At 40.5% G+C, this 72,089-nt stretch overlaps 1 protein-coding gene across 1 annotated transcript; it reads left to right on the top strand.

Annotated features, from left to right (window-relative positions):
- Positions 1-46,197: 46,197 nt before the first annotated feature.
- NFIL3 (nuclear factor, interleukin 3 regulated) lies at positions 46,198-71,817 on the top strand. Its single transcript, XM_069762330.1, has 2 exons — positions 46,198-46,465; positions 69,662-71,817. The coding sequence occupies exon 2, from the start codon at positions 69,865-69,867 to the stop codon at positions 71,230-71,232; it is 1,368 nt and encodes a 455-aa protein (XP_069618431.1). The 5' UTR covers positions 46,198-46,465; positions 69,662-69,864; the 3' UTR covers positions 71,233-71,817.
- The last annotated feature ends 272 nt before the right edge of the window (positions 71,818-72,089 follow it).

Raw genomic sequence — 72,089 nt, 5'->3', positions numbered from 1 at the left:
ATTCAAAAAGTCAAATGGCACTCCTTCCCTTCCGAGCCCTGCCGCGTGCCCAAACAGTGGTTTACCCCCACATGTGAGGTATCAGTGTACTCAGTAGAAATTGCCCAATAAATTTTAGGATCCATTTTATCCTGTTGCCCATGTGGAAAAGAACAAAATGAGGCTTAATGAAATTTTTTGTGAAAAAAAAGTACTTTTTCATTTTTTCGGATCAATTTGTGAAGCACCTGGGGGTTCAAAGTGCTCACTATGCATCTAGACAAGTTCCTTGGGGGGTCTAGTTTCGAAAATGGGGTCACATGTGGGGGAGCTCCAATGTTTAGGCACACAGGGGCTCTCCAAACACAACACGGTGTCCGCTAACGATTGGAGCTAATTTTTCATTCAAAAGTCAAATGGCGCTCCTTCCCTTCCGAGCCTTACCGTGTGCACAAACAGTGGTTTGTGACTACATATGAGGTATCGTTGTACTCAGGAGCAATTTTCCCACACATTTTACGATCCATTTTATCCTGTTGCCCATGTGAAAATGAAAAAATTGAGGCTAAAATAATTTTTTTGAGAAAAAACAGTACTTTTTCATTTTTACGCATCAATTTGTGAAGCACCTGGGGGTTCAAAGTGCTCACTATGCATCTAGATAAGCTCCTTGAGGTCCTATTTCCAACTGGTTATTGCGCAGCCGCCGACCCATAATGGAAGAATTGAAGACACTAGAGTCTCCAGTTCTTCCATAGGCCCCAATGTCTACAATTATAAACCTGTAGTGACTGTCAACCAGAGCCAACAACACTACAGGAAAATATTGTTTATAACCCCTTCCCGACCTGTGACACAGCGTATGCGTCATGAAAGTCGGTGCCAATCCGACCTGTGACGCATATGCTGTGTCACAGAAAGATCGCGTCCCTGCAGATCGGGTGAAAGGGTTAACTCCCATTTCACCCGATCTGCAGGGACAGGGGGAGTGGTAGTTTAGCCCAGGGGGGGTGGCTTCACCCCCTCGTGGCTACGATCGCTCTGATTGGCTGTTGAAAGTGAAACTGCCAATCAGAGCGATTTGTAATATTTCACCTAAAAAAATGGTGAAATATTACAATCCAGCCATGGCCGATGCTGCAATATCATCGGCCTTGGCTGGAAATACTAATGTGCCCCCACCCCACCCCACCGATCGCCCCCCCCAGCCCCCCGATCTGTGGCCCGCTCCCCTCCGTCCTGTGCTCCGCTCCCCCGTCCTCCTGTCCGCTCCCCCCGTGCTCCAATCACACACCCCCGTGCTCCAATCAAACCCCCCCGCACTCCGATCCCCCCCGTGCTCCGATCCACCCCCCCTGCACACCGATCCACCCCCCCTGCACACCGATCCACCCGCCCGCACACCGATCACTCTCCCCCATGCTCCGATCCCTCCCCCCCGTGCTCCGACGCCCCCCCGTGCCCTGATCTCCCCCCCCTGTGCCCTGATCTCCCCCCCTTATACTTACCGATCCTGGCGGGGTCCGTCCGTCTTCTTCCCCGGGCGCCCGCCATGTTCCAAAATGGCGGGCGCATGCGCAGTGCGCCCGCCGAATCTGCCGGCCGGCAGATTCGTTCCAATGTGAATTTTGATCACTGTGATATAATCTATCACAGTGGTCAAAATAAAAAAACAGTAAATGACCCCCCCCATTTGTCCCCCATAGATAGGGACAATAATAAAATAAAGAATTTTTTTTTTTTTTCACTAAGGTTGGAGTTAGAACTAGGGTTAGGGTTAGGGTTGGGGGTAGGGTTAGGCGTAGGGTTAGGGGTAGGGGTAGGGGTAGGGGTAGGGTTAGGGGTAGGGTTAGGGGTAGGGTTAGGGGTAGGGGTAGGGGTAGGGGTAGGGTTAGGGGTAGGGTTAGGGGTAGGGTTAGGGTTAGGGTTTCGGTATGTGCACACGTATTCTGTTCCTCTGCGGATTTTTCCGCAGCGGATTTGATAAATCCGCAGTGCTAAACCGTTGCGGATTTATGGCAGATTTACCGCGGTTTTTCTGCGCATTTCACTGCGGTTTTACAACTGCGATTTTCTATTGGAGCAGTTGTAAAACCGCTGTGGAATCCGCAGAAAGAAGTGACATGCTGCGGAATGTAAACCGCTGCGTTTCCGTGCAGTTTTTCCGCAGCGTGTGTACAGCGATTTTTGTTTCCCATAGGTTTACATTGAAATGTAAACTCATGGGAAACTGCTGCGGATCCGCAGCGTTTTCCGAAGCGTGTGCACATACCTTTAGAATTAGGCTATGTGCACACGGTGCGGATTTGGCTGCGGATCCGCAGCGGATTGGCCGCTGCGGATCCGCAGCAGTGTTCCATCAGGTTTACAGTACCATGTAAACCTATGGAAAACCAAATCCGCTGTGCCCATGGTGCGGAAAATACCGCACGGAAACGCTGCGTTGTATTTTCCGCAGCATGTCAATTCTTTGTGCGGATTCCGCAGCGTTTTACACCTATTCCTCAATAGGAATCCGCAGGTGAAATCCGCGCTAAATCCGCAGGTAAAACGCAGTGCCTTTTACCCGCGGATTTTTCAAAAATGGTGCGGAAAAATCTCACACGAATCCGCAACGTGGGTACATAGCCTTAGGGTTAGGGTTGGGTTGGAATTAGGGTTGTGGTTAGGGTTAGGGGTGTGTTGGGGTTAGGGTTGTGGTTAGGGGTGTGTTGCGGTTAGGGTTGTGGTTAGGGTTACGGCTACAGTTGGGATAAGGGTTAGGGGTGTGTTGGCGTTAGAATTGAGGGGTTTCCACTGTTTAGGCACATCAGGGGGTCTCCAAACGCAACATGGCGCCACCATTGATTCCAGCCAATCTTTTATTCAAAAAGTCAAATGGTGCTCCTTCCCTTCCGAGCCCCGACGTGTGCCCAAACAGTGGTTTACCCCCACATATGGGGTATCAGTGTACTCAGGACAAACTGGGCAACAATTACTGGGGTCCAATTTCTCCTGTTACCCTTGAGAAAATAAAAAATTGCTTGCTAAAACATCATTTTTGAGGAAAGAAAAATGATTTTTTATTTTCACGGCTCTGCGTTGTAAACGTCTGTGAAGCACTTGGGGGTTCAAAGTGCTCACCACATATCTAGATAAGTTCCTTGGGGGGTCTAGTTTCCAAAATGGGGTCACTTGTGGGGGGTTTCTACTGTTTAGGCACACCAGGGGCTCTGCAAACGCAACGTGACGCCCGCAGACCATTCCATCAAAGTCTGCATTTCAAAACGTCACTACTTGACTTCCGAGCCCCGACATGTGCCCAAACAGTGGTTTACCCCCACATATGGGGTATCAGCGTACTCAGGACAAACTGGGCAACAATTACTGGGGTCCAATTTCTCCTGTTACCCTTGAGAAAATAAAAAATTGCTTGCTAAAACATCATTTTTGAGGAAAGAAAAATGATTTTTTATTTTCACGGCTCTGCGTTGTAAACGTCTGTGAAGCACTTGGGGGTTCAAAGTGCTCACCACATATCTAGATAAGTTCCTTGGGGGGTCTAGTTTCCAAAATGGGGTCACTTGTGGGGGGTTTCTACTGTTTAGGCACACCAGGGGCTCTGCAAACGCAACGTGACGCCCGCAGACCATTCCATCAAAGTCTGCATTTCAAAACGTCACTACTTGACTTCCGAGCCCCGACATGTGCCCAAACAGTGGTTTACCCCCACATATGGGGTATCAGCGTACTCAGGACAAACTGGGCAACAATTACTGGGGTCCAATTTCTCCTGTTACCCTTGAGAAAATAAAAAATTGCTTGCTAAAACATCATTTTTGAGGAAAGAAAAATGATTTTTTATTTTCACGGCTCTGCGTTGTAAACGTCTGTGAAGCACTTGGGGGTTCAAAGTGCTCACCACATATCTAGATAAGTTCCTTGGGGGGTCTAGTTTCCAAAATGGGGTCACTTGTGGGGGGTTTCTACTGTTTAGGCACACCAGGGGCTCTGCAAACGCAACGTGACGCCCGCAGACCATTCCATCAAAGTCTGCATTTCGAAAGTCACTACTTCCCTTCTGAGCCCCGACGTGTGCCCAAACAGTGGTTTACCCCCACATATGGGGTATCAGCGTACTCAGGAGAAACTGGACAACAACTTTTGGGGTCCAATTTCTCCTGTAACCCTTGGGAAAATAAAAAATTCTGGGCTAAAAAATTATTTTTGAGGAAAGAAAACGTATTTATTATTTTCACTGCTCTGTGTTATAAACTTCTGTGAAGCACTTGGGGGTTCAAAGTGCTCACCTCACATCTAGATAAGTTCCTTTCGGGGTCTAGTTTCTAAAATGGGGTCACTTGTGGGGGGTTTCTACTGTTTAGCCACATCAGGGGCTCTGCAAACGCAATGTAACGCCCGCAGAGCATTCCATCAAAGTCTGCATTTCAAAACGTCACTACTTGACTTCCGAGCCCCGACATGTGCCCAAACTGTGGTTTACCCCCACATATGGGGTATCAGCGTACTCAGGAGAAACTGTACAACAACTTTTGGGGTCAAATTTCTCCTGTTACCCTTGGGAAAATAATAAATTGCAGGCTAAAAAATCATTTTAGAGAAAATAAAATTTTTATTTTATTTTCATGGCTCTGCGTTATAAACTTCTGTGAAGCACTTGGAAGTTGAAAGTCCTCACCACACATCTAGATTAGTTCCTTTGGGGGTCTAGTTTCTAAAATGGGGTCATATGTGGGGGATCTCCAATGTTTAGGCACACAGGGGCTCTCCAAACGTGACATGGTGTCCGCTAATGATTGGAGCTAATTTTCCATTTAAAAAGCCAATTGGCGTGCCTTCCCTTCCGAGCCCTGCCGTGCGCCCAAACAGTGGTTTACCCCCACATATGGGGTATCAGCGTACTCAGGACAAACTGGACAACAACATTTGCGGTCCAATTTCTCCTATTACCCTTGGCAAAATAGGAAATTCCAGGCTAAAAATCATTTTTGAGGAAAGAAAAATTATTTTTTATTTTCATGGCTCTGCATTATAAACTTCTGTGAAGCACCTGGGGGTTTAAAGTGCTCAATATGCATCTAGATAAGTTCCTTGGGGGGTCTAGTTTCCAAAATGGGGTCACTTGTGGGGGAGCTCCAATGCATAGGCACACAGGGGCTCTCTAAACGCGACATGGTGTCCGCTAACAATTGGAGCTAATTTTCCATTCAAAAAGTCAAATGGCGCGCCTTCCCTTCCGAGCCCTGCCGTGTGCCCAAACAGTGGTTTACCCCCACATATGAGGTATCGGCGTACTCGGGAGAAATTGCCCAACAAATTTTAGGATTCATTTTATCCTATTGCCCATGTGAAAATGAAAAACTGAGGCGAAAAGAATTTTTTTGTGAAAAAAAAAGTACTTTTTCATTTTTACAGATCAATTTGTGAAGCACCTGAGGGTTTAAAGTGCTCAATATGCATCTAGATAAGTTCCTTGGGGGGTCTAGTTTCCAAAATGGGGTCATTTGTGGGGGAGCTCCAATGTTTAGGCACACGGGGGCTCTCCAAACACGACATGGTGTCCGCTAACGATGGAGATAATTTTTCATTCAAAAAGTCAAATGGCGCTCCTTCCCTTCCGAACCTTACCATGTGCCCAAACAGTGGTTTACCCCCACATGTGAGGTATCGGTGTACTCATGAGAAATTGCCCAACAAATTTTAGGATCCATTTTATCCTGTTGCCCATGTGAAAATGAAAAAAATTGAGGCTAAAAGAATTTTTTTGTGAAAAAAAAGTACTTTTTCATTTTTACGGATCAATTTGTGAAGCCCCCGGGGGTTCAAAGTGCTCACTATGCATCTAGATAAGTTCCTTGGGGCATCTAGTTTCCAAAATGGGGTCACGTGTGGGGGAGCTCCAATTTTTAGGCACACGGGGGCTCTCCAAACGTGACATGGTGTCCGCTAAAGAGTGGAGCCAATTTTTCATTCAAAAAGTCAAATGGCGCTCCTTCCCTTCCAAGCCCTGCCGTGCGCCCAAACAGTGGTTTACCCCCACATATGAGGTATCAGCGTACTCAGGACAAATTGGACAACAACTTTCGTGGTTCAGTTTCTCCTTGTACCATTGGGAAAATAAAAAAAATGTTGCTAAAAGATAATTTTTGTGACTAAAAAGTTAAATGTTCATTTTTTCCTTCCATGTTGCTTCTGCTGCTGTGAAGCACCTGAAGGGTTAAAAAACTTCTTGAATGTGGTTTTGAGCACCTTGAGGGGTGCATTTTTTAGAATGGTGTCACTTTTGGGTATTTTCAGCCATATAGACCCCTCAAACTGACTTCAAATGTGAGGTGGTCCCTAAAAAAAATGGTTTTGTAAATTTCGTTGTAAAAATGAGAAATCGCTGGTCAAATTTTAACTCTTATAACTTCCTAGCAAAAAAAAATTTTGTTTCCAAAATTGTGCTGGTGTAAAGTAGACATGTGGGAAATGTTATTTATTAACTATTTTGTGTCACATAACTCTCTGGTTTAACAGAATAAAAATTCAAAATGTGAAAATTGCGAAATTTTCAAAATTTTCGCCAAATTTCCGTTTTTATCACAAATAAATGCAGAATTTATTGACCTAAATTTACCACTAACATGAAGCCCAATATGTCACGAAAAAACAATCTCAGAACCGCTAGGATCCGTTGAAGCGTTCCTGAGTTATTACCTCATAAAGGGACACTGGTCAGAATTGCAAAAAACGGCCAGGTCATTAAGGTCAAAATAGGCTGGAGGCACACAGGGGCTCTCCAAACACAACACGGTGTCCGCTAACGATTGGAGCTAATTTTTCATTCAAAAGTCAAATGGCGCTCCTTCCCTTCCGAGCCTTACCGTGTGCACAAACAGTGGTTTGTGACTACATATGAGGTATCGTTGTACTCAGGAGCAATTTTCCCACACATTTTACGATCCATTTTATCCTGTTGCCCATGTGAAAATGAAAAAATTGAGGCTAAAATAATTTTTTTGAGAAAAAACAGTACTTTTTCATTTTTACGCATCAATTTGTGAAGCACCTGGGGGTTCAAAGTGCTCACTATGCATCTAGATAAGCTCCTTGAGGTCCTATTTCCAACTGGTTATTGCGCAGCCGCCGACCCATAATGGAAGAATTGAAGACACTAGAGTCTCCAGTTCTTCCATAGGCCCCAATGTCTACAATTATAAACCTGTAGTGACTGTCAACCAGAGCCAACAACACTACAGGAAAATATTGTTTATAATTATAGAATTGGGACCCTGAGTTCGGCGGCTTATGCACACGGATGTGCTTCCCATCAAGGGCTCCTCAAATCCCCAGGCAATACACAACCAGCCTTCCATCTTGGGCTCAGGCATGACCACTTGATGAAGTCGTGACCAGATTAATGAACAGGTAGACCGGACTATGCCTGAGATTGTAGACTTCCCAATCAAAAATTCATGATGGAGTGCTGCATGGTATAGACCAGTTGTAAGGAAGCTAAAAGAAAACAAATGTTGAAAAAAAAAAACATTAAAACTGGTTCAAGGTTTTAAACAATTCATATAGAGCACAAGTACTGCGTGGAACTAAGAAGCCAGGCTATCACAACCTTAAAAAATGTTACATTGGCTATGTGAATTTAACATAAATAACATATTCTTATTATTAAGAGTAGAGATTTGAGATGTATTAACCCCTTCCCGACCCATGACGACACTTGGGGGTCATGAAAGTCGGTGCCAATCCGACCTATGACGCCTATGTGGCGTCATGGAAAGATCGCGTCCCTGCAGATCGGGTGAAAGGGTTAACTCCAATTTCACCCGATCTGCAGGGACAGGGGGAGTGGTACTTCAGCCCAGGGGGGGTGGCTTCACCCCCTCGTGGCTACGATCGCTCTGATTGGCTGTTGAAAGTGAAACTGCCAATCAGAGCGATGTGTAATATTTCACCTAAAAAACTGGTGAAATATTACAATCCAGCCATGGCCGATGCTGCAATATCATCGGCCATGGCTGGAAACACTGGTGTACCCCCCCCCCCACGCCACCGATCTCCTCCCCGATCCTCAGTTCTGTGGTTCGCTCCCCTCAGCCGTCCTGTCTGCTCCCCTGTCCTCCTGCCCGCTCCCCCCGTGCTCCGATGCCACCCCCCCGTCCTCCGATCCACCCCCCATGCTCAGATCTCCCCCCCTTATACTTACCGGGCCTCCCGGTGTCCGTCCGTCTTCTCCCTGGGCGCCGCCATCTTCCAAAATGGCGGGCGCATGCGCAGTGCGCCCGCTGAATCTGCCAGCCAGCAGATTCATTCCAGGTATATTTTGATCACTGTGATATAACCTATCACAGTGATCAAAATAAAAAAAAATAGTAAATGACCCCCCCCCCCCCTTTATCACCCCCATAGGTAGGGCCAATAATAAAATAAAGAAAATATTTTTTTTTCTTTTTCCACTAGGGTTAGGGTTAGAGCTAGGGTTAGGGTTAGGGCTAGGGTTAGGTTTAGGGTATTTGCACACGGTGCGGACTTGGCTGCGGATCCGCAGCGGATTGGCCGAGGATCCGCAGCGGATTGGCCGCGGATCCGCAGCAGATTGTCCGGTGCGAATTCGTAGCAGTTTTCCATCAGGTTTACAGTACCATGAAAACCTATGGAAAACCAAATCGGCTGTGCCCATGGTGCGGAAAATACCGCGTGGGAACGCTGTGTTGTATTTTCCGCAGCATGTCAATTTTGTGCGGATTCCGCAGCATTTTACACCTGTTCCTCAATAGGAATCCGCAAGTGAAATCTGCACAAAAAACACTGGAAATCCGCTGTAAATCCACAAGTAAAACGCAGTGCCTTTTACCTGCGGATTTTTCAAAAATCGTGCGGAAAAATCTCACACGAATCCGCAACGTGGGCACATAGCCTTAGGGTTAGGGTTGGAATTAGATATAGGGTTGGAATTAGGGCTAGGGTTGGAAATAAGGTTAAGATTAGGCTTGCGGTTAGGGTTATGGATACGGTTAGGGGTTTGTTGGGGTTAAAGTTGTAGTTAGGGTTAGGATTAGGGTTAGGATTGGGATTAGGGTTACGGGTGTGTTGGGGTTAGGGTTGTGGTTAGGGGTATGTTGGGGTTAGGGTTGTGATTAGGGTTATGGCTACAGTTGGGATAAGGGTTATGGGTGTGTTGGGGTTAGTGTTGAATTTAGAATTGAGGGGTTTCCACTGTTTAGGCATATCAGGGATCAGGGGTCTCCAAACGCAATATGGCGCCACCATTGATTCCAGCCAATCTTGCGTTCAAAAAGTCAAATGGTGCTCCCTCCCTTCTGAGCCCCGACGTGCGCCCAAACAGTGGTTTACCCCCACATATGGAGTACCAGCGTACTCAGGACAAACTGGGCAACAACTATTGGGGTCTAATTTCTTTTGCTACCCTTGTGAAAATAAAAAATTGCTTGCAAAAACATAATTTTTGAGGAAAGAAAAATTATTTTTTATTTTCACGGCTCTGCGTTATAAACTTCTGTGAAGCACTTGGGGGTTGAAAGTGCTCACCACATATCTAGATAAGTTCCTTGGGGGGTCTAGTTTCCAAAATGTGGTCACTTTTAGGGGGTTTATACTGTTTAGGCACATCAGGGGCTCTGCAAACGCAACGTGACGCCCGCAGACCATTCCATCAAAGTCTGCATTTCAAAAGTCACTACTTCCCTTCTGAGCCCCGACGTGTGCCCAAACAGTGGTTCCCCCCCACATATGGGGCATCAGCATACCCAGGACAAACTGGACAACAACTTTTGGGGTCCAATTTCTCCTGTTACTCTTGTGAAAATAAAAAATTGCAGGCTAAAAAATAATTTTTGAGGAAAGAAAAATGATTTTTTATTTTCACGGCCCTGCGTTATAAACTTTTATGAAACACTTGGGGGTTTAAAGTGGTCACCGCACATCTAGATTAGTTCCATGGGAGGTCTAGTTTCCAAAATGGGGTCACATGTGGGGGAGCTCCAATGTTTAGGCACACAGGGCCTCTCCAAACGCAACATGGTGTCCGCTAACGATTGGAGCTAATTTTTCATTCAAAAAGTCAAATGGCACTCCTTCCCTTCCGAGCCCTGCCGCGTGCCCAAACAGTGGTTTACCCCCACATGTGAGGTATCAGTGTACTCAGTAGAAATTGCCCAATAAATTTTAGGATCCATTTTATCCTGTTGCCCATGTGGAAAAGAACAAAATGAGGCTTAATGAAATTTTTTGTGAAAAAAAAGTACTTTTTCATTTTTTCGGATCAATTTGTGAAGCACCTGGGGGTTCAAAGTGCTCACTATGCATCTAGACAAGTTCCTTGGGGGGTCTAGTTTCGAAAATGGGGTCACATGTGGGGGAGCTCCAATGTTTAGGCACACAGGGGCTCTCCAAACGCAACACGGTGTCCGCTAACGATTGGAGCTAATTTTTCATTCAAAAGTCAAATGGCGCTCCTTCCCTTCCGAGCCTTACCGTGTGCACAAACAGTGGTTTGTGACTACATATGAGGTATCGTTGTACTCAGGAGCAATTTTCCCACACATTTTACGATCCATTTTATCCTGTTGCCCATGTGAAAATGAAAAAATTGAGGCTAAAATAATTTTTTTGAGAAAAAACAGTACTTTTTCATTTTTACGCATCAATTTGTGAAGCACCTGGGGGTTCAAAGTGCTCACTATGCATCTAGATAAGCTCCTTGGGGGGTCTAGTTTCCAAAATGGGGTCACTTGTGGGGAAGCTCCAATGTTTAGGCACACAGGGGCTCTCCAAACGCGACATGGTGTCCGCTAAAGATTGAAGCCAATTTTTCATTGAAAAAGTCAAATGGCGCTCCTTCCCTTCAGTGCCCTGTTGTGCGCCCAGACAGTGGTTCCCCCCCCCACATATGAAGTATGGGCGTACTCAGGACAAATTGTACAATAATTTTTGGGGTCCAGTTTCTCCTTTTACCCTTGGGAAAATAAAAAATTGTTGCTAAAGATCATTTTTGTGACTAAAAAGTTAAATGTTCATTTTTTCCTTCCATGTTGCTTCTGCTGCTGTGAAGTACCTGAAGGGTTAATAAACTTCTTGAATGTGGTTTTGAGTACCTTGAGGGGTGCAGTTTTTAGAATGGTGTCACTTTTGGGTATTTTCAGCCATGCAGACCCCTCAAACTGACTTCAAATGTGAGGTGGTCCCTAAAAAAAATGGTTTTGTAAATTTCGTTGTAAAAATGAGAAATCGCTGGTCAAATTTTAACCCTTATAACTTCCTAGCAAAAAAAAATATTGTTTCCAAAATTGTGCTGATGTAAAGTAGACATGTGGGAAATGTTATTTATTAACTATTTTGTGTCACATAACTCTCTGGTTTAACAGAATAAAAATTCAAAATTTGAAAATTGCAAAATTTTCAAAATTTTAGCCAAATTTCCATTTTTTTCACAAATAAACGCAAAAATTATTTACCTAAATTTACCACTAACATGAAGCCCAATATGTCATGAAAAAACATTCTCAGAACCGTTAGGATCCGTTGAAGCATACCCGAGTTATTACCTCATAAAGGGACACTGGTCAGAATTGCAAAAACGGCCGAGTCATTAAGATCAAAATAGGCTGGGTCATGAAGGGGTTAAGAATAAAAGAACCAAAACTAGTAAGCAGAACTAGATAAGACATTTAGAGACACATCATCATCATAGAGTAGAAAAAAACAAGGTTTCAATGGGCTAAGGAAAAGCAATCATGGACTGTGGATGAAAGTCCTATTCAGTGATGCATCGCGAATCTGCATTGGGCAAGGTGATGATGCTGGAACTTTTGTTTGGTGCCGTTCCAATGAGATTTGTAAAGATGACTGCCTGAAGAGAACAGGCAAATTTCCACAGTCATTGATGCATTTGTTTGCACGGAAGATTATTTTGAAAAAATTACATCTACGATCCTCCCCGACTTCCGAGATAATTGACCCAGTTGAACGGGAGGCCTTACGAGACCTTGAAGAACTGGAACGAGAGTCTAACCAAAGTGAGGTGAGTACCTCTCCACCTAACATTTCAGCCAGATGTACCACTTTTCCCTCCTTGTCCTTGTGCCCACAGGTGGAGATCTTTACTAAGTTGGTAACAGAGGAGTTTAAAAGGATAAGTAACTACAAAAAAAGAGATAATCTCAGTAAAGAGCAGAGACAGGCATTAGAGGAGATCAGAATGTGGGATGATGTTGTGATTAAACCCGCGGACAAGGGAGGAAACGTGGTCATCTGGCCAGTGGAGAGGTACGAAAAGGAGGCCTTCAGGCAGTTGAAAAATAGGGATACGTATACTCAACTAACACAAAATCCACTCCCAAAATTTCAGAACCAGCTCCAGGCTATTTTGGAGCTGGCATGTGAGAGAGGTCTCATAACTAAAAAGGTCTTGGGGGGATTACTACCACAAAACCCGGTTATACCTACTTTTTACCTGCTCCCCAAGGTCCACAAGGATCCTGTTTCCCCTCCTGGACGTCCGATTGTCTCTGGCATAGGGGGGCTCTGCGATATGACATGTAAATTTATTGAACACTATTTAAGACCACAGGTGGAGACGCTGCCCTCCTATGTCAGGGACACTACGGACGTCCTAAAACGGGTTGATGGCCTTGTCGTGGAGGGGGATATGTTCTTGGTAACAGCAGATATTGAATCTCTGTACACGAGTATTCGGCATGTGGATGGCATGAGGGCAACGAGATTTTTTCTTGAGTCAAGTAATCTTGAGGCGGACATGCGTGAATTGGTGTTGGAACTTTTGGACTTCGTGTTGACGCATAATTTTTTTGTATTCAAGGATCGTTTTTTTCTCCAGAGACAGGGCACTGCAATGGGGGCGGCCTGTGCGCCTTCGTACGCAAATCTGTTTTTGGGCTATTGGGAGAGAGAGGTTTTTTGTGACGGCGTACAGGCCGCCCCCCAAATACTCGTCTGGTATAGATATATCGACGATGTGCTGTTTATCTGGCAGGGCTCTGTCTCTGGATTACAGGACTTTATGATTGACCTTAATCGTAACGGCTCCAACATTCGACTCACTTATGTATATCATCAAAGGGAAATTTCTTTTTTGGACATCACCCTGAAGGTACAGGAGGATGGGTCAATATATACGGACATGTACCGCAAGGAGACCTCTGTTAATGCCCTCCTGCACTCCACATCCTCACATCCCCCCTCCACGATAAGGGCCATCCCCGTTGGACAATTTCTTCGGGCACGAAGGATTTGTACCTCGGATGCGATGTTTGAGGGACAGGCGGTGGACCTTGGGGAGAGATTTAGGGCACGTGGGTATAGTGGCCGCTCAATTAAGAAGGGTTACCTTAGGGCTAGAAGAACCAAAAGAAATGACCTATTGGTTGATAGGATAGTGGAGAATAAGAAGAAGAAAAATTGGGATGGCCAACCACGATACATATCCACCTACAATCACAGATGGGACCTTATGAGATCCATCATGAATAAACATTGGGGTGTTTTATTGACGGACGGTACTCTGCGCAAACATCTGTCTGATCGCCCCCTCATGACAGCACGGAGGAGTGTGAATATACGCGACATGGTGGTCCATAGCCACTATGTCGCAAAAACACCAGGTTTGTTTGGTGTGGGACAGCAGAGAAGTGGTTTTTTCCCATGTGGGAGTTGTCTTGCATGTAAAAACTTGGTGAGGTCCACATCATTCGCGTCATCGGATGGAAGAATTTTCAAGATTAGGGAGCATATTACGTGCAATTCTACCTTCGTGGTGTACTACGCGGTGTGCACATGCAACCTGATTTATGTAGGATTAACCTCACGTGAATTGCGTGTTCGGGTTCGCGAACACATACGCGATATTATGGGAGCCCGAGACGCGAGTGATGTGGATAACCTTAAACCAATTCCAAGACACTTCCGTTTACATCATGGTTGTGATCCCAAGCACCTGAGGATATGGGGGATTGATAAAGTACGTGCTGGCATTAGGGGAGGGGACCTGAAGCGTAAATTAGCACAATGTGAATGTAGGTGGATTACGCTTCTTAACACAATGTCCCCATTAGGGCTTAATGAACATCTTAGTTTCAGTTCTTTTTTATAGATTTTGTCTCCAGTATTGTTTATTTTAGTTTTTATTTTTAGTGTGCTGTGTTGTTGTCTCTGTGTCTAATATAGTGTTTTGTCTTTAGATATAGTGGTTTCATCCGACATCATATGTGTGCTGTAGTATTGAATTTTCCGGATCAGATTTGTTGATCATTATGACATCAACCCTATTTGGAGCACTGGCATCAGGTTCTCTCACCGATCCCTTCACATTCACGGAGTTTGGGAAATGGAATTGCGGACAATGGAATGTGAATGTATTTTTTCATGTTTAGCATGTTTATTTTGTTGTATTTTTCACTTTTTTGTATGTTTGATATTTATTATGTATGGTCTATATACATCAACAGGATTGAATTTGTATTCCTGCACCTATGTCTTTATGTATTGGGCGGAATTGTTAGATTACATTGAAACAAATTTGGATATGGTCTATGGTTTATTAAGCAGGAAAATGAAATATTTGTAGTAATCATATGTGAGATATATATTGTTATGATATTATTGTTTATATGCGCTAGTTGAATTACAGTATCAGTCGATGTACAGATCCCGTTCATTCTATGTTTTACTTGCACTTTCTTAAAGAGTATATATATAAGTATGATTGCATAGTCTGTTGTCAGATTATATGCATTTTTTGCACTTTGCACTTTGTTTCTATGCAATTCTGTATTTGTGAGCAATTGCATTTTGATTTCACTTGTACCTGGTGTTCCGTGCCCAGTGCGCATGTCCTCCATGTCCTGCGTCTGGGGCATTGTGGGTGGCGCCCTGTAGTGACGTCTGCGGTTCAGTGGCGTCACTAGTACGCGACTGTGAGCCGCGGCGCCATGTCGGATGCGGCCCGCGATGCACTTCCCGGCGGGACTAATGAGGGACATGCGCCGCAACGAGGCGCACCTGATCCGGTATGTTTTTTAGGCAGTATAAAATCAGGCCCAGGACTATGCACCGCACTGCCCCCTGACGAAGCCAACGCGAAACGCGCGTTGGGGCTGCGGCGGTGACCTCCCCTATGACCGGAGATTGAGTATATGGGTAAGAGCCATCATAACCGCTTAGAATGTAATATAGGCCGGTCTGTGGTCAGCGGCATCCCACTTGGGAAGATGGAGATGTTCATTTGCGGACTATATGTAGTGGTGTCTTGACCCTAAGAATTGCACTTTAGAGCATGTATACTAGAAACCTGAATTAGTGGTGTATGGGGGTCTTCCGTCCTTTTTATATTTTCAGTGCTATCCTTAGTTTCCCCCACTGTATGACTCTGTATATGTTATTACTTTATGTTCATGTTTTTAAGATTGGTATAAATAAAAATGTACTTTTATATTTTGGGACATGTACTCCATGGTTTCTTTCTAAGTATGTCTCTATATTGATGATATGGGGCTGCATGTCAGGTGAAGGCACTGGGGAGATGGCTGTCATTACATCTTCAATAAATGCACAAGTTTATGCTGATATTTGGACACTTTTCTTATCCCATCAATTGAAAGGATGTTTGGGGACGATGAAATCATTTTTCAAGATGATAATGCATCCTGCCATAGAGCAAAAAAACTGTGAAAACATTCCTTGAAAAAAAAGACACATGAGGTCAATGTCATGGCCTGCAAATAGTCTGGATCTCAATCCAATTGAAAATCTTTGGTGGAAGTTGAAGGAAATGGTTCATGACAAGGCTCCAACCTGCGAAGCTGATCTGGCAACAGCAATCAGAGAAAGTTGGATCCAGATTGATGGAGAGTACTGTTTGACACTCATTAAGTCCATGTCTCAGAGACTGCAAGTTGTTATAAAAGCCAGAGGTGGTGCAACAAAATACTAGTGATGTGTTGGAGTGTTTTTTGTTTGTTTATTTTTCATGATTCCATAATTTTTTCCTCAGAATTGAGTGACTCCATAATTTTTCCCCTATGCTTGGTTAAAAAAAGTAACCATTACTGACGAACACATTTTTTGTTCTTAATTTCTTTTAGTGTTTCTTAAAGCCAGAAAGTTGCCATTTGAATTGTCTTTAGTTTTGTGCCATGTCTGTGATCTGCTTTTTTTCTACAAAATTAAACAACTGAATGAACATCAGCCAAGGCCGGTGATTCCATAATGTTTGCCAGGGGTTGTAGCAGTAGCTCTGTATATCGCAGTCGCTCTGTATATAGCAGTATGTTAGTATATAGCAGTAGCTCTGTATATAGCAGTGTTAGTATATAGCGGTATGTTAGTATATAGCAGTAGCTCTGTATATAGCAGTGTTAGTATATAGCGGTATGTTAGTATATAGCAGTAGCTCTGTATATAGCAGTGTTAGCATATAGCGGTATGTTAGTATACAGCAATAGCTCTGTATAGAGCAGTGTTAGTATATAGCGGTATGTTAGTATATAGTAGTAGCTCTGTATATAGCAGTGTTAGTATATAGCGGTATGTTAGTATATAGCAGTAGCTCTGTATATAGCAGTGTTAGCATATAGCGGTATGTTAGTATACAGCAATAGCTCTGTATATAGCAGTGTTAGTATATAGCGGTATGTTAGTATATAGCAGTAGCTCTGTATATAGCAGTGTTAGTATATAGCGGTATGTTAGTATATAGCAGTAGCTCTGTATATAGCAGTGTTAGCATATAGCGGTATGTTAGTATACAGCAATAGCTCTGTATATAGCAGTGTTAGTATATAGCGGTATGTTAGTATATAGCAGTAGCTCTGTATATAGCAGTGTTAGTATATAGCGGTATGTTAGTATATAGCAGTAGCTCTACATAGTAACATAGTTAGTAAGGCCGAAAAAAGACATTTGTCCATCCAGTTCAGCCTATATTCCATCATAATAAATCCCCAGATCTACGTCCTTCTACAGAACCTAATTGTATGATACAATATTGTTCTGCTCCAGGAAGACATCCAGGCCTCTCTTGAACCCCTCGACTGAGTTCGCCATCACCACCTCCTCAGGCAAGCAATTCCAGATTCTCACTGCCCTAACAATAGCAGTGTAGGGCAGTGTAGGGCACTGTATATAGCAGTGTTAGTATATAGCGGTATGTTAGTATATAGCGGTATGTTAGTATATAGCGGTATGATAGTATATAGCAGTAGCTCTGTATATAGCAGTGTTAGTATATAGCGGTATGTTAGTATATAGCAGTAGCTTTGTATATAGCAGTGTTAGCATATAGCGGTATGTTAGTATACAGCAGTAGCTCTGTATATAGCAGTGTTAGTATATAGCGGTATGTTAGTATATAGCAGTAGCTCTGTATATAGCAGTGTTAGCATATAGCGGTATGTTAGGATACAGCAATAGCTCTGTATATAGCAGTGTTAGTATATAGCGGTATGTTAGTATATAGCAGTAGCTCTGTATATAGCAGTGTTAGTATATAGCGGTATGTTAGTATATAGCAGTAGCTCTGTATATAGCAGTGTTAGCATATAGCGGTATGTTAGTATACAGCAATAGCTCTGTATATAGCAGTGTTAGTATATAGCGGTATGTTAGTATATAGCAGTAGCTCTGTATATAGCAGTGTTAGTATATAGCGCCGTATGTTAGTATATAGCATTAGCTCTGTACATAGCAGTGTTAGCATATAGTGGTATGTTAGTATATAGCAGTAGCTCTGTATATAGCAGTGTTAGTATATAGCGGTATGTTAGTATATAGCAGTAGCTCTGTATATAGCAGTGTTAGCATATAGCGGTATGTTAGTATACAGCAGTAGCTCTGTATATAGCAGTGTTAGTATATAGCGGTATGTTAGTATATAGCAGTAGCTCTGTATATAGCAGTGTTAGCATATAGCGGTATGTTAGTATACAGCAATAGCTCTGTATATAGCAGTGTTAGTATATAGCGGTATGTTAGTATATAGCGGTATGTTAGTATATAGCGGTATGTTAGTATATAGCAGTAGCTCTGTATATAGCAGTGTTAGTATATAGCGGTATGTTAGTATATAGCAGTAGCTCTGTATATAGCAGTGTTGGCATATAGCGGTATGTTAGTATACAGCAATAGCTCTGTATATAGCAGTGTTAGTATATAGCGGTATGTTAGTATATAGCAGTAGCTCTGTATATAGCAGTGTTAGTATATAGCGGTATGTTAGTATATAGCAGTAGCTCTGTATATAGCAGTGTTAGTATATAGCGGTATGTTAGTATATAGCGGTATGTTAGTATATAGCAGTAGCTCTGTATATAGCAGTGTAAGTATATAGCGGTATGTTAGTATATAGCAGTAGCTCTGTATATAGCAGTGTTAGCATATAGCGGTATGTTAGTATACAGCAGTAGCTCTGTATATAGCAGTGTTAGTATATAGCGGTATGTTAGTATATAGCAGTAGCTCTGTATATAGCAGTGTTAGCATATAGCGGTATGTTAGTATACAGCAATAGCTCTGTATATAGCAGTGTTAGTATATAGCGGTATGTTAGTATATAGCAGTAGCTCTGTATATAGCAGTGTTAGTATATAGCGGTATGTTAGTATATAGCAGTAGCTCTGTATATAGCAGTGTTAGCATATAGCGGTATGTTAGTGTACAGCAATAGCTCTGTATATAGCAGTGTTAGTATATAGCGGTATGTTAGTATATAGCAGTAGCTCTGTATATAGCAATGTTAGTATATAGCGCCGTATGTTAGTATATAGCATTAGCTCTGTACATAGCAGTGTTAGCATATAGCGGTATGTTAGTATATAGCAGTAGCTCTGTATATAGCAGTGTTAGTATATAGCGGTATGTTAGTATATAGCAGTAGCTCTGTATATAGCAGTGTTAGCATATAGCGGTATGTTAGTATACAGCAGTAGCTCTGTATATAGCAGTGTTAGTATATAGCGGTATGTTAGTATATAGCAGTAGCTCTGTATATAGCAATGTTAGCATATAGCGGTATGTTAGTATACAGCAATAGCTCTGTATATAGCAGTGTTAGTATATAGCGGTATGTTAGTATATAGCAGTAGCTCTGTATATAGCAGTGTTAGTATATAGCGGTATGTTAGTATATAGCAGTAGCTCTGTATATAGCAGTGTTAGCATATAGCGGTATGTTAGTGTACAGCAATAGCTCTGTATATAGCAGTGTTAGTATATAGCGGTATGTTAGTATATAGCAGTAGCTCTGTATATAGCAGTGTTAGTATATAGCGCCGTATGTTAGTATATAGCATTAGCTCTGTACATAGCAGTGTTAGCATATAGCGGTATGTTAGTATATAGCAGTAGCTCTGTATATAGCAGTGTTAGTATATAGCGGTATGTTAGTATATAGCAGTAGCTCTGTATATAGCAGTGTTAGCATATAGCGGTATTTTAGTATACAGCAGTAGCTCTGTATATAGCAGTGTTAGTATATAGCGGTATGTTAGTATATAGCAGTAGCTCTGTATATAGCAGTGTTAGCATATAGCGGTATGTTAGTATACAGCAATAGCTCTGTATATAGCAGTGTTAGTATATAGCGGTATGTTAGTATATAGCAGTAGCTCTGTATATAGCAGTGTTAGTATATAGCGGTATGTTAGTATATAGCGGTATGTTAGTATATAGCAGTAGCTCTGTATATAGCAGTGTTAGCATATAGCGGTATGTTAGTGTACAGCAATAGCTCTGTATATAGCAGTGTTAGTATATAGCGGTATGTTAGTATATAGCAGTAGCTCTGTATATAGCAGTGTTAGTATATAGCGCCGTATGTTAGTATATAGCATTAGCTCTGTACATAGCAGTGTTAGCATATAGCGGTATGTTAGTATATAGCAGTAGCTCTGTATATAGCAGTGTTAGTATATAGCGGTATGTTAGTATATAGCAGTAGCTCTGTATATAGCAGTGTTAGCATATAGCGGTATGTTAGTATATAGCAGTAGCTCTGTATATAGCAGTGTTAGCATATAGCGGTATGTTCGTATACAGCAATAGCTCTGTATATAGCAGTGTTAGTATATAGCGGTATGTTAGTATATAGCAGTAGCTCTGTATATAGCAGTGTTAGTATATAGCGGTATGTTAGTATATAGCAGTAGCTCTGTATATAGCAGTGTTAGCATATAGCGGTATGTTAGTATACAGCAATAGCTCTGTATATAGCAGTGTTAGTATATAGCGGTATGTTAGTATATAGCGGTATGTTAGTATATAGCAGTAGCTCTGTATATAGCAGTGTTAGTATATAGCGGTATGTTAGTATATAGCAGTAGCTCTGTATATAGCAGTGTTAGCATATAGCGGTATGTTAGTATACAGCAATAGCTCTGTATATAGCAGTGTTAGTATATAGCGGTATGTTAGTATATAGCAGTAGCTCTGTATATAGCAGTGTTAGTATATAGCGGTATGTTAGTATATAGCAGTAGCTCTGTATATAGCAGTGTTAGTATATAGCGGTATGTTAGTATATAGCGGTATGTTAGTATATAGCGGTATGTTAGTATATAGCAGTAGCTCTGTATATAGCAGTGTAAGTATATAGCGGTATGTTCGTATATAGCAGTAGCTCTGTATATAGCAGTGTTAGCATATAGCGGTATGTTAGTATACAGCAGTAGCTCTGTATATAGCAGTGTTAGTATATAGCGGTATGTTAGTATATAGCAGTAGCTCTGTATATAGCAGTGTTAGCATATAGCGGTATGTTAGTATACAGCAATAGCTCTGTATATAGCAGTGTTAGTATATAGCGGTATGTTAGTATATAGCAGTAGCTCTGTATATAGCAGTGTTAGTATATAGCGGTATGTTAGTATATAGCAGTAGCTCTGTATATAGCAGTGTTAGCATATAGCGGTATGTTAGTGTACAGCAATAGCTCTGTATATAGCAGTGTTAGTATATAGCGGTATGTTAGTATATAGCAGTAGCTCTGTATATAGCAGTGTTAGTATATAGCGCCGTATGTTAGTATATAGCATTAGCTCTGTACATAGCAGTGTTAGCATATAGCGGTATGTTAGTATATAGCGGTAGCTCTGTATATAGCAGTGTTAGTATATAGCGGTATGTTAGTATATAGCAGTAGCTCTGTATATAGCAGTGTTAGCATATAGCGGTATGTTAGTATACAGCAGTAGCTCTGTATATAGCAGTGTTAGTATATAGCGGTATGTTAGTATATAGCAGTAGCTCTGTATATAGCAGTGTTAGTATATAGCGGTATGTTAGTATATAGCAGTAGCTCTGTATATAGCAGTGTTAGCATATAGCGGTATGTTAGTGTACAGCAATAGCTCTGTATATAGCAGTGTTAGTATATAGCGGTATGTTAGTATATAGCAGTAGCTCTGTATATAGCAGTGTTAGTATATAGCGCCGTATGTTAGTATATAGCATTAGCTCTGTACATAGCAGTGTTAGCATATAGCGGTATGTTAGTATATAGCAGTAGCTCTGTATATAGCAGTGTTAGCATATAGCGGTATGTTAGTGTACAGCAATAGCTCTGTATATAGCAGTGTTAGTATATAGCGGTATGTTAGTATATAGCAGTAGCTCTGTATATAGCAGTGTTAGTATATAGCGCCGTATGTTAGTATATAGCATTAGCTCTGTACATAGCAGTGTTAGCATATAGCGGTATGTTAGTATATAGCAGTAGCTCTGTATATAGCAGTGTTAGTATATAGCGGTATGTTAGTATATAGCAGTAGCTCTGTATATAGCAGTGTTAGCATATAGCGGTATGTTAGTATACAGCAGTAGCTCTGTATATAGCAGTGTTAGTATATAGCGGTATGTTAGTATATAGCAGTAGCTCTGTATATAGCAGTGTTAGTATATAGCGGTATGTTAGTATATAGCAGTAGCTCTGTATATAGCAGTGTTAGCATATAGCGGTATGTTAGTATACAGCAATAGCTCTGTATATAGCAGTGTTAGTATATAGCGGTATGTTAGTATATAGCAGTAGCTCTGTATATAGCAGTGTTAGTATATAGCGGTATGTTAGTATATAGCAGTAGCTCTGTATATAGCAGTGTTAGCATATAGCGGTATGTTAGTATACAGCAGTAGCTCTGTATATAGCAGTGTTAGTATATAGCGGTATGTTAGTATATAGCAGTAGCTCTACATAGTAACATAGTTAGTAAGGCCGAAAAAAGACATTTGTCCATCCAGTTCAGCCTATATTCCATCATAATAAATCCCCAGATCTACGTCCTTCTACAGAACCTAATTGTATGATACAATATTGTTCTGCTCCAGGAAGACATCCAGGCCTCTCTTGAACCCCTCGACTGAGTTCGCCATCACCACCTCCTCAGGCAAGCAATTCCAGATTCTCACTGCCCTAACAATAGCAGTGTAGGGCAGTGTAGGGCACTGTATATAGCAGTGTTAGTATATAGCGGTATGTTAGTATATAGCGGTATGTTAGTATATAGCGGTATGATAGTATATAGCAGTAGCTCTGTATATAGCAGTGTTAGTATATAGCGGTATGTTAGTATATAGCAGTAGCTCTGTATATAGCAGTGTTAGCATATAGCGGTATGTTAGTATACAGCAGTAGCTCTGTATATAGCAGTGTTAGTATATAGCGGTATGTTAGTATATAGCAGTAGCTCTGTATATAGCAGTGTTAGCATATAGCGGTATGTTAGGATACAGCAATAGCTCTGTATATAGCAGTGTTAGTATATAGCGGTATGTTAGTATATAGCAGTAGCTCTGTATATAGCAGTGTTAGTATATAGCGGTATGTTAGTATATAGCAGTAGCTCTGTATATAGCAGTGTTAGCATATAGCGGTATGTTAGTATACAGCAATAGCTCTGTATATAGCAGTGTTAGTATATAGCGGTATGTTAGTATATAGCAGTAGCTCTGTATATAGCAGTGTTAGTATATAGCGCCGTATGTTAGTATATAGCATTAGCTCTGTACATAGCAGTGTTAGCATATAGTGGTATGTTAGTATATAGCAGTAGCTCTGTATATAGCAGTGTTAGTATATAGCGGTATGTTAGTATATAGCAGTAGCTCTGTATATAGCAGTGTTAGCATATAGCGGTATGTTAGTATACAGCAGTAGCTCTGTATATAGCAGTGTTAGTATATAGCGGTATGTTAGTATATAGCAGTAGCTCTGTATATAGCAGTGTTAGCATATAGCGGTATGTTAGTATACAGCAATAGCTCTGTATATAGCAGTGTTAGTATATAGCGGTATGTTAGTATATAGCGGTATGTTAGTATATAGCGGTATGTTAGTATATAGCAGTAGCTCTGTATATAGCAGTGTTAGTATATAGCGGTATGTTAGTATATAGCAGTAGCTCTGTATATAGCAGTGTTGGCATATAGCGGTATGTTAGTATACAGCAATAGCTCTGTATATAGCAGTGTTAGTATATAGCGGTATGTTAGTATATAGCAGTAGCTCTGTATATAGCAGTGTTAGTATATAGCGGTATGTTAGTATATAGCAGTAGCTCTGTATATAGCAGTGTTAGTATATAGCGGTATGTTAGTATATAGCGGTATGTTAGTATATAGCAGTAGCTCTGTATATAGCAGTGTAAGTATATAGCGGTATGTTAGTATATAGCAGTAGCTCTGTATATAGCAGTGTTAGCATATAGCGGTATGTTAGTATACAGCAGTAGCTCTGTATATAGCAGTGTTAGTATATAGCGGTATGTTAGTATATAGCAGTAGCTCTGTATATAGCAGTGTTAGCATATAGCGGTATGTTAGTATACAGCAATAGCTCTGTATATAGCAGTGTTAGTATATAGCGGTATGTTAGTATATAGCAGTAGCTCTGTATATAGCAGTGTTAGTATATAGCGGTATGTTAGTATATAGCAGTAGCTCTGTATATAGCAGTGTTAGCATATAGCGGTATGTTAGTGTACAGCAATAGCTCTGTATATAGCAGTGTTAGTATATAGCGGTATGTTAGTATATAGCAGTAGCTCTGTATATAGCAATGTTAGTATATAGCGCCGTATGTTAGTATATAGCATTAGCTCTGTACATAGCAGTGTTAGCATATAGCGGTATGTTAGTATATAGCAGTAGCTCTGTATATAGCAGTGTTAGTATATAGCGGTATGTTAGTATATAGCAGTAGCTCTGTATATAGCAGTGTTAGCATATAGCGGTATGTTAGTATACAGCAGTAGCTCTGTATATAGCAGTGTTAGTATATAGCGGTATGTTAGTATATAGCAGTAGCTCTGTATATAGCAATGTTAGCATATAGCGGTATGTTAGTATACAGCAATAGCTCTGTATATAGCAGTGTTAGTATATAGCGGTATGTTAGTATATAGCAGTAGCTCTGTATATAGCAGTGTTAGTATATAGCGGTATGTTAGTATATAGCAGTAGCTCTGTATATAGCAGTGTTAGCATATAGCGGTATGTTAGTGTACAGCAATAGCTCTGTATATAGCAGTGTTAGTATATAGCGGTATGTTAGTATATAGCAGTAGCTCTGTATATAGCAGTGTTAGTATATAGCGCCGTATGTTAGTATATAGCATTAGCTCTGTACATAGCAGTGTTAGCATATAGCGGTATGTTAGTATATAGCAGTAGCTCTGTATATAGCAGTGTTAGTATATAGCGGTATGTTAGTATATAGCAGTAGCTCTGTATATAGCAGTGTTAGCATATAGCGGTATTTTAGTATACAGCAGTAGCTCTGTATATAGCAGTGTTAGTATATAGCGGTATGTTAGTATATAGCAGTAGCTCTGTATATAGCAGTGTTAGCATATAGCGGTATGTTAGTATACAGCAATAGCTCTGTATATAGCAGTGTTAGTATATAGCGGTATGTTAGTATATAGCAGTAGCTCTGTATATAGCAGTGTTAGTATATAGCGGTATGTTAGTATATAGCGGTATGTTAGTATATAGCAGTAGCTCTGTATATAGCAGTGTTAGCATATAGCGGTATGTTAGTGTACAGCAATAGCTCTGTATATAGCAGTGTTAGTATATAGCGGTATGTTAGTATATAGCAGTAGCTCTGTATATAGCAGTGTTAGTATATAGCGCCGTATGTTAGTATATAGCATTAGCTCTGTACATAGCAGTGTTAGCATATAGCGGTATGTTAGTATATAGCAGTAGCTCTGTATATAGCAGTGTTAGTATATAGCGGTATGTTAGTATATAGCAGTAGCTCTGTATATAGCAGTGTTAGCATATAGCGGTATGTTAGTATATAGCAGTAGCTCTGTATATAGCAGTGTTAGCATATAGCGGTATGTTAGTATACAGCAATAGCTCTGTATATAGCAGTGTTAGTATATAGCGGTATGTTAGTATATAGCAGTAGCTCTGTATATAGCAGTGTTAGTATATAGCGGTATGTTAGTATATAGCAGTAGCTCTGTATATAGCAGTGTTAGCATATAGCGGTATGTTAGTATACAGCAATAGCTCTGTATATAGCAGTGTTAGTATATAGCGGTATGTTAGTATATAGCGGTATGTTAGTATATAGCAGTAGCTCTGTATATAGCAGTGTTAGTATATAGCGGTATGTTAGTATATAGCAGTAGCTCTGTATATAGCAGTGTTAGCATATAGCGGTATGTTAGTATACAGCAATAGCTCTGTATATAGCAGTGTTAGTATATAGCGGTATGTTAGTATATAGCAGTAGCTCTGTATATAGCAGTGTTAGTATATAGCGGTATGTTAGTATATAGCAGTAGCTCTGTATATAGCAGTGTTAGTATATAGCGGTATGTTAGTATATAGCGGTATGTTAGTATATAGCGGTATGTTAGTATATAGCAGTAGCTCTGTATATAGCAGTGTAAGTATATAGCGGTATGTTCGTATATAGCAGTAGCTCTGTATATAGCAGTGTTAGCATATAGCGGTATGTTAGTATACAGCAGTAGCTCTGTATATAGCAGTGTTAGTATATAGCGGTATGTTAGTATATAGCAGTAGCTCTGTATATAGCAGTGTTAGCATATAGCGGTATGTTAGTATACAGCAATAGCTCTGTATATAGCAGTGTTAGTATATAGCGGTATGTTAGTATATAGCAGTAGCTCTGTATATAGCAGTGTTAGTATATAGCGGTATGTTAGTATATAGCAGTAGCTCTGTATATAGCAGTGTTAGCATATAGCGGTATGTTAGTGTACAGCAATAGCTCTGTATATAGCAGTGTTAGTATATAGCGGTATGTTAGTATATAGCAGTAGCTCTGTATATAGCAGTGTTAGTATATAGCGCCGTATGTTAGTATATAGCATTAGCTCTGTACATAGCAGTGTTAGCATATAGCGGTATGTTAGTATATAGCAGTAGCTCTGTATATAGCAGTGTTAGTATATAGCGGTATGTTAGTATATAGCAGTAGCTCTGTATATAGCAGTGTTAGCATATAGCGGTATGTTAGTATACAGCAGTAGCTCTGTATATAGCAGTGTTAGTATATAGCGGTATGTTAGTATATAGCAGTAGCTCTGTATATAGCAGTGTTAGTATATAGCGGTATGTTAGTATATAGCAGTAGCTCTGTATATAGCAGTGTTAGCATATAGCGGTATGTTAGTGTACAGCAATAGCTCTGTATATAGCAGTGTTAGTATATAGCGGTATGTTAGTATATAGCAGTAGCTCTGTATATAGCAGTGTTAGTATATAGCGCCGTATGTTAGTATATAGCATTAGCTCTGTACATAGCAGTGTTAGCATATAGCGGTATGTTAGTATATAGCAGTAGCTCTGTATATAGCAGTGTTAGTATATAGCGGTATGTTAGTATATAGCAGTAGCTCTGTATATAGCAGTGTTAGCATATAGCGGTATTTTAGTATACAGCAGTAGCTCTGTATATAGCAGTGTTAGTATATAGCGGTATGTTAGTATATAGCAGTAGCTCTGTATATAGCAGTGTTAGCATATAGCGGTATGTTAGTATACAGCAATAGCTCTGTATATAGCAGTGTTAGTATATAGCGGTATGTTAGTATATAGCAGTAGCTCTGTATATAGCAGTTTTAGTATATAGCGGTATGTTAGTATATAGCGGTATGTTAGTATATAGCGGTATGTTAGTATATAGCAGTAGCTCTGTATATAGCAGTGTAAGTATATAGCGGTATGTTAGTATATAGCAGTAGCTCTGTATATAGCAGTGTTAGCATATAGCGGTATGTTAGTATACAGCAGTAGCTCTGTATATAGCAGTGTTAGTATATAGCGGTATGTTAGTATATAGCAGTAGCTCTGTATATAGCAGTGTTAGCATATAGCGGTATGTTAGTATACAGCAATAGCTCTGTATATAGCAGTGTTAGTATATAGCGGTATGTTAGTATATAGCAGTAGCTCTGTATATAGCAGTGTTAGTATATAGCGGTATGTTAGTATATAGCAGTAGCTCTGTATATAGCAGTGTTAGCATATAGCGGTATGTTAGTGTACAGCAATAGCTCTGTATATAGCAGTGTTAGTATATAGCGGTATGTTAGTATATAGCAGTAGCTCTGTATATAGCAGTGTTAGTATATAGCGCCGTATGTTAGTATATAGCATTAGCTCTGTACATAGCAGTGTTAGCATATAGCGGTATGTTAGTATATAGCAGTAGCTCTGTATATAGCAGTGTTAGTATATAGCGGTATGTTAGTATATAGCAGTAGCTCTGTATATAGCAGTGTTAGCATATAGCGGTATGTTAGTATATAGCAGTAGCTCTGTATATAGCAGTGTTAGCATATAGCGGTATGTTAGTATACAGCAATAGCTCTGTATATAGCAGTGTTAGTATATAGCGGTATGTTAGTATATAGCAGTAGCTCTGTATATAGCAGTGTTAGTATATAGCGGTATGTTAGTATATAGCAGTAGCTCTGTATATAGCAGTGTTAGCATATAGCGGTATGTTAGTATACAGCAATAGCTCTGTATATAGCAGTGTTAGAATATAGCGGTATGTTAGTATATAGCGGTATGTTAGTATATAGCAGTAGCTCTGTATATAGCAGTGTTAGTATATAGCGGTATGTTAGTATATAGCAGTAGCTCTGTATATAGCAGTGTTAGCATATAGCGGTATGTTAGTATACAGCAATAGCTCTGTATATAGCAGTGTTAGTATATAGCGGTATGTTAGTATATAGCAGTAGCTCTGTATATAGCAGTGTTAGTATATAGCGGTATGTTAGTATATAGCAGTAGCTCTGTATATAGCAGTGTTAGTATATAGCGGTATGTTAGTATATAGCGGTATGTTAGTATATAGCAGTAGCTCTGTATATAGCAGTGTTAGTATATAGCGGTATGTTAGTATATAGCAGTACCTCTGTATATAGCAGTGTTAGCATATAGCGGTATGTTAGTATACAGCAGTAGCTCTGTATATAGCAGTGTTAGTATATAGCGGTATGTTAGTATATAGCATTAGCTCTGTATATAGCAGTGTTAGTATATAGCGGTATGTTAGTATGTAGCATTAGCTCTGTATATAGCAGTGTTAGCATATAGCGGTATGTTAGTATATAGCGGTATGTTAGTATATAGCAGTGTTAGAATATAGCGGTATGTTAGTATATAGCGGTATGTTAGTATATAGCAGTGTTAGCATATAGCGGTATGTTAGTATATAGCGGTATGTTAGTATATAGCAGTGTTATATATAGCGGTATGTTAGCATATAGCAGTGTTAGCATATAGCGGTATGTTAGTATATAGCAGTGTTAGCATATAGCGGTATGTTAGTATATAGCAGTGTTAGCATATAGCGGTATGATAGTATATAGCAGTGTTAGCATATAGCGGTATGTTAGTATATAGCAGTGTTAGCATATAGCGGTATGTTAGTATATAGCGGTATGTTAGTATATAGCAGTGTTAGCATATAGCGGTATGTTAGTATATAGCAGTGTTAGCATATAGCGGTATGTTAGTATATAGCGGTATGTTAGTATATAGCAGTGTTAGTATATAGCGGTATGTTAGTATATAGCGGTATGTTAGTATATAGCGGTATGTTAGTATATAGCGGTATGTTAGTATATAGCGGTAGCTCTGTATATAGCAGTGTTAGTATATAGCGGTATGTTAGTATATAGCAGTAGCTCTGTATATAGCAGTGTTAGCATATAGCGCCGTATGTTAGTATATAGCAGTAGCTCTGTATATAGCAGTGTTAGCATATAGCGGTATGTTAGTATATAGCGGTATGTTAGTATATAGCAGTGTTAGCATATAGCGGTATGTTAGTATATAGCGGTATGTTAGTATATAGCAGTGTTAGTATATAGAGGTATGTTAGTATATAGCGGTATGTTAGTATATAGCAGTGTTAGTATATAGCGGTATGTTAGTATATAGCGGTATGTTAGTATATAGCGGTATGTTAGTATATAGCAGTAGCTCTGTATATAGCAGTGTTAGTATATAGCGGTATGTTAGTATATAGCAGTAGCTCTGTATATAGCAGTGTTAGCATATAGCGCCGTATGTTAGTATATAGCATTAGCTCTGTACATAGCAGTGTTAGCATATAGCGGTATGTTAGTATATAGCAGTAGCTCTGTATATAGCAGTGTTAGTATATAGCGGTATGTTAGTATATAGCAGTAGCTCTGTATATAGCAGTGTTAGCATATAGCGGTATGTTAGTATATAGCAGTGTTAGTATATAGCGGTATGTTAGTATATAGCAGTAGCTCTGTGTATAGCAGTGTTAGTATATAGCGGTATGTTAGTATATAGCAGTAGCTCTGTATATAGCAGTGTTAGCATATAGCGGTATGTTAGTATATAGCAGTGTTAGCATATAGCGGTATGTTAGTATATAGCAGTGTTAGTATATAGCGGTATGTTAGTATATAGCGGTATGTTAGTATATAGCGGTATGTTAGTATATAGCAGTAGCTCTGTATATAGAAGTTTTAGTATATAGCGGTATGTTAGTATATAGCAGTGTTAGCATATAGCGGTATGTTAGTATATAGCACTGTTAGTATATAGCGGTATGTTAGTATATAGCGGTATGTTAGTATATAGCGGTATGTTAGTATATAGCAGTAGCTCTGTATATAGCAGTGTTAGTATATAGCGGTATGTTAGTATATAGCAGTAGCTCTGTATATAGCAGTGTTAGCATATAGCGGTATGTTAGTATATAGCAGTGTTAGCATATAGCGGTATGTTAGTATATAGCAGTAGCTCTGTATATAGCAGTGTTAGTATATAGCGGTATGTTAGTATATAGCAGTAGCTCTGTATATAGCAGTGTTAATATATAGCGGTATGTTAGTATATAGCAGTAGCTCTGTATATAGCAGTGTTAGTATATAGCGGTATGTTAGTATATAGCAGTAGCTCTGTATATAGCAGTGTTAGTATATAGCGGTATGTTAGTATATAGCAGTAGCTCTGTATATAGCAGTGTTAGTATATAGTGGTATGTTAGTATATAGCAGTAGCTCTGTATATAGCGGTATGTTAGTATATAGCGGTATGTTAGTATATAGCGGTATGTTAGTATATAGCGGTATGTTAGTATATAGCGGTATGTTAGTATATAGCGGTATGTTAGTATATAGCGGTATGTTAGTATATAGCAGTAGCTCTGTATATAGCAGTGTTAGTATATAGCGGTATGTTAGTATATAGCAGTAGCTCTGTATATAGCAGTGTTAGCATATAGCGGTATGTTAGTATATAGCAGTGTTAGCATATAGCGGTATGTTAGTATATAGCAGTAGCTCTGTATATAGCAGTGTTAGTATATAGCGGTATGTTAGTATATAGCAGTAGCTCTGTATATAGCAGTGTTAGTATATAGCGGTATGTTAGTATATAGCAGTAGCTCTGTATATAGCAGTGTTAGTATATAGCGGTATGTTAGTATATAGCAGTAGCTCTTTATATAGCAGTGTTAGTATATAGCGGTATGTTAGTATATAGCAGTAGCTCTGTATATAGCAGTGTTAGTATATAGCGGTATGTTAGTATATAGCAGTAGCTCTGTATATAGCAGTGTTAGTATATAGCGGTATGTTAGTATATAGCAGTAGCTCAGTATATAGCAGTGTTAGTATATAGCGGTATGTTAGTATATAGCAGTAGCTCTGTATATAGCAGTGTTAGTATATAGCGGTATGTTAGTATATAGCAGTAGCTCTGTATATAGCAGTGTTAGTATATAGCGGTATGTTAGTATATAGCAGTAGCTCTGTATATAGCAGTGTTAGTATATAGCGGTATGTTAGTATATAGCAGTAGCTCAGTATATAGCAGTGTTAGTATATAGCGGTGTTAGTATATAGCAGTAGCTCTGTATATAGCAGTGTTAGTATATAGCGGTATGTTAGTATATAGCAGTAGCTCTGTATATAGCAGTGTTAGTATATAGCGGTATGTTAGTATATAGCAGTAGCTCTGTATATAGCAGTGTTAGTATATAGCGGTATGTTAGTATATAGCAGTAGCTCTGTATATAGCAGTGTTAGTATATAGCGGTATGTTAGTATATAGCAGTAGCTCTGTATATAGCAGTGTTAGTATATAGCGGTATGTTAGTATATAGCATTAGCTCTGTATATAGCAGTGTTAGCATATAGCGGTATGTTAGTATATAGCAGTAGCTCTGTATATAGCAGTGTTAGTATATAGCGGTATGTTAGTATATAGCAGTAGCTCTGTATATAGCAGTGTTAGTATATAGCGGTATGTTAGTATATAGCAGTAGCTCTGTATATAGCAGTGTTAGTATATAGCGGTATGTTAGTATATAGCATTAGCTCTGTATATAGCAGTGTTAGCATATAGCGGTATGTTAGTATATAGCAGTAGCTCTGTATATAGCAGTGTTAGCATATAGCGGTATGTTAGTATATAGCAGTAGCTCTGTATATAGCAGTGTTAGTATATAGCGGTATGTTAGTATATAGCAGTAGCTCTGTATATAGCAGTGTTAGTATATAGCGGTATGTTAGTATATAGCAGTAGCTCTGTATATAGCAGTGTTAGTATATAGCGGTATGTTAGTATATAGCAGTAGCTCTGTATATAGCAGTGTTAGTATATAGCGGTATGTTAGTATATAGCAGTAGCTCTGTATATAGCAGTGTTAGTATATAGCGGTATGTTAGTATATAGCAGTAGCTCTGTATATAGCAGTGTTAGTATATAGCGGTATGTTAGTATATAGCAGTAGCTCTGTATATAGCAGTGTTAGTATATAGCGGTATGTTAGTATATAGCAGTAGCTCTGTATATAGCAGTGTTAGTATATAGCGGTATGTTAGTATATAGCAGTAGCTCTGTATATAGCAGTGTTAGTATATAGCGGTATGTTAGTATATAGCAGTAGCTCTGTATATAGCAGTGTTAGTATATAGCGGTATGTTAGTATATAGCAGTAGCTCTGTATATAGCAGTGTTAGTATATAGCGGTATGTTAGTATATAGCAGTAGCTCTGTATATAGCAGTGTTAGTATATAGCGGTATGTTAGTATATAGCAGTAGCTCTGTATATAGCAGTGTTAGTATATAGCGGTATGTTAGTATATAGCAGTAGCTCTGTATATAGCAGTGTTAGTATATAGCGGTATGTTAGTATATAGCAGTAGCTCTGTATATAGCAGTGTTAGTATATAGCGGTATGTTAGTATATAGCAGTAGCTCTGTATATAGCAGTGTTAGTATATAGCGGTATGTTAGTATATAGCAGTAGCTCTGTATATAGCAGTGTTAGTATATAGCGGTATGTTAGTATATAGCAGTAGCTCTGTATATAGCAGTGTTAGTATATAGCGGTATGTTAGTATATAGCAGTAGCTCTGTATATAGCAGTGTTAGTATATAGCGGTATGTTAGTATATAGCAGTAGCTCTGTATATAGCAGTGTTAGTATATAGCGGTATGTTAGTATATAGCAGTAGCTCTGTATATAGCAGTGTTAGCATATAGCGGTATGTTAGTATACAGCAATAGCTCTGTATATAGCAGTGTTAGTATATAGCGGTATGTTAGTATATAGCGGTATGTTAGTATATAGCAGTAGCTCTGTATATAGCAGTGTTAGTATATAGCGGTATGTTAGTATATAGCAGTAGCTCTGTATATAGCAGTGTTAGCATATAGCGGTATGTTAGTATACAGCAATAGCTCTGTATATAGCAGTGTTAGTATATAGCGGTATGTTAGTATATAGCAGTAGCTCTGTATATAGCAGTGTTAGTATATAGCGGTATGTTAGTATATAGCAGTAGCTCTGTATATAGCAGTGTTAGTATATAGCGGTATGTTAGTATATAGCGGTATGTTAGTATATAGCGGTATGTTAGTATATAGCAGTAGCTCTGTATATAGCAGTGTAAGTATATAGCGGTATGTTCGTATATAGCAGTAGCTCTGTATATAGCAGTGTTAGCATATAGCGGTATGTTAGTATACAGCAGTAGCTCTGTATATAGCAGTGTTAGTATATAGCGGTATGTTAGTATATAGCAGTAGCTCTGTATATAGCAGTGTTAGCATATAGCGGTATGTTAGTATACAGCAATAGCTCTGTATATAGCAGTGTTAGTATATAGCGGTATGTTAGTATATAGCAGTAGCTCTGTATATAGCAGTGTTAGTATATAGCGGTATGTTAGTATATAGCAGTAGCTCTGTATATAGCAGTGTTAGCATATAGCGGTATGTTAGTGTACAGCAATAGCTCTGTATATAGCAGTGTTAGTATATAGCGGTATGTTAGTATATAGCAGTAGCTCTGTATATAGCAGTGTTAGTATATAGCGCCGTATGTTAGTATATAGCATTAGCTCTGTACATAGCAGTGTTAGCATATAGCGGTATGTTAGTATATAGCAGTAGCTCTGTATATAGCAGTGTTAGTATATAGCGGTATGTTAGTATATAGCAGTAGCTCTGTATATAGCAGTGTTAGCATATAGCGGTATGTTAGTATACAGCAGTAGCTCTGTATATAGCAGTGTTAGTATATAGCGGTATGTTAGTATATAGCAGTAGCTCTGTATATAGCAGTGTTAGTATATAGCGGTATGTTAGTATATAGCAGTAGCTCTGTATATAGCAGTGTTAGCATATAGCGGTATGTTAGTGTACAGCAATAGCTCTGTATATAGCAGTGTTAGTATATAGCGGTATGTTAGTATATAGCAGTAGCTCTGTATATAGCAGTGTTAGTATATAGCGCCGTATGTTAGTATATAGCATTAGCTCTGTACATAGCAGTGTTAGCATATAGCGGTATGTTAGTATATAGCAGTAGCTCTGTATATAGCAGTGTTAGTATATAGCGGTATGTTAGTATATAGCAGTAGCTCTGTATATAGCAGTGTTAGCATATAGCGGTATTTTAGTATACAGCAGTAGCTCTGTATATAGCAGTGTTAGTATATAGCGGTATGTTAGTATATAGCAGTAGCTCTGTATATAGCAGTGTTAGCATATAGCGGTATGTTAGTATACAGCAATAGCTCTGTATATAGCAGTGTTAGTATATAGCGGTATGTTAGTATATAGCAGTAGCTCTGTATATAGCAGTGTTAGTATATAGCGGTATGTTAGTATATAGCGGTATGTTAGTATATAGCGGTATGTTAGTATATAGCAGTAGCTCTGTATATAGCAGTGTAAGTATATAGCGGTATGTTAGTATATAGCAGTAGCTCTGTATATAGCAGTGTTAGCATATAGCGGTATGTTAGTATACAGCAGTAGCTCTGTATATAGCAGTGTTAGTATATAGCGGTATGTTAGTATATAGCAGTAGCTCTGTATATAGCAGTGTTAGCATATAGCGGTATGTTAGTATACAGCAATAGCTCTGTATATAGCAGTGTTAGTATATAGCGGTATGTTAGTATATAGCAGTAGCTCTGTATATAGCAGTGTTAGTATATAGCGGTATGTTAGTATATAGCAGTAGCTCTGTATATAGCAGTGTTAGCATATAGCGGTATGTTAGTGTACAGCAATAGCTCTGTATATAGCAGTGTTAGTATATAGCGGTATGTTAGTATATAGCAGTAGCTCTGTATATAGCAGTGTTAGTATATAGCGCCGTATGTTAGTATATAGCATTAGCTCTGTACATAGCAGTGTTAGCATATAGCGGTATGTTAGTATATAGCAGTAGCTCTGTATATAGCAGTGTTAGTATATAGCGGTATGTTAGTATATAGCAGTAGCTCTGTATATAGCAGTGTTAGCATATAGCGGTATGTTAGTATATAGCAGTAGCTCTGTATATAGCAGTGTTAGCATATAGCGGTATGTTAGTATACAGCAATAGCTCTGTATATAGCAGTGTTAGTATATAGCGGTATGTTAGTATATAGCAGTAGCTCTGTATATAGCAGTGTTAGTATATAGCGGTATGTTAGTATATAGCAGTAGCTCTGTATATAGCAGTGTTAGCATATAGCGGTATGTTAGTATACAGCAATAGCTCTGTATATAGCAGTGTTAGTATATAGCGGTATGTTAGTATATAGCGGTATGTTAGTATATAGCAGTAGCTCTGTATATAGCAGTGTTAGTATATAGCGGTATGTTAGTATATAGCAGTAGCTCTGTATATAGCAGTGTTAGCATATAGCGGTATGTTAGTATACAGCAATAGCTCTGTATATAGCAGTGTTAGTATATAGCGGTATGTTAGTATATAGCAGTAGCTCTGTATATAGCAGTGTTAGTATATAGCGGTATGTTAGTATATAGCAGTAGCTCTGTATATAGCAGTGTTAGTATATATCGGTATGTTAGTATATAGCGGTATGTTAGTATATAGCAGTAGCTCTGTATATAGCAGTGTTAGTATATAGCGGTATGTTAGTATATAGCAGTACCTCTGTATATAGCAGTGTTAGCATATAGCGGTATGTTAGTATACAGCAGTAGCTCTGTATATAGCAGTGTTAGTATATAGCGGTATGTTAGTATATAGCATTAGCTCTGTATATAGCAGTGTTAGTATATAGCGGTATGTTAGTATGTAGCATTAGCTCTGTATATAGCAGTGTTAGCATATAGCGGTATGTTAGTATATAGCGGTATGTTAGTATATAGCAGTGTTAGAATATAGCGGTATGTTAGTATATAGCGGTATGTTAGTATATAGCAGTGTTAGCATATAGCGGTATGTTAGTATATAGCGGTATGTTAGTATATAGCAGTGTTATATATAGCGGTATGTTAGCATATAGCAGTGTTAGCATATAGCGGTATGTTAGTATATAGCAGTGTTAGCATATAGCGGTATGTTAGTATATAGCAGTGTTAGCATATAGCGGTATGATAGTATATAGCAGTGTTAGCATATAGCGGTATGTTAGTATATAGCGGTATGTTAGTATATAGCAGTGTTAGCATATAGCGGTATGTTAGTATATAGCAGTGTTAGCATATAGCGGTATGTTAGTATATAGCGGTATGTTAGTATATAGCAGTGTTAGTATATAGCGGTATGTTAGTATATAGCGGTATGTTAGTATATAGCGGTATGTTAGTATATAGCGGTATGTTAGTATATAGCGGTAGCTCTGTATATAGCAGTGTTAGTATATAGCGGTATGTTAGTATATAGCAGTAGCTCTGTATATAGCAGTGTTAGCATATAGCGCCGTATGTTAGTATATAGCAGTAGCTCTGTATATAGCAGTGTTAGCATATAGCGGTATGTTAGTATATAGCGGTATGTTAGTATATAGCAGTGTTAGCATATAGCGGTATGTTAGTATATAGCAGTGTTAGCATATAGCGGTATGTTAGTATATAGCGGTATGTTAGTATATGGCAGTGTTAGTATATAGAGGTATGTTAGTATATAGCGGTATGTTAGTATATAGCAGTGTTAGTATATAGCGGTATGTTAGTATATAGCGGTATGTTAGTATATAGCGGTATGTTAGTATATAGCAGTAGCTCTGTATATAGCAGTGTTAGTATATAGCGGTATGTTAGTATATAGCAGTAGCTCTGTATATAGCAGTGTTAGCATATAGCGCCGTATGTTACTATATAGCATTAGCTCTGTACATAGCAGTGTTAGCATATAGCGGTATGTTAGTATATAGCAGTAGCTCTGTATATAGCAGTGTTAGTATATAGCGGTATGTTAGTATATAGCAGTAGCTCTGTATATAGCAGTGTTAGCATATAGCGGTATGTTAGTATATAGCAGTGTTAGTATATAGCGGTATGTTAGTATATAGCAGTAGCTCTGTGTATAGCAGTGTTAGTATATAGCGGTATGTTAGTATATAGCAGTAGCTCTGTATATAGCAGTGTTAGCATATAGCGGTATGTTAGTATATAGCAGTGTTAGCATATAGCGGTATGTTAGTATATAGCAGTGTTAGTATATAGCGGTATGTTAGTATATAGCGGTATGTTAGTATATAGCGGTATGTTAGTATATAGCAGTAGCTCTGTATATAGAAGTTTTAGTATATAGCGGTATGTTAGTATATAGCAGTGTTAGCATATAGCGGTATGTTAGTATATAGCAGTGTTAGTATATAGCGGTATGTTAGTATATAGCGGTATGTTAGTATATAGCGGTATGTTAGTATATAGCAGTAGCTCTGTATATAGCAGTGTTAGTATATAGCGGTATGTTAGTATATAGCAGTAGCTCTGTATATAGCAGTGTTAGCATATAGCGGTATGTTAGTATATAGCAGTGTTAGCATATAGCGGTATGTTAGTATATAGCAGTAGCTCTGTATATAGCAGTGTTAGTATATAGCGGTATGTTAGTATATAGCAGTAGCTCTGTATATAGCAGTGTTAGTATATAGCAGTAGCTCTGTATATAGCAGTGTTAGTATATAGCGGTATGTTAGTATATAGCAGTAGCTCTGTATATAGCAGTGTTAGTATATAGCGGTATGTTAGTATATAGCAGTAGCTCTGTATATAGCAGTGTTAGTATATAGCGGTATGTTAGTATATAGCAGTAGCTCTGTATATAGCAGTGTTAGTATATAGCGGTATGTTAGTATATAGCGGTAGCTCTGTATATAGCAGTGTTAGTATATAGTGGTATGTTAGTATATAGCAGTAGCTCTGTATATAGCAGTGTTAGTATATAGCGGTATGTTAGTATATAGCGGTATGTTAGTATATAGCGGTATGTTAGTATATAGCAGTGTTAGTATATAGCGGTATGTTAGTATATAGCGGTATGTTAGTATATAGCAGTAGCTCTGTATATAGCAGTGTTAGCATATAGCGGTATGTTAGTATATAGCAGTGTTAGCATATAGCGGTATGTTTGTATATAGCAGTAGCTCTGTATATAGCAGTGTTAGTATATAGCGGTATGTTAGTATATAGCAGTAGCTCTGTATATAGCAGTGTTAGTATATAGCGGTATGTTAGTATATAGCAGTAGCTCTGTATATAGCAGTGTTAGTATATAGCGGTATGTTAGTATATAGCAGTAGCTCTGTATATAGCAGTGTTAGTATATAGCGGTATGTTAGTATATAGCAGTAGCTCTGTATATAGCAGTGTTAGTATATAGCGGTATGTTAGTATATAGCAGTAGCTCTGTATATAGCAGTGTTAGTATATAGTGGTATGTTAGTATATAGCAGTAGCTCTGTATATAGCAGTGTTAGTATATAGCGGTATGTTAGTATATAGCGGTATGTTAGTATATAGCGGTATGTTAGTATATAGCAGTGTTAGTATATAGCGGTATGTTAGTATATAGCGGTATGTTAGTATATAGCGGTATGTTAGTATATAGCAGTAGCTCTGTATATAGCAGTGTTAGTATATAGCGGTATGTTAGTATATAGCAGTAGCTCTGTATATAGCAGTGTTAGCATATAGCGGTATGTTAGTATATAGCAGTGTTAGCATATAGCGGTATGTTAGTATATAGCAGTAGCTCTGTATATAGCAGTGTTAGTATATAGCGGTATGTTAGTATATAGCAGTAGCTCTGTATATAGCAGTGTTAGTATATAGCGGTATGTTAGTATATAGCAGTAGCTCTGTATATAGCAGTGTTAGTATATAGCGGTATGTTAGTATATAGCAGTAGCTCTTTATATAGCAGTGTTAGTATATAGCGGTATGTTAGTATATAGCAGTAGCTCTGTATATAGCAGTGTTAGTATATAGCGGTATGTTAGTATATAGCAGTAGCTCTGTATATAGCAGTGTTAGTATATAGCGGTATGTTAGTATATAGCAGTAGCTCAGTATATAGCAGTGTTAGTATATAGCGGTATGTTAGTATATAGCAGTAGCTCTGTATATAGCAGTGTTAGTATATAGCGGTATGTTAGTATATAGCAGTAGCTCTGTATATAGCAGTGTTAGTATATAGCGGTATGTTAGTATATAGCAGTAGCTCTGTATATAGCAGTGTTAGTATATAGCGGTATGTTAGTATATAGCAGTAGCTCAGTATATAGCAGTGTTAGTATATAGCGGTGTTAGTATATAGCAGTAGCTCTGTATATAGCAGTGTTAGTATATAGCGGTATGTTAGTATATAGCAGTAGCTCTGTATATAGCAGTGTTAGTATATAGCGGTATGTTAGTATATAGCAGTAGCTCTGTATATAGCAGTGTTAGTATATAGCGGTATGTTAGTATATAGCAGTAGCTCTGTATATAGCAGTGTTAGTATATAGCGGTATGTTAGTATATAGCATTAGCTCTGTATATAGCAGTGTTAGCATATAGCGGTATGTTAGTATATAGCAGTAGCTCTGTATATAGCAGTGTTAGTATATAGCGGTATGTTAGTATATAGCAGTAGCTCTGTATATAGCAGTGTTAGTATATAGCGGTATGTTAGTATATAGCAGTAGCTCTGTATATAGCAGTGTTAGTATATAGCGGTATGTTAGTATATAGCATTAGCTCTGTATATAGCAGTGTTAGCATATAGCGGTATGTTAGTATATAGCAGTAGCTCTGTATATAGCAGTGTTAGTATATAGCGGTATGTTAGTATATAGCAGTAGCTCTGTATATAGCAGTGTTAGTATATAGCGGTATGTTAGTATATAGCATTAGCTCTGTATATAGCAGTGTTAGTATATAGCGGTATGTTAGTATATAGCAGTAGCTCTGTATATAGCAGTGTTAGTATATAGCGGTATGTTAGTATATAGCAGTAGCTCTGTATATAGCAGTGTTAGTATATAGCGGTATGTTAGTATATAGCAGTAGCTCTGTATATAGCAGTGTTAGTATATAGCGGTATGTTAGTATATAGCAGTAGCTCTGTATATAGCAGTGTTAGTATATAGCGGTATGTTAGTATATAGCAGTAGCTCTGTATATAGCAGTGTTAGTATATAGCGGTATGTTAGTATATAGCAGTAGCTCTGTATATAGCAGTGTTAGTATATAGCGGTATGTTAGTATATAGCAGTAGCTCTGTATATAGCAGTGTTAGTATATAGCGGTATGTTAGTATATAGCAGTAGCTCTGTATATAGCAGTGTTAGTATATAGCGGTATGTTAGTATATAGCAGTAGCTCTGTATATAGCAGTGTTAGTATATAGCGGTATGTTAGTATATAGCAGTAGCTCTGTATATAGCAGTGTTAGTATATAGCGGTATGTTAGTATATAGCAGTAGCTCTGTATATAGCAGTGTTAGTATATAGCGGTATGTTAGTATATAGCAGTAGCTCTGTATATAGCAGTGTTAGTATATAGCGGTATGTTAGTATATAGCAGTAGCTCTGTATATAGCAGTGTTAGCATATAGCGGTATGTTAGTATATAGCAGTAGCTCTGTATATAGCAGTGTTAGTATATAGCGGTATGTTAGTATATAGCAGTAGCTCTGTATATAGCAGTGTTAGTATATAGCAGTAGCTCTGTATATAGCAGTGTTAGTATATAGCGCCGTATGTTAGTATATAGCATTAGCTCTGTACATAGCAGTGTTAGCATATAGCGGTATGTTAGTATATAGCAGTAGCTCTGTATATAGCAGTGTTAGTATATAGCGGTATGTTAGTATATAGCAGTAGCTCTGTATATAGCAGTGTTAGCATATAGCGGTATTTTAGTATACAGCAGTAGCTCTGTATATAGCAGTGTTAGTATATAGCGGTATGTTAGTATATAGCAGTAGCTCTGTATATAGCAGTGTTAGCATATAGCGGTATGTTAGTATACAGCAATAGCTCTGTATATAGCAGTGTTAGTATATAGCGGTATGTTAGTATATAGCAGTAGCTCTGTATATAGCAGTGTTAGTATATAGCGGTATGTTAGTATATAGCGGTATGTTAGTATATAGCGGTATGTTAGTATATAGCAGTAGCTCTGTATATAGCAGTGTAAGTATATAGCGGTATGTTAGTATATAGCAGTAGCTCTGTATATAGCAGTGTTAGCATATAGCGGTATGTTAGTATACAGCAGTAGCTCTGTATATAGCAGTGTTAGTATATAGCGGTATGTTAGTATATAGCAGTAGCTCTGTATATAGCAGTGTTAGCATATAGCGGTATGTTAGTATACAGCAATAGCTCTGTATATAGCAGTGTTAGTATATAGCGGTATGTTAGTATATAGCAGTAGCTCTGTATATAGCAGTGTTAGTATATAGCGGTATGTTAGTATATAGCAGTAGCTCTGTATATAGCAGTGTTAGCATATAGCGGTATGTTAGTGTACAGCAATAGCTCTGTATATAGCAGTGTTAGTATATAGCGGTATGTTAGTATATAGCAGTAGCTCTGTATATAGCAGTGTTAGTATATAGCGCCGTATGTTAGTATATAGCATTAGCTCTGTACATAGCAGTGTTAGCATATAGCGGTATGTTAGTATATAGCAGTAGCTCTGTATATAGCAGTGTTAGTATATAGCGGTATGTTAGTATATAGCAGTAGCTCTGTATATAGCAGTGTTAGCATATAGCGGTATGTTAGTATATAGCAGTAGCTCTGTATATAGCAGTGTTAGCATATAGCGGTATGTTAGTATACAGCAATAGCTCTGTATATAGCAGTGTTAGTATATAGCGGTATGTTAGTATATAGCAGTAGCTCTGTATATAGCAGTGTTAGTATATAGCGGTATGTTAGTATATAGCAGTAGCTCTGTATATAGCAGTGTTAGCATATAGCGGTATGTTAGTATACAGCAATAGCTCTGTATATAGCAGTGTTAGTATATAGCGGTATGTTAGTATATAGCGGTATGTTAGTATATAGCAGTAGCTCTGTATATAGCAGTGTTAGTATATAGCGGTATGTTAGTATATAGCAGTAGCTCTGTATATAGCAGTGTTAGCATATAGCGGTATGTTAGTATACAGCAATAGCTCTGTATATAGCAGTGTTAGTATATAGCGGTATGTTAGTATATAGCAGTAGCTCTGTATATAGCAGTGTTAGTATATAGCGGTATGTTAGTATATAGCAGTAGCTCTGTATATAGCAGTGTTAGTATATAGCGGTATGTTAGTATATAGCGGTATGTTAGTATATAGCAGTAGCTCTGTATATAGCAGTGTTAGTATATAGCGGTATGTTAGTATATAGCAGTACCTCTGTATATAGCAGTGTTAGCATATAGCGGTATGTTAGTATACAGCAGTAGCTCTGTATATAGCAGTGTTAGTATATAGCGGTATGTTAGTATATAGCATTAGCTCTGTATATAGCAGTGTTAGTATATAGCGGTATGTTAGTATGTAGCATTAGCTCTGTATATAGCAGTGTTAGCATATAGCGGTATGTTAGTATATAGCGGTATGTTAGTATATAGCAGTGTTAGAATATAGCGGTATGTTAGTATATAGCGGTATGTTAGTATATAGCAGTGTTAGCATATAGCGGTATGTTAGTATATAGCGGTATGTTAGTATATAGCAGTGTTATATATAGCGGTATGTTAGCATATAGCAGTGTTAGCATATAGCGGTATGTTAGTATATAGCAGTGTTAGCATATAGCGGTATGTTAGTATATAGCAGTGTTAGCATATAGCGGTATGATAGTATATAGCAGTGTTAGCATATAGCGGTATGTTAGTATATAGCAGTGTTAGCATATAGCGGTATGTTAGTATATAGCGGTATGTTAGTATATAGCAGTGTTAGCATATAGCGGTATGTTAGTATATAGCAGTGTTAGCATATAGCGGTATGTTAGTATATAGCGGTATGTTAGTATATAGCAGTGTTAGTATATAGCGGTATGTTAGTATATAGCGGTATGTTAGTATATAGCGGTATGTTAGTATATAGCGGTAGCTCTGTATATAGCAGTGTTAGTATATAGCGGTATGTTAGTATATAGCAGTAGCTCTGTATATAGCAGTGTTAGCATATAGCGCCGTATGTTAGTATATAGCAGTAGCTCTGTATATAGCAGTGTTAGCATATAGCGGTATGTTAGTATATAGCGGTATGTTAGTATATAGCAGTGTTAGCATATAGCGGTATGTTAGTATATAGCAGTGTTAGCATATAGCGGTATATTAGTATATAGCGGTATGTTAGTATATAGCAGTGTTAGTATATAGAGGTATGTTAGTATATAGCGGTATGTTAGTATATAGCAGTGTTAGTATATAGCGGTATGTTAGTATATAGCGGTATGTTAGTATATAGCGGTATGTTAGTATATAGCAGTAGCTCTGTATATAGCAGTGTTAGTATATAGCGGTATGTTAGTATATAGCAGTAGCTCTGTATATAGCAGTGTTAGCATATAGCGCCGTATGTTACTATATAGCATTAGCTCTGTACATAGCAGTGTTAGCATATAGCGGTATGTTAGTATATAGCAGTAGCTCTGTATATAGCAGTGTTAGTATATAGCGGTATGTTAGTATATAGCAGTAGCTCTGTATATAGCAGTGTTAGCATATAGCGGTATGTTAGTATATAGCAGTGTTAGTATATAGCGGTATGTTAGTATATAGCAGTAGCTCTGTGTATAGCAGTGTTAGTATATAGCGGTATGTTAGTATATAGCAGTAGCTCTGTATATAGCAGTGTTAGCATATAGCGGTATGTTAGTATATAGCAGTGTTAGCATATAGCGGTATGTTAGTATATAGCAGTGTTAGTATATAGCGGTATGTTAGTATATAGCGGTATGTTAGTATATAGCGGTATGTTAGTATATAGCAGTAGCTCTGTATATAGAAGTTTTAGTATATAGCGGTATGTTAGTATATAGCAGTGTTAGCATATAGCGGTATGTTAGTATATAGCAGTGTTAGTATATAGCGGTATGTTAGTATATAGCGGTATGTTAGTATATAGCGGTATGTTAGTATATAGCAGTAGCTCTGTATATAGCAGTGTTAGTATATAGCGGTATGTTAGTATATAGCAGTAGCTCTGTATATAGCAGTGTTAGCATATAGCGGTATGTTAGTATATAGCAGTGTTAGCATATAGCGGTATGTTAGTATATAGCAGTAGCTCTGTATATAGCAGTGTTAGTATATAGCGGTATGTTAGTATATAGCAGTAGCTCTGTATATAGCAGTGTTAGTATATAGCAGTAGCTCTGTATATAGCAGTGTTAGTATATAGCGGTATGTTAGTATATAGCAGTAGCTCTGTATATAGCAGTGTTAGTATATAGCGGTATGTTAGTATATAGCAGTAGCTCTGTATATAGCAGTGTTAGTATATAGCGGTATGTTAGTATATAGCAGTAGCTCTGTATATAGCAGTGTTAGTATATAGTGGTATGTTAGTATATAGCAGTAGCTCTGTATATAGCAGTGTTAGTATATAGCGGTATGTTAGTATATAGCGGTAGCTCTGTATATAGCAGTGTTAGTATATAGTGGTATGTTAGTATATAGCAGTAGCTCTGTATATAGCAGTGTTAGTATATAGCGGTATGTTAGTATATAGCGGTATGTTAGTATATAGCGGTATGTTAGTATATAGCAGTGTTAGTATATAGCGGTATGTTAGTATATAGCGGTATGTTAGTATATAGCAGTAGCTCTGTATATAGCAGTGTTAGCATATAGCGGTATGTTAGTATATAGCAGTGTTAGCATATAGCGGTATGTTAGTATATAGCAGTAGCTCTGTATATAGCAGTGTTAGTATATAGCGGTATGTTAGTATATAGCAGTAGCTCTGTATATAGCAGTGTTAGTATATAGCGGTATGTTAGTATATAGCATTAGCTCTGTATATAGCAGTGTTAGTATATAGCGGTATGTTAGTATATAGCAGTAGCTCTGTATATAGCAGTGTTAGCATATAGCGGTATGTTAGTATATAGCAGTAGCTCTGTATATAGCAGTGTTAGTATATAGCGGTATGTTAGTATATAGCAGTAGCTCTGTATATAGCAGTGTTAGTATATAGCGGTATGTTAGTATATAGCAGTAGCTCTGTATATAGCAGTGTTAGTATATAGCGGTATGTTAGTATATAGCAGTAGCTCTGTATATAGCAGTGTTAGTATATAGCGGTATGTTAGTATATAGCAGTAGCTCTGTATATAGCAGTGTTAGTATATAGCGGTATGTTAGTATATAGCAGTAGCTCTGTATATAGCAGTGTTAGTATATAGCGGTATGTTAGTATATAGCAGTAGCTCTGTATATAGCAGTGTTAGCATATAGCGGTATGTTAGTATATAGCAGTAGCTCTGTATATAGCAGTGTTAGTATATAGCGGTATGTTAGTATATAGCAGTAGCTCTGTATATAGCAGTGTTAGTATATAGCGGTATGTTAGTATATAGCAGTAGCTCTGTGCATAGACGCAGTGTGAGATGTACGGAGCGTTTGTCACGCTGAAGCTCGTCACTGGCAGGACGTAGTACACGGGCGGCCGCGGTTTCCAGCACATTCCCTCACACACTACTGCGCGCTCACTGTAGCAGCCGTACTCCCCCATTCATGGTTCTACCCCTAGTAAACAAAGCCGTGCTCGTCATTCACCTGGACGGAGCGTGTCCCTGTGCCGCCGCCGCCAGTTACGTAAATGCCTCCTCCTCCCGCCCGCTCCCCCGGCGCTGGTTATGCAATACACAGGACAAGAGCTCCACGTTCCACAGTAACACGGTGTTCGCAAGCAGCACAGTTCTGAATGCCTTCTCCGCGCTCCGCCCCTGTCTCCAGCAGCGCTCTCCTATTGGCTGTCACTCCAGAGCGCCGGGGCGCTGATTGGCTGCAGCGAGCTCCTGTTTGAGTGACTGTAAGCCTGGAAGTGCACCCAGAGTAACAGTGAGGAGTATTGACCTACTAACACAGATCTGTGGAGCAGCGGCAGGAGCGGGGCTCTGCAGAGGAGGCGCTGCGTCCCGTCACACACAGCGGCTCCGGCAGCACCAGGTGGACACTGCCATGTCCTGCACGATGCCCTGAGGACCACCCAGGTAACACTGCGGGCGGGGGCACCACGTACACACTCAGCATTCTGTCTGAATGGGGATGAACGTGACCGTGAGTGACGCGGCTCCATCCACGGCTGGTACACGGCTCACAATGGAGCTGCCCTCAGCGCTGACACTCCACAGGCTGACGTGTATGTGACCTGTGCTGGAGCGCTGCCACCGATCAGCGGGACGTGCAGCCTGTGCTGAAGAGCTGAGATGATCACTTTCTGGAACGATGTGTCCTTTTGTTGTCTGGGAGCGGGGGGGAGGAGGAGGGCGGCTGTACGGAATATTACATAACCATTGTGCCCAGCGGTGCAGGGCAGGGGCTGCTGTGTGCCAGGGATGGAGGGGCCCCGGGCACTGATCACCTGGGCTGCGTCAGAGCTATAGTATATAGTACATAGCATAGTATATAGAGACTGCGCATTATATCATATGTGTATCCGTATCATATACTGCCCAGTCTGTATACACTGCAGCGTAATGCCCCTGTCATATACTGCCCAGTCTGTATACACTGCAGCGTAATGCCCCTGTCATATACTGCCCAGTCTGTATACACTGCAGCGTAATGCCCCTGTCATATACTGCCCAGTCTGTATACACTGCAGTGTAATGCCCCTGTCATATACTGCCCAGTCTGTATACACTGCAGCGTAATGCCCCTGTCATATACTGCCCAGTCTGTATACACTGCAGTGTAATGCCCCTGTCATATACTGCCCAGTCTGTATACACTGCAGCGTAATGCCCCTGTCATATACTGCCCAGTCTGTATACACTGCAGTGTAATGCCCCTGTCATATACTGCCCAGTCTGTATACACTGCAGCGTAATGCCCCTGTCATATACTGCCCAGTCTGTATACACTGCAGTGTAATGCCCCTGTCATATACTGCCCAGTCTGTATACACTGCAGTATAATGCCCCTGTCATATACTTCCCAGTCTGTATACACTGCAGTATAATGCCCCTGTCATATACTGCCCAGTCTGTATACACTGCAGTGTAATGCCCGTCATATACTGCCCAGTCTGTATACACTGCAGCGTAATGCCCCTGTCATATACTGCCCAGTCTGTATACACTGCAGCGTAATGCCCCTGTCATATACTGCCCAGTCTGTATACACTGCAGCGTAATGCCCGTCATATACTGCCCAGTCTGTATACACTGCAGTGTAATGCCCCTGTCATATACTGCCCAGTCTGTATACACTGCAGCGTAATGCCCCTGTCATATACTGCCCAGTCTGTATACACTGCAGTGTAATGCCCCTGTCATATACTGCCCAGTCTGTATACACTGCAGCGTAATGCCCCTGTCATATACTGCCCAGTCTGTATACACTGCAGCGTAATGCCCCTGTCATATACTGCCCAGTCTGTATACACTGCAGCGTAATGCCCGTCATATACTGCCCAGTCTGTATACACTGCAGTGTAATGCCCCTGTCATATACTGCCCAGTTTGTATACACTGCAGTATAATGCCCCTGTCATATACTGCCCAGTCTGTATACACTGCAGTGTAATGCCCCTGTCATATACTGCCCAGTCTGTATACACTGCAGCGTAATGCCCCTGTCATATACTGCCCAGTCTGTATACACTGCAGCGTAATGCCCCTGTCATATACTGCCCAGTCTGTATACACTGCAGCGTAATGCCTCGGTTATATACTGCCCAGTCTGTATACACTGCAGTATAATGCCCCTGTCATATACTGCCCAGTCTGTATACACTGCAGCGTAATGCCCCTGTCATATACTGCCCAGTCTGTATACACTGCAGTATAATGTCCCTGTCATATACTGCCCAGTCTGTATACACTGCAGCGTAATGCCTCGGTTATATACTGCCCAGTCTGTATACACTGCAGCGTAATGCCTCGGTTATATACTGCCCAGTCTGTATACACTGCAGTGTAATGCCCCTGTCATATACTGCCCAGTTTGTATACACTGCAGTATAATGCCCCTGTCATATACTGCCCAGTCTGTATACACTGCAGTATAATGCCCCTGTCATATACTGCCCAGTCTGTATACACTGCAGTATAATGCCCCTGTCATATACTGCCCAGTCTGTATACACTGCAGCGTAATGCCCCTGTCATATACTGCCCAGTCTGTATACACTGCAGTGTAATGCCCCTGTCATATACTGCCCAGTCTGTATACACTGCAGCGTAATGCCTCGGTTATATACTGCCCAGTCTGTATACACTGCAGCGTAATGCCTCGGTTATATACTGCCCAGTCTGTATACACTGCAGTATAATGCCCCTGTCATATACTGCCCAGTCTGTATACACTGCAGTATAATGCCCCTGTCATATACTGCCCAGTCTGTATACACTGCAGTATAATGCCCCTGTCATATACTGCCCAGTCTGTATACACTGCAGCGTAATGCCCCTGTCGTATACTGCCCAGTCTGTATACACTGCAGTATAATGCCCCTGTCATATACTGCCCAGTCTGTATACACTGCAGCGTAATGCCTCGGTTATATACTGCCCAGTCTGTATACACTGCAGTATAATGCCCCTGTCATATACTGCCCAGTCTGTATACACTGCAGTATAATGCCCCTGTCATATACTGCCCAGTCTGTATACACTGCAGTATAATGCCCCTGTCATATACTGCCCAGTCTGTATACACTGCAGCGTAATGCCCCTGTCGTATACTGCCCAGTCTGTATACACTGCAGTATAATGCCCCTGTCGTATACTGCCCAGTCTGTATACACTGCAGTATAATGCCCCTGTCATATACTGCCCAGTCTGTATACACTGCAGCGTAATGCCTCGGTTATATACTGCCCAGTCTGTATACACTGCAGTATAATGCCCCTGTCATATACTGCCCAGTCTGTATACACTGCAGTATAATGCCCCTGTCATATACTGCCCAGTCTGTATACACTGCAGTATAATGCCCCTGTCATATACTGCCCAGTTTGTATACAGTGGGATAAAATAGCTGGAACTATTATGTACTGCTCAGTCTGTATATAGAGTATAACATAAAAGTGCTACATATTATACTGCTCAGTGTACAATATTATATCATATGACGCTTCGTGTATACACAATACTATAGCACTAGTCATTGATGGCATTCACTGCCCAGTCTAGGTGCAGTACAAGATACTAGCTAGTTATACAACGCTCAGGGTATACACAGCACAGTGAGTCGCTATATGGCATGCAGTGTGATAGCTGTAGGCAATGATGGCATGTAATGTAATAGCCCAGGCTAGTGTTATATAATGCTCAGTGTTTAGACAGATTATAGTGATATCAATACTGTATAGGGAAAGACACTGTATAACTAATTTTCTGTCACACATGTAATTTATGTCTCTCTATATAACTACAAACTTGTGTATTCATTTCAATAGAATTGATATATTTATCATATATATAATCTGTCATCTCTACATAGTATAATCTAGCCATAATCTGTGATACAGATAATCTCTGCATCCTTTGGACTAGTCTTCTCTTTCTAGCTTTCTATTTAATTTACATAATCCATTGTCTAATACAGATTATGTGTCTATATCTCTGAACATTATACATATCCTCCATCCCATGGACTAATCCTCAGTCTATATTTATCTCTGAACATTATACATATCTATTCCATGGACTAGTCCTCAGGCTATATTTATCTCTGTACATTATACATATCCTCCATCCCATGGACTAGTCCTCAGTGTATATTTATCTCTGTACATTATACATATCCTCCATCCCATGGACTAGTCCTCAGGCTATATTTATCTCTGAACATTATACATATCCTCCATCCCATGGACTAGTCCTCAGGCTATATTTATCTCTGTACATTATACATATCCTCCATCCCATGGACTAGTCCTCAGTGTATATTTATCTCTGTACATTATACATATCCTCCATCCCATGGACTAGTCCTCAGTCTATATTTATCTCTGAACATTATACATATCCTCAATCACATGGACTAGTCCTCAGTCTATATTTATCTCTGTACATTATACATATCCTCCATCCCATGGACTAGTCCTCATTCTATATTTATCTCTGTACATTATACATATCCTCCATCCCATGGACTAGTCCTCAGTCTATATTTATCTCTGAACATTATACATATCCTCCATCACATGGACTAGTCCTCAGTCTATATTTATCTCTGTACATTATACATATCCTCCATCCCATGGACTAGTCCTCAGTCTATATTTATCTCTGTACATTATACATATCCTCCATCACATGGACTAGTCCTCAGTCTATATTTATCTCTGTACATTATACATATCCTCCATCACATGGACTAGTCCTCAGTCTATATTTATCTCTGAACATTATACATATCCTCAATCACATGGACTAGTCCTCAGGCTATATTTATCTCTGTACATCATACATAATCTCCATCACATGGACAAGTCCTCAGTAGCGCTCTACACATCATGCATGATGTCTACATCCCTATACATTATACAAAGTCTATCCATTATCTATAATGCATGTGCCTATATCTCTGTATCATCCTCCATCCCATAGTCCCGTGCCCATTTACTCATCACACATATTCTCCACCCCATAGTCCCATGTCCATATACCCATCACACATTCTCCACCCCATAGTCCCGTGCCCATATACCCATCACACATTCTCCACTCCATAGTCCCGTGCCCATATACCCATCACAGTCTCCACCCCATAGTCCCGTGCCCATATACCCATCACACATTCTCATAGTCCCGTGCCCATATACCCATCACACATTCTCCACCCCATAGTCCCGTGCCCATATACCCATCACACATTCTCATAGTCCCGTGCCCATATACCCATCACACATTCTCCACCACATAGTCCCGTGCCCATATACCCATCACACATTCTCCACTCCATAGTCCCGTGCCCATATACCCATCACAGTCTCCACCCCATAGTCCCGTGCCCATATACCCATCACACATTCTCATAGTCCCGTGCCCATATACCCATCACACATTCTCCACCCCATAGTCCCGTGCCCATATACCCATCACACACACATAGTCTCCAACCCGCAGTCCCGTGATTCATGTCTGTCATGTGCTCGCTGCCCCTTTCTGTGAGCTCATGTTCCCGGGGATGTTTCTGCTGTGGTGTGAATGGCCGTGATGTGACTGACGTGCGTGGAACATTAGCCCGGACAATGGCCGCGCTCGGGGGACTCGCAGTACACCACAATGAGAGCCGCGCTGTGGATGTGGCGGCCGCTTGTTGTGATTGAGGCTGAGCACGTGAACGGGAGGCGGCGGGGAGGAGCGGCGCGGCCGGGCTCCGCATTCCTTTGTTCTCCTGCAGGGAAGCGGACGGCCGTGCCCGCCATGTGTGCCCCCGCCATGTGTGCGCCCGCCATGTGTGCCCCCGCCATGTGTGCGCCCGCCATGTGTGCCCCCGCCATGTGTGCGCCCGCCATGTGTGCCCCCGCCATGTGTGCGCCCGCCATGTGTGCCCCCGCCATGTGTACGCCCGCCATGTGTACGCCCGACATATGTGCCCCCGATATGTGTACACGCCCGCCGTGTGTCCGCTGCTCTGTGTCTGTGAGGGAGCTATGTTGCAGCGTTCTGCCTGCGGACTACAGCTCCCAGCATGGCTTCTGCATGAGCAGTCACTCCATTCTAGCGCTTGGTGTCTTTGTTCTGCTTGGCACCTATATATATATATATATATATATATATATGTATTCGGTGTAACATAGCAGCATTCTCGCTAGTGATTATGACATTAGCGCTGTAGAGACATCTATTTCCATATAATGTAGTAGCATTGTCTGTCCCAGTACAGGTAGACTATAAGCTTCTATACTTACTAATTAGCCGCCATCACTAGCGATTTACTGGCCTTCCATGACCAGGCGACAGCTACTTTTTTACTTTTCACCACTGTTTATAGCATCAAGGTTTAGACTGACTCAATGGAGTCTCCTCAGCCATGGCAGGTTGTGTAAGATCCATTACATAACAGGGCTCTGCCACAAGATGGCCTGGCAACCAGCCCTCATGGGAAACAATATAGGGAAAGGTTGGCACTAACGTCATGCCACTCTCCTATTACTACACCTGTTGCTTACGTACACTTCCTCGGATCCTACCACCATTATAATATTTGTGCGTGTGTGTGTGTATATATATATATATAGTATGTGTTTGCATACATGTGTATGTGTATATATATATATACAGTATGTGTGTGTAATATGTAGGTATATGAATTGGTATGTGTGTATACTGTATATATGTATAATGTGTGTATATCTGTGTAATATATATGTGTATATATATCCACGTGTAATGTAATGTTTATTCTGCTATGTTAGGAACAATTCTTCCTGTTTCCAACCTCATGGGATAGGATTAGTGATGAGCGAATATTCTCGTTACTCGAATTTTCTCGAGCATGCTCGGGAGTCCTCCGAGTATTTTTTTTAGTGCTCGGAGATTTCGTTTTCTGCCCCGCGGCTGAATGATTTACATCTGTTGGCCAGCATAAGTGCATGTGGGGGTTGTCTGGTTGCTAGGGAATCCCCACATGTACTTATGCTGGCCAACAGATGTAAATCATTCAGCTGCGGTGAGGAAAACTAAATCTCGGAGGACCCCCAAACATGCTCGAGAAATCTCGACTATCGAGTATATTCGCTCATCACTAGATAGGATGTGAATACTTAGTTTTGACTGACAACTTTGGATATCCCATACAAATTAGAAGGTTGGACGGCCTCATTGAAATCAACAGAAATGAAATAAACCTATGGTTGTTAGTACATGCCATGCTGCGAGTCGTTCTATTACACCTGAAAAGTTAATAGTCTGGAGGCCATTGTCCTCCATGGTGTGGAGTCACTGAAATAAAGTAGGCAGGTCTTGTACTCATCAGCCTCCACCTCTAGGTTCACATATGGAATATATACATGATTCCACAAATATGAATGGACTTTCCCTAGAAAGAATGTGAAAATGCATCCCGTGTCCTTAAATTAAAGTGTGAGACAGAATATGTCAGCGTGGGAGGGAGAGGCCGCAAATTTGACATGACTCTTGTAACCTGAACCTTCAATGAGAATTTTTGCATTCAAAACAATGTGGCCTGGTAGATTCTCTGGCCCTATAACTAGTGGTGAGCTATCCGTGCTGAGCTAGCCGTAGTGAGATGGCCATTCTGAGCTATACGTAGTTATCTGTGGTAAGCTATCTGTGGTGAGCTATCCGTGCTGAGCTAGCCGTGGTTGTCTGTGGTGAGCTAGCCATGGTGAAATGGCCATTCTGAGCTATCCGTGCTGAGCTAGCTTGGTGGGCTAGCCATGCTGACCTAGCCGTGGTTATCCGTGGTGAGATGGCCATTCTGAGCTAGCCGTGCTGAGCTAGCCGTGCTGAGCTAGCTTGGTGGGCTAGCCATGCTGACCTAGCCGTGGTTATCCGTGGTGAGATGGCCATTCTGAGCTAGCCGTGCTGAGCTAGCCGGCTGGGGCGCTATCTCCCATTTTCCATTCCAGTCTGATGCTCACTGCTCATGATCACCCAGTGCTAATCAGTTGTGAAATATGATCTTGGAGACAGGATAACAGTGTTTGTTTGCACAGAGCGGGCAAGGCAGCTCTGGAGAAGGGAGGGATGCTTTGCCAGTCACGTATTCCCAATGTTTGTGTGTAGTCGTTCATTAACATTGCAATCCACAGACCATGGAGAGATGGGAACTCTCATCCTCCCCCACTGTTAGAGACGAAAACAACTTCATAAAACTTTCAGTGTAAGAGTAAAGATATTGAGCACTACTATTGCATTGACTTAAGGTACCTTCACACATAACGATTTCGTTAACGATATCGTTGCTTTTTGTGACGTAGCAACGATATCGTTAATGAAATCATTATGCGTGACAGCGACCAACGATCAGGCCCCTGCTGGGAGATCGTTGGTCGCTGGGAATGATCAGGGCCTTTTTTTTGTTCGCTGATCACCCGCTGTCATCGCTGGATCGGCGTGTGTGACGCCGATCCAGCGATGTGTTCACTGGTAACCAGGGTAAATATCGGGTTACTAAGCGCAGGGCCGCGCTTAGTAACCCGATATTTACCCTGGTTACCATTGTAAAAGTTAAAAAAAAAAAACACTACATACTCACATTCCGATGTCTGTCACGTCCCCCGACGTCCACTGTGTGAGCGCCGGCCGGCCGTAAAGCAGAGCACAGCGGTGACGTCATGACGGCGCGGCCCTGCACTTAGTAACCCGATATTTACCCTGGTTACCCGGGGACTTCGGCATCGTTGAAGACAGTTTCAACGATGCCGAAGTCGTTCCCCTGATTGTTGGTCGCTGGAGAGATCTGTCTGTGTGACAGCTCCCCAGCGACCACACAACGACTTACCAACGATCACGGCCAGGTCGTATCGCTGGTCGTGATCGTTGGTAAGTCGTTCAGTGTAACAGTACCTTAACACAAGTAAACAGTTTATAATCTATGGAAGAAACTAAACAATTTACAGGGGCAAATAACTGGTGATCAAGCATCTTAAGATAATTCCTGACCATTGTTCCATAAAAACTGCCATGTTCAGCCGATGAGACAGCAGAACACCTGTCATCGGCTGGAAGGATCCTTTGTGTAGGCATATCAATCATCATTGTAGGCAGCACATCACTCAACGGTAAACAGGGAATGTGCTATTGACAATGTGCTTGCTGTATGAGGACTGAACGATTGTGCTTTCCCCTATCAATTTATATTGGCCCATGTGAATCTACTATATAATTGTCTAAGGGTCACTTCCATCTGTCTTTCTGTCTGTCACGGATATTCATTGGTCGCGGCCTCTGTCTGTCATGGAAATCCAAGTCGCTGATTAGTCTCGCCAGCTGCCTGTCATGGCTGCCGTGACCAATCAGCGACAGTCCGATTAGTCCTTCCCTACTTCCCTGTAGTCAGTGCCCGGCGCCCGCTCCATACTCCCCGCAGTCACCGCTCACACAGGGTTAATGCCAGCGGTAATGGACCGCGTTATGCCGCGGGTAACTCACTCCGTTACCGCCGCTATTAACCCTGTGTGACCAAGTTTTTACTATTGATGCTGCCTATGCAGCATCAATAGTAAAACGATCTAATGCTAAAAATAATTTAAAAAAAACAAAAAACCTGCTATTCTCACCTTCCGTAGTCCGACGATGCGCTCATGCCTGCCGCCAGCTTCCGTTCCCAGAGATGCATTGCGAAATTACCCAGAACACTTAGAGGTCTCGCAACACCGCTAAGTGATCTGGGTAATTTCGCAATGCATCCTGGGAATGCAAGATGGCGGCAGCCGCGCGCACATCGCCAGTGGTTCGCTAGATCTACGCTGCATCGCCAAAGGTTCGCTGGATCTACGCTGGATCCCGCCGGCGGGTGAGTATATAACTATATTTTATTTTAATTATTTTTTTTAACAGGGATATGGTGCCCACACTGCTAAATACTATGTGGGCTGTGTTATATACCACGTGGCTGCTATATACTACCTGGCCAGTGTTAGATACTATGTGGGCTGTGTTCTATACTGCGTGGGCTGTGTTATATACTACGTGGCTGCTATATACTATGTGGGCAGTGTTATATACTACGTGGCTGTGTTCTATACTGCGTGCTATATACTACGTGTCCACTGTTAGATACTATGTGGGCTGTGCTACATACTACGTGGCCAGTGTTACATACTACGTGGGCTGTGTTATATACTACGTGGGCTGTGTTATATACTGCGTGCTATATACTACGTGGCCACTGTTAGATATTATGTGGGCTGTGCTCTATATATTACGTGGGCTGTGTTATATATTACGTGGCCAGTGTTACATACTACGTGGGCTGTGTTATATACTGCGTGGCTGCTATATACTGTGTGGGCTGTGTTATATACTACGTGGGCTGTGTTATATACTGTGTGCTATATACTACGTGGCCACTGTTAGATACTATGTGGACTGTGCTCTATATATTACGTGGGCTGTGTTATATATTACGTGGCCAGTGTTACATACTATGTGGGCTGTGTTATATACTGCATGGCTGCTATATACTGTGTGGGCTGTGTTATTTACTGCGTGGCCTATATTAACGCATCGGGTATTCTACAATATGTATGCATGTATATAACAGCCACGTGGTATATACCACAGGCCACGTAGTACTCCTATATACTACGTGGCCTGTGCTATATACTATGTGGCTGCTATATACATACATACATATTCTAGAATACCCGATGCGTTATAATCGGGCCACCATCTAGTGGGCTATAATCAGCTCCCGATCGACTTGTATGCACCAGTTATGGGCATAAGTCATTGGAACTTAAACCACTCCAGCATTGTTTTTATTTCAGCACTATAGTGGTGCTACTAATCAACAGTAGCTTGCAAAAGTATTCTCCCTTTTGCATTTTTCGTGCTTTGCTACCCCACAACCTGGAATTTGACTTTTTTTTAGGGTTTGCATCAGTTCATGTAACAAACATGCCTACATCTGTGAATATTTGTTTTTTCTTTTTATTGTGTAGCAAACAACAAATAGGACAAATAACTGACAACTTCAGTGAGCATTATTATTCACCCCCTAAAGTCAGTACTTTATAGAGCCTCCTTTTGCAGTAATTACAGCTGCAAGTCTCTGAGTTTTCCACCTCTTGCCACTGGGATTTTTGCCCATTCCTCAAAGCAAAACTTCTCCAGCTCCTTAAAGTTAAATGGTTTCCTCTGGTGAACAGCAATCTTCAAGTCTGACCACAGATTCTTAATTGGATTAAGGTCTGGGCTTGACTAGGCCACTCTAAAACATTTACATATTTCCCCTTAAACCGCTCGAGTGTTGCTTTAGCAGTATGCTTTGGGCATTGTTTTGTTGGAACCTCGGTCCCAGTCTCAGATCACTGACAGACTGAAAGAGGTTTTGCTCAAGAATATCCTTGTATTTCGCACCATCCATCTTCCTCTTGACAGAGACCATTTTCCCTGTCTCTGCTGCCAAAAAATATCCCCACAGTATGATGCTGCCACCACCATATTTCACTGTGGGGATGGTGCTCTTCAGGTGACAGACATAGCATTTACCTTAGTACACCTTGGTGCTGGTGGGATGGCTTTTACGCTTTTTTCTAATCAAAAGCAAGTGTTTACTAAGCACCCTACATTAGTTGTATGCACTATTGCTTTTTACTTACAGCAGGGTATAATCATATCGCACATGGTAGCACACTAGCCAGTCATATAAGCTAATCATGCACATTAGATTAATGTAGGTCGGACCACAGATTTCAGCAGGACCAGCTGGCCATTTGATGTGTATGGAGATGATTCAACTTTCCTGAAAGTGCAGATATCAGGTAAAATGGGTTGGGATGTTGGATGTCAACATGGCTATTTCTGTTAGTCTCAGAGGGAAAAGCTGCCATCAGATGTGTCTGGCAGCTGCACATATGCATCTATAGGAAGGTTGTTAGCTGGACAAGCAATTCTATTTTGGTCACCAGTTACAGCCAATATTATATCTATTATGTAAGATGGCAGACCCTTTATTATGGCGCCGGAGTGATCCGTCAGTAGCTTGTCTGTACACATTGCCTGTATGGACAGTATAGGGGGCTGTGTCTGAGGAACATGGTTCTCCTCATCCTACAAGTTATTACAGGTTACGTTGTAGCTGGGCAAGTAAATCTCTGTAAATGTTAGCTTGTATTAGCAGATGAAAGTGAAAAGTACAGCGAAAGCGGGATTTCCTACTCCACTTGCAGAACTGGTTTGGATTCAGCAGTTGTGAGGGAATTCTGCGATGAAGTCATTTTTGTGCTCCTCGCGTTGCCAAAGCTAGGGAACTGCCAGGCGTTACGCGAGTTGTACACATTTGTGATGTCTGTGTACATAGGAGCATTTCATTTTCAGTGACTAAAATGTTCTGAGACGTAACAACAATAGAGATATCTTATTGTTCTCGCAACCAATATCTCTAGGGTTAATTGTGTCAGACATTGCCGGATAGGGACCTATTACTAGCTGTGTAAATGTCATTGCCTGTCCTGATGAGAGGGACAGCACCTTCAGACCTGTCCAATAAAACAGGTGAGTGAGGGGCTCTCTTATGAGACTGATCCCCTCTTTTATACGGGCTGGTTTTTATTCAGTACTTCAGCCACAAAATATACTACAGTTGTCCATCGGTGGGAAATGTTTAGTTCCCAGCAGTAAAATATCAGGTATAAAACATGATTTGATATTTACAATTCCTGACAAGGTAGGACACCTCCATACACATTCATCCAGGGTTCAGCAACATTTGGTGCTCCAGCTGCTATGATAGCACAACTCCTCACATGCCTTGAAAGCCGTCGGGTATCCTGTCTCTGTCGGGAGATGCTTGGAGTTGTGCTTGGTGTCCTTTCAGGGAAGAGAACATAGATGACTTTGGCCATGGCCATGGCTTGCTGTGTGTCACTGCTACGTCACAACACAATAAGGATGAATCAGAAGCTCGTCAGAATCTAGTGGGGTCTGATTTTTTTTTTTGTGGACTGCCTGGCGCGGTACCCTAGACGTCGCAGTACGACCCCATTCACATAGCAATTTTTGGCCAAGTGATCTGTGTTGCAGCTAAAGTTGTCATGAACCCCTAGCCTAAAACTGCACATGACAATCTAGAGAACTGTGCATGTCCAACTAATGTGGAAGAGTTCAGGAAAGGACCTTTTCCGTTAAAGGGCTGTTATATGGTGTGTGGTGTGGAGGAGCTTGACCTTTAAATGTACATGTCCTTTCAAGTAACTTTTTAAAATAAGCTGTTTTATGTGTATATATGGGAGGAAAAAAAGCATTTCTGGCCATTGTATGACTTGTAGCCTGCATTTTTTTTTCCAATAATTTTCTCTTCTGCAGACTGTATGTCTTAATTTTTAGTTCTCTGAACTAGTGGGTAGAGCTAACTACTATGTCTCCCATCTACAACAGAGTGGGAGATGGATTCCTGCTCTCCTTTATAGCACAGAAACATTAGCAGCATGTATGACATTATACTGCAGTTCTGAGCTGTGTGGCTGTGAATCCAGCACTGAAGCTACATCATGGTCTGTCCCTTCTCTGGCTGTGCTGAGTGTTACTCATTTATTCCCCTCTCCATAAGAGTTACTCATTTATTCCCCTCTCCATATCCTTTAATTTTCTCTGTAACCTGACATCTCACTGTTCTGGCAGTCAATCTTACTTTTATGATTAGGTCAAGGAATAATGAGCTCATAAGTGAAGAATGAAACCAATTTCTCTGATCAGATGTATTACAATGTTTCTTATATTCACTATTAATGGTTGAAACAGCAGAGACCATTTAAAGGGGATCTCCCCCAAGCTACTAAGGCGGTAACCACTCAATGCCGCCATGATCAATAAATACATGGCTGTGATGTTCATGAGGCCAGGTACTATATTATACACTTGTGCTCAAAAGTTTACATACCCCGGCAGAATTTTTGCTTTCTTGGCCTTTTTTTCAGAGATTATGAATGATAACACCAAAACTTTTTCTCCACTCATGGTTACTGGTTGGGTGAAGTCATTTATTGTTAAACTACTGTGTGTTCTCCTTTTAAATCATAATGACAACCCAAAATATCCAAATGACCCTGATCAAAAGTTCACACACCCTGGTGATTTTGGCCTGATAACATGCGCAGAAATTGACACAAATGGGTTTGAATGGCTACTAAAGGTAACATCCTCACCTGTGACCTGTTTGCTTGTAATCAGTGTGTGTGTGTGCATAAAAGCTGAGTGAGTTACTGGGATCCAGACAGATTCTTGCATATTTCATCCAGCCACTGACGTTTCTGTATTATGAGTCATGGAGAAAGCAAATGAATTGTTAACGAATCTACGGGAAAAGGTAGTTGAACTGTATAAAACCGGAAAGGGATACAAAAAGATATCCAAGGAATTGATAATGCCAGTCAGCAGCGTTCAAACTGTGATTAACAAATGGAAAATCAGGGGCTCCGCAAAACAAAACCACAGTCAGGCAGACCAACAGAAATGTCGTCAACAGCCAGGAAAATTGTTCGGGATGCAAAGAAAAATCTGCAAATAACAGCTGGAATACAAGAGTCTCTGAAAACTAGCGGTGTGGCTGTTTCAAAATGCACAATAAGGAGGCACTTGAAGAAAAATGGGCTGCATGGTCGAGTCGCCAGAAGAAAGCCATTACTGCGCACAGCCACAAAGTATCTCACCTACAATATGCAAAACAGCATAGAGACAAGCCTCAAAACTTCTGGAATGAGGTAATTTGGAGTGATGAGACTAAAATTGAACTTTTTGGCCACAACCATAAACATTACATTTGGAGAGAGGTCAACAAGGCCTTTGATGAAAGGAACACCATTCCTACTGTAAAGCACGGAGGTGGACTGCTGATGTTTTGGGGATGTGTGAGCTAATTTGCACTCATCAGTCTGGAAGCTACGCATGGGACTTACTTGGACTTTCCAGCATGACAACGATCCAAAACACAATGCCAAGTCGACCTGTCATTGGTTACAGCAGAACAAAGTGAAAGCTCTGGAGTGGCCATCTCAGTCTCCTAACCTCAGTATCATTGAGCTAATCTGGGGAGATCTCAAGAGCGCAGTTCATACTAGACAGCCCATGAATTTACAGGAATTGGAGGCTTTTTGCCAAGAAGAGTGGGCAGCTTTACAATCTGAGAAAATAAAGAACCTCATCCACAACTATCACAAAAGACTTCAAGCGGTCATTGATGTTAGAGGGGGCAATACACTTTATTAAGGTCATTTGGATGCTTGGGGTTGTCATTATGATTTAAAAAGAGAAAACACAGTAGTTTGACAATAAATGGCTGCACCCAACCACTAACCATGAGTGGAAAAAAAGTTTTGCTGTTATCATTCATATTCTCTGAAAAAAAGGCCAGGAAAGCAAAAATTCTGCCGGGGTATGTAAACTTTTGAGCACAACTGTATGTGATGAACATTTTGTATCACCGTTCAAACATCCAGATGAAACATTATGGCTTCGATAGTGTGGCATTTATCAGAGCACACAGGAAGCAGAGTCTGTGTTTGGAACCTCAATTTGGGGCCGTTCCATATAGATCACACCTTGTGCATGAAATAACTATATTTAGTTTGTGGCTTCCTTTGGTTCTTCACTGTAAAAATGGGTAAACACTGTCACCGTAGAAGAGGCATAGCCTTTTACTGGTGCTCAGTTATAGACGTGGCCTGATTTAGCCCGAGCATTGTGATGAGCTAATGACTATAAATGAAGGCATCCTTCAGAATGATGGGGAATCTAGATTGTGAGCCCCATTGGGGACAGCGATGGTAATGTCTGAAAAGCGCTGCGAATTAGGAGAGTGCTTTATAAGCAATGCATTATAAATCTAAGAGTTTAGGGAATGGACCTTACAACTACAGGAAGACCATCTGAGCTGGTAAACAAGCCTTCTATTTGCACCTTTACAATAACTAGCCATTATTTTCTATGCCTATTAACTTTTATGACCTAATTAGATAGTTAAATAATGAATAATACAACTCCCAACATGTAAAATGCAGCAAAGTTCATTCTGTAACAGGTTAGGTAAATGTACTAATCCTGCAGGTAACAGTGCAACTCCCGACACGCAGAGAATAGCTGGATTTAGTGGAATTACATGCTGGTTACATGAACTATTATGGAACAGTTTATGTCAGACTAGTGTGTTATGTGCAGGTACAGTAATGAGAAAGTCGACTTTTCTCTCTGTAACTGTATATCCTATAGATTAAAGATAAAAGCAGATACCATGCACCAGTTACATATCATAAAACCATCTGAGATGTTTGAGGTTTTTCAGTCACTTGCTGTACATGAAAGTTTACTGCTGCTTACAGAAATGACTGTTCACATGCCATCAGTTCTATCTACATTACATTATTAGCGCACCCATTATCACAGCATGGCGTGAGGATATGCCTCATATATCGTGTCAGTCTGGCTATACAGTTTATTCCTATCAATACCTCGCATACACATGTCTGAGTCTCAACAGGGAGAGGGGAGTAAACCAATGGCAGGCACTTCTGCCGATGGATTACCTAGCGAGACAAAGATGGGGAATGTGGAATTTCATCAATTCGATCCTACTTACCTTAAGCCCCTACACATTTTATATATTCATCCAATCCTGTTAAAATTGGCAAGTTTGGGCGACATTAATCTGATGTGTGTGGTCTGATTTGGAGTTACGACCTAAGGCTTGATTCACATAAATACTGTGCTCCACACTGAGCATGGCGTTGGGGTTTCCATCGAAATATTCGCAAAAACAATGGGATTCAGGTAGCACCATATGAATGTAAATCTAGCCTTAGAGGAATATAAATCTAGAAAGATTGCATTAGAGTATTATATTATATTTATTCTTTATTATTTTGCTCACTTATATAGCGCCACTAATTCATTAGCTCTTTACAGACATCATCACGGTCCCCATTGGGGCTCAAAATATAAACTCCCTACAAGTAAGTCTTTAGAGTGTGGGGGAAAAAAAACAGAAGAAGAGAGTGTATGTGTGAGGAAACCCACACAAACACTGGGAGAACGTACAAACTCTTTGCAGATGTTGTCCTTGGAATTTGAACCCAGGACCCCAAGGCTGCAGTGCTAACCACTGAGCCACCGTGGTGCCCATGAATGTGAATACAGCCTTTGGTACAAGAATATAATGCTAGAAAGATATCATTACAGTATTGTTATATTTATTCATTATTATTTTACTTGCTTATGTATCACCATTCATTTACACAGCACTTTACAGACATCACCACTGTCCCCAATGGGGCTCACAATCTAGATTCCCTATCACTAAGTCTTTGGAATGTGGGAGGAAACCGGAGAACCCGGAGGAAACCCACACAAACACGGGAGAGAACATACAAACTCCTTGCAGATGTTGTCCTGGGTGGGGTTTGAACCCAGGACCCCAGCAAGGCTGCAGTGCTGCCCCTTTATAATATGCCTCACTTATGTATATGTCCTTGCTTTTATTTCGGTTATGGGGGACATGTTTTATATAGGCATGCATTGAGGGTATTACATTTCATTTTTAACATTTTCTGCAGCAACTTAAAATAATGGCACACATTGCTAAAAATTTCTGTAAAGTAAAAGTTCTTTCGTTGCCCAGTGAATCCTAGGAAAGAATCGGCATCAAAAGCAGAACAGAAGGAAATGCGTTCCTTCCTTTGCACTACTAGCCCGTTCCTTCCTTCACCCAATGCAGCTCTATGTGTCCTGTGTTACAGTCTCTGAGATGAGCGACGATTGCCTTCTTTGTGGTTTTGTGGGTTTTAACCCCCATTAACATCGCCTCTCCTGTCCTTGAAATTAGGATCCTTCCTTCTGAGCTTGGTCCAAAGGAGGATTTCACAACTGTGGCATTGCCGGCAGCTCTAGTTCCGCTGTGTGTATTTATTACTTTATGTGCCTACTAATTCCGAGCCTTTGTGATGAAGAAGTGCCAGCAGAGTGTTTGAGCTGTCATTACCGCAAGCTAAAAGAACAAGTGGCGCTGACTCACATTACGATGGGAATCGCTGCACCCGATGATCGGCAGTGATTTACATGGGAGCCCATAATTAGTGATCTGCTTGTATACTATATGATACAATGCCCCCATTTCAGCTGGTTCTTATAGTGGTTGATGGTTAGAATGCCACATAATAACCACAATAAGTCTTGATAGTTGTCGTTGCTTTTTCCGGAAACTTTTCTTTTAAGTGCCGATATATATTACCAAATGTCTATTAGTCATTGACAATGCCTCCTCACTGACCTCTCTAGAGATGGTGACATATTCAGTATGTAATTATTTCCAAGCTGAGAAGCACAATAGTGCGAAATGTCACCGCAAAGCATGAAAAAAGCCCCAAAGTTCAGTGATGTGAACAGTTGTACCTTAATACGGCGCAGAAGAGACGCCTGCGTGTGTCTAATGCCATCGAATTGTGTCATAATCGCTTCCATGACTGTACTTCCACATGACACAGTCTGCCAGTTGTCTGGTTGTAAGCCTCGGCTCAAAGTACGAATGGGGCAGCGTGCCACATACTAGTCTTATTACTCAGTGGGCATGGTGTGAATAGCTTTCAAAATTAGAAGCTGATGTGCAGTCAATGGCTATTTGCAGCAAAACGTTCCAACAAGATCATCTAAGAATGTCATAAAAGAATAATTATACACTAATCAAGACAACAGAGCACATTAATCATCAATGTTTTATGTATAAATGATCAGATCATCCCCTATGTATACCTAGTGCATACCGGAGAAGACTTTTCAATGCTCCGATCAGGGCCAATTTCATTCATTCATCCGAGTTATTTGAAAAATCAAACTGCTGTGATGTCAAGGATATCTTTCTATGGAATAGGGTTCCCATCACACTTGTAACGCTGGAGTTCGACATTGTCTATAATATGGGCAGCAGGGTGGCTCAGTAGTTAGCACTGTTTTGCAGTGTTGGAGTCCTGGCTTCACATCCCACCAAGGACAACATCTGCAAGGAGTTTGTATGTTCTCCCCGTGTTTGGGTGGGTGTCCTCCAGGTTCATCCCACACTCCAAAACATACTGATAGGGAATCTAGATTGTGAGACCCAATGGGGATAGCTGTGGTATTAATGGCACTATAAAAGTGAGTAAAATAAGTAAATGATACTCAAACCTCTTGCGATTCTGGTACTAACCTAAAGTTTAGCCTTAGGTTCTGTAGTGATGTAAATGTGGTTCGGTAGAACTCTGACAATTCAGGTGTTGCTTCAATATTAGGCACCCTAAAACATAACTGAAAGACCTTGCACAGTAACTTTTTTACTTTGTATTACACTGTATGACTGGTCTTTTTGGATTTTTATAGCAAAGATAATGACACCCAGGCAGGTATCTTTTGCTAAGTAAATTATTTGCTATCTCTCTTTCATGTGGTCTAAAGGTACCTTCACACATAACGATTTTGTTAATGATATCGTTGCAACATCACGCTTTTTGTGACATAGCAACGATCCCACTAACGATCTTGTTATGTGTGACAGCGATCAATGATCAGGCCCCTGCTGGGAGATCGTTGGTTGCTGGGAATGATCAGAACCTTTTTTTGGTCGCTGATCACCCGCTGTCATCGCTGGATCGGCGTGTGTGACGCTGATCCAGCGAGGTGTTCACTTGTAACCAGGGTAAATATCGGGTTACTAAGCGCAGGGCCGCGCTTAGTAACCCGATGTTTACCCTGGTTACCATTGTAAAAGTTAAAAAAAAAAACAGTACATACTCACATTCCGATGTCTGTCACGTCCCTCGCCGTCAGCTTCCCTGCACTGACTGTCAGCGCCGGCCGTAAAGCAGAGCACAGCGGTGACGTCACCGCTATACGGCCGGCGCTGACACAGTCAGTGCGGGAAGCTGACGGCGGGGGACGTGACAGACATCGGAATGTGAGTATGTACTGTTTTTTTTTTTTTACAATGGTAACCAGGGTAAATATCGGGTTACTAAGCGCGGCCCTGCACTTAGTAACCCGATGTTTACCCTGGTTACCCGGGGACTTCGGTATCGTTGAAGACAGTTTCAACGATGCCGAAGTCGTTCCCCTGATCGTTGGTCGCTGGAGAGAGCTGTCTGTGTGACGGCTCCCCAGCGACCACACAACGATCACGGCCAGGTCGTATCGCTGGTCGAGATCGTTGGTAAGTTGTTTAGTGTAACGGTACCTTAACTCACTGATGAAGCAGCAGGAGACCTTTGATAAGCTCAGCTCCAGTGTATAGTAATGGTCCTTTTGGGAATACACTTAAGGTGCTCATGCACTTTAAAGGTACTGCCACATTAAGCGACGCTGCAGCGATATAGACAACGATGCCGATCGCTGCAGCGTCGCTGTGTGGTCGCTGGAGAGCTGTCACACAGACAGCTCTCCAGCGACCAACGATGCCAAGGTCCCCGGGTAACCAGGGTAAACATCAGGTTACTAAGCGCAGGGCTGCGCTTAGTAACCCGCTATTTACCCTGGTTACCTAAAAAAAAAAAACACTACATACTTACATTCCGGTGTCTGTCGCGTCCCTCGCAGTCAGCTTCCCGCACTGACTGTGAGCGCCGGCCGGCCGTAAAGCAGAGCACAGCGGTGTTTAAAATAAAGATCTATGTGCCCCCGCCCTCCCACCCCCTGTGCGCCCCCCCACCCCCTGTGCGCCCCCCCGCTGTTCTGAAAATACTCACCCAGCTCCCTGGTTGGCTGTCGCTGCTTCCTGTTTTGGCCGCATTTTCTCCTGTATGCGGTCACGTGGGGCCGCCGATTACAGTAATGAATATGCGACTCCACCCCTATGGGAGGTGGAGCCGCATATTCATTACTGTTAATTTGCACATAGATCTTTATTTTAAACACTATTATTCATATCTTCTCTGCAGCAAACGCTGCTGCAGGGAAGATATGAATCGCGGCTTCTGCACCAGTGGGGGGGGGGGGCAGCGCTTGATGTAGCGCTGTCTCCTGCACTGCACACGGACAACGTCCGTGTGCGGTACGTGTTTTACACGGACCCATTGACTTTAATGGGTCCGTGTAATACGTGTGCTCCCACGAACACTGACATGTCTCCATGTTTGGCACACGGAGACACGGTCCGCAAAAAAATCAATGACATCTGCACAGATGCATTGATTTTTATGTGTCTACGTGTGTCCGTGTCTCCGGTACGTGAGGAAACTGTCACCTCACGTACCTGAGACACTGACGTGTGAAACTGGCCTTAAGGCCTTTCACTGTGTCAGCTATCTATTCTTTGAGAGTATTGCGATTTGGCATTGGTTGAGTCTACACCCCCACATGTTGTGTTATTGCCATCTTAGTCTTTAGAAACCCTTTCATAAAATCCATTTGTTTATTTGTACATAACTATTCTATTATTGATTTTTATGCCCGAAGTCATTTTATTCCTAGGATAGAGAGAGAAAATTAGATTAATGAGCCCTTGTAAATAAGTGAAAAGCTAACCTTGTTGGCCGTCTTTGTGTACCTTGGCAGCATTCTCGCTGAACATTAGCTGGCTGGATATATTTATGTGAACAGTTGTTCTTTTACTATTTTTAATTCACTGAAAATCTGACAAACCATGGTGAGTAAGTCACAAACAGGAGCCTTATTTTTCTGCCAAGTATAGTCAACAGTCAGCAAGTCATCCATTTCACATACTGGCTAATCACTTCTTGTATGATTTGCTTGTACACGGAAATCACGTGGTTGCCGTTTGGTGCTTCTTAATTAGCAGTGATAAAATTAGGTATGGATGTGAATCCCAATTGGCTGCTGTCTATAATGATTATAGTCTATGCAAAAATGGGCCTTTTATGCCATTTCCTTTCCAGAAGGCTTAAGCAGCAGCGGCTCTCTAGCCTTAATGTTAGAAAGCCAAGCATAATTGCAATGAACACTGAGAGTTGATGCTCTGAGGTACCAAAACATTACAAGTTCTTTCTCATATCCTACATGGCTACGTTCACATTTGCGTTGTTGGGCGCAGCGTCGTCGACACAACGCGACCAACAACGCAAATACATAATGCAGCGTTTTGCGACGCATGCATTGTCATAAGACCCTACAGATCAAGAATTTCGGCCCAGGGAAAACGCTACAAGTAGCGTCCTCTGCGCCCTGTCTTGTGCGTCTATATGACGCATGCGTCGTAAAACGCAGTACAACGCATACCGGTGCATGTCCATGCGCCCCCCATGTTAAAGATAAGGGCGCATGACGCATGCGTCGGTATGCGTCGAAGACGCTGCGCCCAGCAATACAAATGTGAACGTAGCCATACCAATGCCAAATCTTGTAGATTGTGAGCCCTCGTGGGCAGGGTCCTCTCTCCTCCTGTACCAGTTATGACTTGTATTGTTTAAGATTATTGTACTTGTTTTTATTATGTATACCCCTCCTCACATGTAAAGCGCCATGGAATAACTGGCGCTATAACAATAAATAATAATAATAATCTCTTCCTAGCATATATGTAGTAAAGCTAATAGTAAGTTTCCCTGACTTTTTACATATTTCCATCGGTATTGGTTATTTTATTTTATCCTTTGCAGTCCTGGCTATTTTATTTTATCCTTTGCAGTAGTGGCTTTGTATAAAATCAACATAACACATTCTAGATGTATATGCCAAATGTAACCCTAAGTCATCAGGAGTACATTATACTATATCAAGTGTGTCAAGTACACTCTACAATACCATGTGGTATAGATTATTTTGACAAATGAAGTTAATGGGCAACAAATGCACTTGTGTGGCACCCAGTTACATGTCACCTACATTCGTGATGGTGTGAACATAACCAAAGTTAAAGCCATATACTGTATATAAACAGAATCTCAAAACACAGTATGTAACTTAGAGTAGTCACCCGTGATTCTATATGTTATTGTAGTTTTGAATATACTAACATGTTTTAGGATTATTTAAAGCAGAAACCTTTTTGCAATTGCTGTATCAGAGAGTTATGTTAAATTAGTGTTACTCCCAAGACTCGCTTTCCTAAATTTCGCTCCAAACCAGTAAATGTGAACATATGATGTTTATGTTTAGTGTTTTTTTTTGGTATGTACGGTATTTGAGTTTTTAGGGGCTTTTTCTTTACTATTCAAGTTCACTTTTTCCACTTCTCTTTGAATATCAAGTACCAATTAATCATTCCACGCTTTCTTTGTTCCTTCTGCTCTTTACATACTCAGACAGAAGACATGCAATGTTTCAAGCTCGCCATAACTGATGTAAGCCAAACAAATCTCTGCTTATTTGACGATATTTGGTGCACCTGATCACATGAACCACAAAACATGCCCTGTATAATCTAGCCTACCAAATTGCGGAAGTGTTTGTGATTGTGGTTGCAATCGCAAACCAACACTTCTGTAACTTGAGTGAAACCTGAATTTCTTCCATAGAAGAGGGACTTTTTTCATAAGTCATAGACTAATATTTCTAAGTACCAACATGATGTTTTCAATTTAATTTTCTTCTATCTCCATGTTTTAAAATCAGTGTTCTCATTTTTTACAGGTGACAAGTTATATTCTGGATACACTGCAAAGATGGTGACAGACTCAATGTTTCGACTCCTGGGAAGCAATATTTCTAGCAGATGGAATATCCTATAATTAAGATATTAATGTTCACATGATTTAAGGAACAGTGTCACAGAGTTCTCTTCAGCAACTGTGGACCTTTTCTAATACCAGTTGGTGCGGATACAACTAAGAAACATGCCAACTGTTAAAAAAGAGCAGGAATGTGTTGATGCAAGGAATGGTATGGAGAACGTCCTTATGCTTAATTCTACTATGCCGGACTTGTCAGAATCAATGGATTCCAGTAATGACATGTTGTATAATGAAGGAGGGGGAAGTTCAAAAAACAAGTCCTCCTCCTGCCGCAGGAAAAGGGAATTTATTCCTGATGAAAAGAAAGATGCCATGTACTGGGAAAAAAGAAGGAAAAACAATGAGGCTGCAAAGCGATCACGGGAAAAACGGAGACTAAATGATATGGTTCTAGAAAATAAACTGATTGCGTTAGGAGAGGAAAATGCAAACCTGAAAACAGAGCTGCTGTCTTTAAAACTTAAATTTGGATTGATAAGTTCTGCTTCTTATGCTCAAGAAATACAAAAGGTTACTACTGCCACCGCTGTGTATTTCCAGGAATATGCAACAGCCAAAGCAAATGTCAGGTCTTTCCCTGGAGAACATGAACATCCTTTAATGAGTAGTAGCTGTATCTCCGTAATCAAGCACTCCCCTCAAAGTTCAATTTCTGATGTATCTGAGGTATCATCTGGAGAACACATCCAATCAAACCCTACCCAAAATATCTGCCGAACCCCTGACATGAATTATCAAAGGATTAAGCAGGAACCCATGGAAATTGAGAACTTTACTCGGGAGCCTAGGGAAGAAAATCACTCCTATGCAGCATCTATTTTTCGGAACTATATTGGAAGCACATTTTCTGGGTACTCACATTCTCCACCGCTTCTGCAAATTAACAGTTCCTCCAGCAACTCTCCAAGAACATCGGAGGCTGATGAGGGAGTGGTGGGAAAGACTTCCGATGGGGAGGATGAACAGCAGGTTCCTAAAGGCCCCATCCATTCTCCCGTTGAACTGAAAAATAGTCATACAACGGTCATAAAAGTCCCAGAGGTGAACTCCTCTGCACTGCCCCATAAACTTCGAATTAAATCAAAAGCAATGCAGGTAAAACCAGAAACACTGGAGAACGAATTTGATGCCACACAAAAACTGCCACTGCCAATTGACATGTCCTCCAAACGGCACTTTCCCCTCGAAAACCATAGCAGCGAACCCCTGGTACATTCTTCTTTGTCCCCCTTGTCAGTGCAAGTGACTAATATTCCAGACTGGCCTATAAAATCAGGACAGTGGCATCACAAGGAACTTGATAAAATCCCAAACATTTGCAAATCTGCCGGAATGTCAGACAATGTCTACAATACTTCTGAGCCAGAAAACTTGTATTTAAAGCGAGGTATCGCAGATTTATCTGCTGAAGTGGCCACACTTAAAAGACTTATAGTAGCTCAAGAAATCTGCACTTCAGATTCCAGCTAAATTACTACTGAAATGAATTCAGATTCTTAATGTAAAGGGTGTCGTTTGCAGTAAATTGGTATGTTTTGTAAGATGCTGAATTTCACTGGACTCGTGACGTCATTTCACTGTTTTGTTCATGTAATGATGTCTACTAAATATTGTCTTTTTTGTGCACAATATTCTGAAGACTAGATTGTGTTATTATGATCACTATGCCTTGTGTACAGTTACGTAGATTTTGCAAGGTTGTAAATACTTTAAATATTATTTTTGATGGTCTGTTATAAACTGTGCAAGTTACCAGATATAATAAAGTTTGGGTGACAAAGAAGGAACTTTGGTCTCAATCAAATGGCAATTAAAAAGTAATGTGTTTTTTTTTACCATGTACTAGTGTAAAAAATGGAAAATGTGTAAAATGTATTTATGTAGTCATCGGTAATATGTGTATGTGGCCTAAAATTGATAATTGCAATGGTGAAACAATAGGAGTTAAACTTTGCCAGCTGAGCACCGGATTGTAAAAGGTGTTATTGTATGTTTATTTTATCTTTTTATACATTTGCCCTAATAGGGCTCCTCAATAAAGTGAAGGGAATACAACTTGGTATGATTTGTATTTGAAATTAGAATAAAAGAAGGCTTTCTTCATTGTGGAATATCCATGCACGCCACATGTCTCCATTCCCTGTTTATCTACTCAATCCCTCCCCCCCAAAACAAAATTGAAATGCTAGTTTGTTAGTACTGGTCCGTCTTTTATATTTTTTAGAAGATTGTCATAGCCTACTGCCCACATTCTCTGAAGTTATCAGTTTATTTTCTTCCTTTGAGCTGAAAACTGGGAACTGAGACATGGTGTTTTATGTGAGTAA

Source organism: Ranitomeya imitator, chromosome 1 (genome assembly GCF_032444005.1).
Source record: "Ranitomeya imitator isolate aRanImi1 chromosome 1, aRanImi1.pri, whole genome shotgun sequence".
NCBI lineage: Eukaryota > Metazoa > Chordata > Amphibia > Anura > Dendrobatidae > Ranitomeya > Ranitomeya imitator.
The sequence above is the reverse complement of the archived record's forward strand: the minus strand, read 5'-3'. Positions and strand labels throughout refer to the sequence as shown.

Bases quoted from the DNA above. Each gene is read 5' to 3' on its own strand.
- NFIL3 (XM_069762330.1), top strand. From the start codon at position 69,865: ATGCCAACTGTTAAAAAAGAGCAGGAATGTGTTGATGCAAGGAATGGT.